At 16.5% G+C, this 67,801-nt stretch overlaps 11 protein-coding genes across 11 annotated transcripts, besides 99 other annotated features; 7 read left to right on the forward strand and 4 right to left on the reverse strand. All coding sequences in view use genetic code 6, as the record gives it.

The window, feature by feature from the left end:
* Window positions 1-12: 12 nt before the first annotated feature.
* Window positions 13-74: a microsatellite.
* A 100-nt stretch (window positions 75-174) lies between these two features.
* On the reverse strand, window positions 175-532 carry IMG5_110880 (uridine-cytidine kinase 1, putative; the record flags this gene model as incomplete). The annotated part of the gene is made up of 1 exon (XM_004034821.1): window positions 175-532. A coding segment is annotated over one exon (358 nt), but the record flags the coding sequence as incomplete, so codon positions are not given.
* A 351-nt stretch (window positions 533-883) lies between these two features.
* Window positions 884-934: a microsatellite.
* Window positions 935-2,290: 1,356 nt separating this feature from the next.
* Window positions 2,291-4,459, forward strand: IMG5_110890 (hypothetical protein; the record flags this gene model as incomplete). The annotated part of the gene is made up of 3 exons (XM_004034822.1): window positions 2,291-2,427; window positions 2,477-2,648; window positions 2,695-4,459. The coding sequence occupies exons 1-3, from the start codon at window positions 2,343-2,345 to the stop codon at window positions 4,457-4,459; spliced, it is 2,022 nt and encodes a 673-aa protein (XP_004034870.1). The 5' UTR covers window positions 2,291-2,342.
* Window positions 3,574-4,169: a microsatellite.
* Window positions 3,594-3,651: a microsatellite.
* Window positions 3,669-3,728: a microsatellite.
* Window positions 3,708-3,820: a microsatellite.
* Window positions 3,792-3,876: a microsatellite.
* Window positions 4,050-4,109: a microsatellite.
* Window positions 4,156-4,209: a microsatellite.
* Window positions 4,195-4,308: a microsatellite.
* Window positions 4,252-4,371: a microsatellite.
* Window positions 4,252-4,377: a microsatellite.
* Window positions 4,460-5,913: 1,454 nt separating the features above from the next.
* Window positions 5,914-5,948: a microsatellite.
* A 462-nt stretch (window positions 5,949-6,410) lies between these two features.
* Window positions 6,411-6,481: a microsatellite.
* A 417-nt stretch (window positions 6,482-6,898) lies between these two features.
* Window positions 6,899-7,843: a microsatellite.
* Window positions 6,901-7,849: a microsatellite.
* Window positions 6,930-6,982: a microsatellite.
* Window positions 6,934-7,841: a microsatellite.
* Window positions 6,958-7,842: a microsatellite.
* Window positions 6,965-7,373: a microsatellite.
* Window positions 7,053-7,105: a microsatellite.
* Window positions 7,270-7,840: a microsatellite.
* Window positions 7,294-7,443: a microsatellite.
* Window positions 7,326-7,443: a microsatellite.
* Window positions 7,326-7,494: a microsatellite.
* Window positions 7,376-7,450: a microsatellite.
* Window positions 7,437-7,475: a microsatellite.
* Window positions 7,474-7,859: a microsatellite.
* Window positions 7,647-7,728: a microsatellite.
* Window positions 7,768-7,818: a microsatellite.
* A 2,066-nt stretch (window positions 7,860-9,925) lies between the features above and the next one.
* On the forward strand, window positions 9,926-11,188 carry IMG5_110900 (tubulin-tyrosine ligase family protein, putative; the record flags this gene model as incomplete). Its single annotated transcript, XM_004034823.1, has 2 exons — window positions 9,926-10,469; window positions 10,551-11,188. 2 exons carry the CDS (start codon window positions 9,926-9,928, stop codon window positions 11,186-11,188), a joined length of 1,182 nt encoding a protein of 393 aa, XP_004034871.1.
* Window positions 11,189-11,209: 21 nt separating this feature from the next.
* Window positions 11,210-11,267: a microsatellite.
* Window positions 11,268-11,295: 28 nt separating this feature from the next.
* Window positions 11,296-11,354: a microsatellite.
* Window positions 11,325-11,362: a microsatellite.
* Window positions 11,363-11,456: 94 nt separating this feature from the next.
* IMG5_110910 (parkin co-regulated gene protein, putative) lies at window positions 11,457-11,885 on the reverse strand (the record flags this gene model as incomplete). Its single annotated transcript, XM_004034824.1, has 3 exons — window positions 11,457-11,672; window positions 11,718-11,812; window positions 11,873-11,885. The coding sequence occupies 3 exons, from the start codon at window positions 11,883-11,885 to the stop codon at window positions 11,457-11,459; spliced, it is 324 nt and encodes a 107-aa protein (XP_004034872.1).
* Window positions 11,886-13,149: 1,264 nt separating this feature from the next.
* Window positions 13,150-13,231: a microsatellite.
* A 413-nt stretch (window positions 13,232-13,644) lies between these two features.
* Window positions 13,645-13,873: a microsatellite.
* Window positions 13,645-13,884: a microsatellite.
* Window positions 13,668-13,741: a microsatellite.
* Window positions 13,680-13,753: a microsatellite.
* A 1,830-nt stretch (window positions 13,885-15,714) lies between the features above and the next one.
* IMG5_110920 (hypothetical protein) lies at window positions 15,715-17,075 on the forward strand (the record flags this gene model as incomplete). Its single annotated transcript, XM_004034825.1, has 2 exons — window positions 15,715-16,425; window positions 16,531-17,075. The coding sequence occupies exons 1-2, from the start codon at window positions 15,936-15,938 to the stop codon at window positions 17,073-17,075; spliced, it is 1,035 nt and encodes a 344-aa protein (XP_004034873.1). The 5' UTR covers window positions 15,715-15,935.
* Window positions 16,431-16,496: a microsatellite.
* Window positions 17,076-17,181: 106 nt separating the features above from the next.
* Window positions 17,182-20,429, reverse strand: IMG5_110930 (hypothetical protein; the record flags this gene model as incomplete). Its single annotated transcript, XM_004034826.1, has 6 exons — window positions 17,182-17,836; window positions 17,889-18,304; window positions 18,363-18,709; window positions 18,755-19,621; window positions 19,674-20,180; window positions 20,222-20,429. The coding sequence occupies 6 exons, from the start codon at window positions 20,427-20,429 to the stop codon at window positions 17,182-17,184; spliced, it is 3,000 nt and encodes a 999-aa protein (XP_004034874.1).
* A 950-nt stretch (window positions 20,430-21,379) lies between these two features.
* Window positions 21,380-21,451: a microsatellite.
* Window positions 21,387-21,451: a microsatellite.
* Window positions 21,407-21,451: a microsatellite.
* A 127-nt stretch (window positions 21,452-21,578) lies between these two features.
* Window positions 21,579-21,640: a microsatellite.
* Window positions 21,579-21,650: a microsatellite.
* Window positions 21,651-22,606: 956 nt separating this feature from the next.
* Window positions 22,607-23,071, forward strand: IMG5_110940 (hypothetical protein; the record flags this gene model as incomplete). The annotated part of the gene is made up of 1 exon (XM_004034827.1): window positions 22,607-23,071. One exon carries the CDS (start codon window positions 22,607-22,609, stop codon window positions 23,069-23,071), a length of 465 nt encoding a protein of 154 aa, XP_004034875.1.
* Window positions 23,072-23,608: 537 nt separating this feature from the next.
* Window positions 23,609-23,638: a microsatellite.
* Window positions 23,639-25,834: 2,196 nt separating this feature from the next.
* Window positions 25,835-25,907: a microsatellite.
* Window positions 25,844-25,903: a microsatellite.
* An 81-nt stretch (window positions 25,908-25,988) lies between the features above and the next one.
* IMG5_110950 (tRNA guanylyltransferase, putative) lies at window positions 25,989-30,640 on the forward strand (the record flags this gene model as incomplete). Its single annotated transcript, XM_004034828.1, has 10 exons — window positions 25,989-26,531; window positions 27,060-27,079; window positions 27,481-27,616; window positions 28,584-28,596; window positions 28,719-28,730; window positions 28,999-29,065; window positions 29,432-29,529; window positions 29,851-29,995; window positions 30,343-30,361; window positions 30,632-30,640. 10 exons carry the CDS (start codon window positions 25,989-25,991, stop codon window positions 30,638-30,640), a joined length of 1,062 nt encoding a protein of 353 aa, XP_004034876.1.
* Window positions 28,208-28,261: a microsatellite.
* Window positions 28,208-28,262: a microsatellite.
* Window positions 28,208-28,269: a microsatellite.
* Window positions 30,218-30,248: a microsatellite.
* A 746-nt stretch (window positions 30,641-31,386) lies between the features above and the next one.
* Window positions 31,387-31,444: a microsatellite.
* Window positions 31,445-31,755: 311 nt separating this feature from the next.
* Window positions 31,756-31,808: a microsatellite.
* Window positions 31,756-31,821: a microsatellite.
* Window positions 31,774-31,843: a microsatellite.
* Window positions 31,844-32,287: 444 nt separating this feature from the next.
* Window positions 32,288-32,349: a microsatellite.
* Window positions 32,298-32,365: a microsatellite.
* Window positions 32,331-32,387: a microsatellite.
* Window positions 32,388-32,863: 476 nt separating this feature from the next.
* Window positions 32,864-32,903: a microsatellite.
* Window positions 32,904-35,712: 2,809 nt separating this feature from the next.
* On the forward strand, window positions 35,713-36,652 carry IMG5_110960 (protein kinase domain protein; the record flags this gene model as incomplete). The annotated part of the gene is made up of 3 exons (XM_004034829.1): window positions 35,713-35,945; window positions 35,988-36,340; window positions 36,525-36,652. The coding sequence occupies 3 exons, from the start codon at window positions 35,713-35,715 to the stop codon at window positions 36,650-36,652; spliced, it is 714 nt and encodes a 237-aa protein (XP_004034877.1).
* A 2,137-nt stretch (window positions 36,653-38,789) lies between these two features.
* Window positions 38,790-38,842: a microsatellite.
* Window positions 38,843-40,857: 2,015 nt separating this feature from the next.
* Window positions 40,858-40,930: a microsatellite.
* A 359-nt stretch (window positions 40,931-41,289) lies between these two features.
* Window positions 41,290-41,331: a microsatellite.
* Window positions 41,332-41,371: 40 nt separating this feature from the next.
* Window positions 41,372-41,411: a microsatellite.
* Window positions 41,412-43,832: 2,421 nt separating this feature from the next.
* Window positions 43,833-43,871: a microsatellite.
* A 1,867-nt stretch (window positions 43,872-45,738) lies between these two features.
* Window positions 45,739-45,792: a microsatellite.
* Window positions 45,793-47,410: 1,618 nt separating this feature from the next.
* Window positions 47,411-47,457: a microsatellite.
* A 135-nt stretch (window positions 47,458-47,592) lies between these two features.
* Window positions 47,593-47,666: a microsatellite.
* Window positions 47,667-47,754: 88 nt separating this feature from the next.
* Window positions 47,755-47,821: a microsatellite.
* Window positions 47,799-47,850: a microsatellite.
* Window positions 47,851-47,881: 31 nt separating this feature from the next.
* Window positions 47,882-47,914: a microsatellite.
* A 777-nt stretch (window positions 47,915-48,691) lies between these two features.
* Window positions 48,692-48,729: a microsatellite.
* Window positions 48,730-49,512: 783 nt separating this feature from the next.
* Window positions 49,513-49,552: a microsatellite.
* Window positions 49,516-49,549: a microsatellite.
* Window positions 49,553-50,916: 1,364 nt separating the features above from the next.
* Window positions 50,917-50,945: a microsatellite.
* Window positions 50,923-51,003: a microsatellite.
* A 42-nt stretch (window positions 51,004-51,045) lies between these two features.
* Window positions 51,046-51,085: a microsatellite.
* Window positions 51,052-51,085: a microsatellite.
* A 480-nt stretch (window positions 51,086-51,565) lies between these two features.
* Window positions 51,566-51,622: a microsatellite.
* A 342-nt stretch (window positions 51,623-51,964) lies between these two features.
* Window positions 51,965-51,997: a microsatellite.
* A 1,064-nt stretch (window positions 51,998-53,061) lies between these two features.
* On the forward strand, window positions 53,062-54,989 carry IMG5_110970 (ubiquitin specific peptidase 8, putative; the record flags this gene model as incomplete). Its single annotated transcript, XM_004034830.1, has 4 exons — window positions 53,062-53,320; window positions 53,371-53,466; window positions 53,499-53,841; window positions 54,488-54,989. 4 exons carry the CDS (start codon window positions 53,062-53,064, stop codon window positions 54,987-54,989), a joined length of 1,200 nt encoding a protein of 399 aa, XP_004034878.1.
* Window positions 54,990-55,405: 416 nt separating this feature from the next.
* Window positions 55,406-55,470: a microsatellite.
* Window positions 55,406-55,481: a microsatellite.
* Window positions 55,407-55,481: a microsatellite.
* Window positions 55,482-57,212: 1,731 nt separating this feature from the next.
* Window positions 57,213-57,264: a microsatellite.
* Window positions 57,221-57,282: a microsatellite.
* A 416-nt stretch (window positions 57,283-57,698) lies between these two features.
* Window positions 57,699-57,737: a microsatellite.
* Window positions 57,705-57,739: a microsatellite.
* A 144-nt stretch (window positions 57,740-57,883) lies between these two features.
* Window positions 57,884-57,945: a microsatellite.
* Window positions 57,946-58,024: 79 nt separating this feature from the next.
* Window positions 58,025-58,077: a microsatellite.
* A 1,005-nt stretch (window positions 58,078-59,082) lies between these two features.
* Window positions 59,083-59,119: a microsatellite.
* Window positions 59,120-60,363: 1,244 nt separating this feature from the next.
* Window positions 60,364-60,432: a microsatellite.
* Window positions 60,375-60,432: a microsatellite.
* Window positions 60,387-60,432: a microsatellite.
* Window positions 60,391-60,441: a microsatellite.
* A 419-nt stretch (window positions 60,442-60,860) lies between these two features.
* Window positions 60,861-65,704, reverse strand: IMG5_110980 (peptidase c14 caspase catalytic subunit p20, putative; the record flags this gene model as incomplete). The annotated part of the gene is made up of 11 exons (XM_004034831.1): window positions 60,861-60,864; window positions 61,143-61,543; window positions 61,597-61,815; window positions 61,860-61,945; window positions 63,154-63,230; window positions 63,278-63,360; window positions 63,438-63,675; window positions 63,750-64,001; window positions 64,044-65,107; window positions 65,159-65,467; window positions 65,513-65,704. The coding sequence occupies 11 exons, from the start codon at window positions 65,702-65,704 to the stop codon at window positions 60,861-60,863; spliced, it is 2,925 nt and encodes a 974-aa protein (XP_004034879.1).
* Window positions 61,561-61,595: a microsatellite.
* Window positions 62,224-62,275: a microsatellite.
* Window positions 62,234-62,304: a microsatellite.
* Window positions 62,849-62,891: a microsatellite.
* A 141-nt stretch (window positions 65,705-65,845) lies between the features above and the next one.
* Window positions 65,846-65,884: a microsatellite.
* Window positions 65,885-67,596: 1,712 nt separating this feature from the next.
* Window positions 67,597-67,648: a microsatellite.
* Window positions 67,649-67,801: the final 153 nt, after the last annotated feature.

Raw genomic sequence — 67,801 nt, forward strand, 5'->3', positions numbered from 1 at the left:
AATATTTTTTATTATATATATATATATATATATATTAATTTATATTTATAACTATATATAAATATATATATATAATTTTACTTCTTCTACTTAATCTAATATCTTCATCTGTATCTAAAAATATTTTCAAATCAAAAAAATTTCTAATTTCTTCCTAACAATAAATAAGTGTACCTTCCACAACAATAACATCAGCCTTTTTCATAAGTTAAGTTTCACTTTTTCTTTCTTATTAATTAATATCATACTAAGGAATATGAATATCTTTTCTCTAAATTAAAGTTTCTAAAGATTCTTTCATATGTTTCCAGTCTACAGCATCAGGTTAGTCAAAATTATATTCTTTTAAGACATCATTTTTATTATTTTTTGGAGGATTCTTATAAAAGTCAGTTTGCTTTAATGATGCAACTACTAATTTGAATTCTTTCAATGATTAACTAATCAAATTTGAAATAATACTTTTCCCAGCAGAACTTCCTCCACAAACACCTATACAAAAAGCTTTATTGTTATCTTATTATAATGTCATTGGTTTTATTTCAGAAAGACAATTCGTAATTACATTATTTATTACAGGAGATGTAAAGTAATTAATTTGATTAATTAATAAATTCTAACCAGTTTTTATTAATAAAGGAGATTTGCCTTAATGATAATTCAAATGATGTTTTTAGTCATTATCAGGTTGTTGATTCTATATACTATCTTAATGTTCATAAGTTTCTTCTTGTTTTTATTATTATAATTATTTTAAATGATGCATTTTAATATTATAATATTTTTTTTTTTTTTTAATTAATTGCTTTTATTAATATTTTTTTTATATAAAAAAAGAAACTAAAATTACTATAATTTTATATTTACATTTAATAAATTAGGTTATATATGTATATATATATATATATAAATATATATTTATATATATATATATTTACAAAATCGTTTATTTTATTAAAAATTTATATATGTTTTTTAGTTTAAATATTTATATATATATATATATTAATATTTATTATTTATTGTTTTTTGATATTTTTTTTTTAAATTAAATAATCTTTAATATGGATAATTAATATAAATAAAAAGTTATAGAAACATCTTATTAAACTAATTTTTAATTCCCTATTCCAGAAACTGATAATGAAGTTATCAAAACACATACATTGAACTCTTTTTGTACATCTTCCGTTGATTCTAACTATAAAAACTTCTTAAATTAGCGAACATTAAGATTAATAAAATACGACAAAAAAAGATAAAAAGTCAAACCTAAAATAAAAAAAAGCTTTAAAAACGAAATAATTATTACTCGCACAAAATAAATTATGAAAATAAATGCCATTTTGGCTTAATAACGTAAATAAAAATAATAATATAATTATTAGAATAATTTTTAAGAAACAAAAAACAATTAAAAACTTTAAATAAATTATCCTAAAACAATGAAAGCATTGATTTATTTAGTAAAAAAGACATATAAAATGCAAATTTTTAAAAAGGAATATCAATAATAAATAATTTATAATAGCATTCCTTAAGTAGAAAACAAAGAATAGATAACCAAGTCAAAACTTTCATAAAATAACTACAAAACAGGACATACAAGAAACCTTTAGACAATTTAATTCAAAAAGATTTTGATTATATAAATGACATTAGTTATGTTTACAAAAAAAGAAAAAAGCGCGAAAAATATACACTTATATAAAATAAAATCTATACCCAATAATAAAATACTTTAAAAAAGTACCTATTTTTATGCCTTCTAATACATTTAAATTAATATGGGATATAATAAGTTTCATATTTATCTTTATATTTTTATTTTTTTACTCAATATTAATGTTTTTTGACTATTCATAATCTTTAAACTTCTAAAATATCTCTATTTTACTTAATTTTGCCTCCTTTATATTTTCAATTGATATATTAGTTACATTTAACACAGCTTTTTTTCTAAAAGACCAAATAGTAATCCAAAGAAAACTAATAGCCAAAAAATATTTAAAATCTCATTTTTTCCTAGATATAACAAGTACCCTTCTATTAGGTTTAAATTTCTTATTTACCGAATAAACCATTCTATATAACCCACAAAACTATCTCATAATCCACTTAAGGAACTCCCTGGTATATTTCAAAGTATTTTCCATGTTCAAAAAAAAAGTAACTTCGAAAACCTAATAACTTTTAAAGATAACGCCAAACACCTAATCAGGCTTTTCGAAAATATAATCCTAGTAGTCATTGTGGCCCATTTATTAGCTATATCTTGGCATGGAGTAGCAGTAATTGAACATTAAAATAACTTCGATATATCCTGGCTTTAAAAAGTCCAAATGTTAGATACTCCGATAAGATATATGTCTTGGGAAGTTCGATATATTTATTCTTTTTATTGGTCTGTAACTACTATGTGTACAGGTATTTTATTTATTTATTTAAAAAAAATAATAATATTAATAATAATAAGTTGGATATGGGGATATTTCACCAACAAATCAATACGAAGCACTTTTTGCATCTATAAATATGATTTTAATAAGTTGTGTATTTGCCTACTCTATTAATAATATAGGGATGATTTTATAAGAAATCGAAAAGACTTCGAAGGAATTAAAAGATAATTAAAATACTATATAAAAGTGAGTAAAAATAAAAAAATAAACTTCATAAAAATTAAAAAAAAAGTTATCTAGAAAGAAAAAAAGTAAATAATGAAATAAAAAGTCGAGTAAGACATTACCTATAATTTCTAGCCGAGGAATAAAAAAACAGAAATAAAAAATCAGAAGACGAAATACTCTAAAAACTTTCAAATGGACTACGAGATGAAATTACAATGGAAATAAATTGCAAAATTATCAATAGTTATTAAATATTTGCAAGAAATTTCAGTATTAAAACTATAAATAGACTCGTTTTTGCTATGAAAGAGGTTTTAACTCTTCCAAATGAAGTTATTTTAAGAGAAAATGAAGTAGATGATATGTCAATATATTTTATTTATGATGGAATTATAGAAATATATTATTAAAATCAAATAAATGATAAAAAAGAAATTATTATTAAAAAATTATAATCAAACAACTTTTTTGGGGAACTATCTTTTTTCTCAGGACTTTCTAGAAAAGCCTCAGCAAGATCAGTAAATTTATCAACTTTATATAAAATAGAAAGAAAAGAATTTTTAGATATTTTAAATTAAAATTAAGAAGATTTTTAAAGACTTAAAATGATCTAAGAATAAATTATTTTTCAATAAGACTATAGTTTTATAACTACAGATTGTTATGTTTGTGGAAAACTTAATCATTTGGCTTTTTAATGTCCGAATGTGCATTAACTTTTTGACGATTAATTTCTAATTTTGAGGGAAAAGTTTTCTATTTTCCAATAAAGGAAAATCAAATAAAGACAAACTAAAAATAAGCAATGTGCTATGTAAAATAATATTAATATTTAATTATTTTTTTATAAAAAAAAAAAAAAAAAAAGTAAAATTAAATATTAATATTTTTATATTATTAATTTTTTTTATAAAAAAAAATGTAAAAATAAGATATTAGTATTTCTTTTTTTATATGAAAAAAATATAAATTAATATTAATATTTAATTAAAATGTAAAATAATATTAATATTAAATTTGTTTTTTTTTATATAAAAAATTTAAAATAAAATATTAATATTTAATTAAAATATAAAATAATATTAATATTTAATTCCTTATTTTATATAAAAAAAATTTTAAATAATATTAATATTTAATTGTTTTTTTTATATAAAAAAAATACAAATTAATATTAATATTTAATTAAATGTAAAATAATATTATCATTTTATTAAAATATTAATAATATCAATATTTAATTTCTTTTTTTTATATAAAAAAATATAAAATAATAATAATATTTAATTAAAATGTAAAAATGTAAAATAATATTAATATTAAATTACCTTTTAATATAAAAATTTTAAAATAAAATATTAATATCTAATTAAAATGTAAATAATATTAATATTTAATTTCTTTTTTTTTATATAAAAAATTTAAAATAAAATATTAATATTTAATTAAAATGTAAAATAATATTAATATTTAATTTCTTTTTTTATATAAAAAAAATGTTAAATAATATTAATAATTAATTAAAATGTAAAATAAAACTAATAATATTTAAATAAAATGTAAAAATGTAAAATAACATTAATATTAAATTCCTCTTTTTTTTAAAAAAAAATAATGTAAAATAATATTAATATTTAATCATTTTTTATATAAAAAAAAATGTATATTAATATTAGTTTTTTTTTTTTTATAAAAAATAAAATATTAGTATTTAATTATTTTTTATATATAAAAAAAAGAATATCAGCTTCTAAAAATAAATTAATTTAATAAAAACTATAATACAATCTTTTCTAAGAAGAAGATAACTATTTCACTTTTTTTGATGAAGCAAACAATTTTTCATCTTTAAGTTCATCATAATAAACAAATTAAATTACTTCTAATTCCTAATCATCTTCTTCATCTTAGAAATCTTCAAATAATCATAAATCCTCTTCCTCATCTTTACAAGACGAAAAAATAGAAAATTCTTAAGACTCTTAAACAGTAAAATTAAAAACTAAAGAAATAAAAGAAAATTCCTATTTATCATAAAAAAATATATAAACTTAATCAATTTTAAAAAAGAAATATTTAAGTTAAAAATATTAGTAATTATAAAAAAATCAATATAATTTTATGCATTCAAAACAAGTTTAATACCAAAATGAAGAATAATAGGAAGAATACTAAAAAAAATATATTAAATAAAAATCAAAGAAAAAAAAACGTTCTATATAGGCTTAACTTTCTATTAAAAGTATACTCAAAAATAACGATTCTATTCCATCGATTTAGTGTTAAAAAAGTAATGAAGATATATTTGAAAACAATTAAATAAAACCTAATATTAATACCACACTGATAATAATTTTAAAAAAAATAATAGTATATCTACATAAATAGTTGATTAAATAAGTGATACAAAACAATAATTAAATTAGATATAAAAAACATAAAGCGATTTGTTATAAGTAATATCAAAACTTCATAAATTAGATTAAAAAGAACTTGAAAAAAACATATTTATAGCTGAATTAAACACAAATTTAAAAAAAAGAGATTCTTTGTAAAATCTATCATAAAATAATTAAAAGAAAAATTAGAAAAACTCAATATCTTCATTATTTCATGAACAATATATCAATTAATAAAACTAACTTTATTAAATACCTCCTTAATTATAATAAAATATTCAGTTTTTTTTAGAAAAACAATTAGGATTAAGTTTAAATGACAACAAAATAAACAATGTGTAAATTTAAGAAGATGAATTATGTTTTTTCGATTAAATAAAAATATTTTAGAAGTTTTTTCCACATAATAATTTCGACAAAGTAATTCTTAAATTCAAATAGAAAAATTACTCCAAACGAAAAAATACTAAAATTAATAATATTCTTAAATAAAGAAGAACACACATTGCAGGAGTTTCTCCTGATTAGTTCAATAAAAATCTACTTGTAATGTAAAAAAGGTAGAATATTTGTGAATAAAAAAATACTGATAATAATTTTTTAATTTTATAACCTTCCTATTTAAGTTATGGCATCGCAATTAAAAATATATCTATTTACCCAAGAAGATTGAATTAATGAATTTCCTTTAAAATATAAGTTTTATTATTAATATAATATATAAAAAAATAAGGAAAGGAATGTCTATAATTGTTATTATTTGTATATTATATATTAAAAAATTAGTATTATATAAGCATTTATTTGTATATTGTATATTATAAAAGTAATAATTAATATTTAAGTAATATATTTTAATAATTAAATTAAATCAAAAATTAAAATATTAATTATAATAAATATTATTATTAATAAACGACAATAATAAAGGAATATTATTAGATAAATCAATATTAAATTATTTGAAATTAATAAAAAAGCTTAAAATAAACAACTTAAATAAAAGTATGTATATTGAATATAAATTAATAAATTCCATTTCATTAATAGTAATATAAGATTTACAAAAAGCCTTATTATTACTAAAAAAAAAAAAAAAAAAAAAGTTAGTTATTAAAAATTTAAACCAAATTCTTTTTAACAAATCAACCTCTATGATTTCTATTCTCAAAAAAAATAAAAATAAGTATTCTGTTCTTTACAAAAAATAATAAAGCAGTTAAAATAATAACTAAATCTATTATTAATCACTCCAATATAGCTATAATAAAATAATTTTTGATTTTTAAATTCATTGACTACATTATAAGCCGGGATTGTTTTATAGTTTTAAAACAATTTCTTGAATAATTTTCAAAAAAAACCAATCTAATTAAGGTTTTCAATTAATTTCTACTTATTTATTATAAATATTTTCAATCAATTTCTACTTAATTTATTAAAAATATTGACATATTAATGGCCCTAATATTATGAAAGATTTTATAACAAAATTATCTATTAGTTCTTGCCATATATCTTTAATTTTCTCTATTTTCTTATAAATTTGAGAGGTAAATATTGTATTAAATTTTTGCAACTATATTTAATTTTGAATAACTTGGTTAACTGGATTAACTGCAATCACTTTTTCTTATTGATTGTTTTATATAAGAAAAATTTACAATATATCCTCTTAAATTTTCAATTTTTATAATTTTTTTTTTTTTTTTTTTTAAAAAAAAAAAAGAATTTCAAGAATAGTTTAATTTTTCTATTCAATATGAAAAAAAAAAAAAAAAAAACAAAAAAAAATCAATGAAAATATTTTTATTATATTATTCAAATAATAAGAAAAAGTAAACATAAATATAATAAAGAACAAATTAAAAATTTAGAAAAATAAAAAAGAACTAATTAATAATTTACATATATAATAATAATATAATATAAAATTTACATAAATAATAAAGATTAAATGCAAAATTTACATAAAAAATAAAATATAAATAGAAAATTTAAATATATAAAAAGAGCAAATTAATAATTTACATAAATAATAAATTTTAAATTAATAATTTACAAAAGTAATAAAGATTAAATAAAAAATTTACAAAAATAAAAATGATTAAACTAATAATTTACAATAATAAAAATGATTTAATTAATAATTTACATAAATAAAAAAGATTAAATATAATATTTTATATAAATAAAAAATATTAAATATAATATTTACAAAAATAAAAAGATTAATATAATATTTACATAAATAAAAAAATTAAATATAATATTTACATAAATAAAAAAGATAAAATAAATAATTTATATAAATAAAAAGATTAAATTAATAAATTAATAATTTATATAAATAAAAAAGATTAAAAATAAAATTCATATAAATAAAAAGATTAAATTAATAAATTATATAAATAAAAAGATTAGATATAAAATAAAAATATTAAATTAATAATTTACATAAACAATAAAAATTAAATTAATAATTTACATAAATAGAAAAAAATTAAATAGAAAAATTATATAAATAAAAAAGGTTAAGTTGAAAATTTACATAAACAAAAAAAATTAAATATAAAATTTATATAAACAATAAAATATAAATAGAAAATTTACATAAATAAAAAAGATTAAATATAAAATTTACATAAATAAAAAAGATTAAATATAAAATTTACATAAATAAAAAAGATTAAATAGAATATTTACATAAATAAAAAATTAAAATGAAAATTTATATAAATAAAAAAGAATAAATATAAAATTTACATAAATAAAAAAGAATAAATTGAAAATTTACATAAATAAAAAAGAACAAATTGATAATTTATATATTTTTGTTATTAAAATATATTTCTTTTTAAATTAAATAAATGAATATTAAAAAAAGAAAAGAAAAAAAAGCTAAAAAACATAAGGAACAATTTACCCTTTTAATAAATGCTAATTTTAAAAGTGTATAAAATATATACGATTTAATAATTTTTAACGACTTCTCTAAGGGTATTTAGTTAATTTTAACCAAAAACAAATAAATTAAAAGGTTCGAAATTTATAATTGAAAGTTTTAACTTTTTAAACTAATTTTTTTGTTAAAAAAAAATAACCATTTAAAATATATATATATATATTCATTTAGAAAAAGGAGTTACATTAATAGTTTAATTTACTATAGAAAAAAAAGAAGAAGATTAGACAATTTAATTTTTATGTAAATCTGATTTTGAGCAAACAAAAAAAATAAATATTCATAAAATAATTTTATATATTAAAATAAATATTAATTTTAATAAATTTTAATAATTTTTCAACAACAAAATTAACAAACAAAAATAGAAATTCTCTCTCGCATTAATATAAATTCAAGAAATGAATATAGTAACAAAGGTTTATCTAATATAATTTTTAATAGAATAATACTTTAATTGTTTTAATCTGGCTTATAAAAACTCATATTGATATATTGATCTTATCAAATACAAAAAGTCGACAATTTTCATAGTTAAATTTATATACATAATAACAATAATACTAATTATTTTATATTAAGTTTTATTTTTAATATAAATTTGAAATAATAATATATATATAAATAAAACATATTAATAACATTGTTATATATATATTTTATTTTTTTTAATTAATAACTAAAATATATAATTATAATGATTCTAACTTTTATGAATATACGTACAATTCGTTTTCTTTAAGTTACTTTTAAATAATTCTTATAATTATAAATAAATAATAATTATAAACAAAATTATATATTAAAATCAAAAATAGAAAAAAAAAAAAATTGTTGATAAAACTTAAACACAATAATTAAATAAATATTAATAACTAAAAATTGTTAATTTTTTTATATATATAAAACAAACAAACAAAAAAGCTAAAATATCATATAAATTATATTTTAAAATGAAATAGTATTCTTCACATTCAAAAAAACCATCATTAACATAATTAAATTATTAAGATACTATTAAGGGCCCTTTATATAAAAAAAATACATTAAAAATAAGTAAAAACACTAATATAGAACTAAAAACTATTTCATCTAATTTCATTAAACTAGATATAAATGAAGAAATATTAAGAATGTTTTTTTCTCGAAATTATTTAAAAAAGTCATAATTAAGTTAAAATTTAAACACGATGAACTTATTTTCAAATTAGTAAGAGTAAAAATAATAATAAAATAATCTGAATTTATAAATTAAAAATTAAAAAGATCCAATATTTTCATAATAATAATAAAAACCACTAATATTAATTATGAACAATTAAAAAGATTCAAAATCTTAATAATATTAAAGGCCACTAATATAAATTTTAAACAGGAAAATACAATAAAACTAAAAAAATGTTGAGATAAAATAAATAAATAAACAAAATTATTCCTTAAAAAGCAATTTAATAAGAAACCAAACATTAACTTAAACTTAAAACAGAATTTTGTCTTAAAATAGCTAAAAAAAAACAGAATGTAATTAAAAATTTACTTATTAATAAGAATAATTAATTAATACATAAACAAATCAAAATGGAAAAAAATAATTATTCAAAATATAGTTAAAGGCAATAAAAAAAACTGAAAAAAACTAAAGCTTTTTCATTGATTTTTGTTTTTTTCTTAATTTTTCAAATAATATATTTATTGAAAAAACCGAAAACTAGGTCTTTAAGCCATATAAAATATATATTTCGAAAGGAAATAATGTATAATTAATACGTTCTATATTTAAAAAAAGGCCTTGGTGGTAAATAACAGACAATAAAGATGATTAAAAAATTAATTTATTATGGACATAATGGAGAAAGCCTGCCTTTTTAAAACAACTGTGTAATATTAAAGTAAATAAGGAAATAATAATTGGACAAGAAATATAAGAAATGCAATTAAATTTAGATAATTTAGATAAATCAATTAAAATATTATCTTAAAGGGAAACAGAAGAATTAAAAAAATGCATAACTCAGAAAATATTAGGTGAAAAAAAGATAATAATAAATAAAAACACACTAAAATTTTAATAAATACATAATCATTTTGAACATAACTTTCATTTATCAAATAAAAAAGCTTTATTTTATAATTTAAAACAATATTATATTCTAATTGATAATCATAATTTGATAAAACAAAAAATTCCTTTAACATTTCATATATAAAATGGTGAAAACGACATCCAATACTAATAATTCTTACAAACATATAAATAAAGAGAAATAGAAAATGAAAATAATATTTGGATTATAAAGCCAGGTGAAAGTTCTAATAGAGGAAATGGAATTTAAGTATTAGAAGATATAAGAGATATAAATACACTTATAAAGGGACGAGAAAAGCATACAAATGGCAATATAAAAACTTTTATAATATAAAAATATATATAAAATACATTACTTTATAATAAAAGGAAATTCGATATTAGATGTTTTGTACTATGTACTAATTATAATAATTTATTTAAAGCTTATTGGTACTAGGAAGGATATATAAGAACTTCTTCTTTAGAATTTTCTTTGGAAAATCTTGAAAATAAATATATTCATTTAACTAATGAAGCAGTGTAGAAAAAAGCGTCTGGGAATTTTGGAAAATTTGAAAAAGGAAATAAAATTTCATTCTCCAATTTTGAAAAGTATTTAAAAAAAATTAAAAATTATTCATTTTCTAATATTGTTTAATAAATGAAAAATATTGCAAATGAAACTATATGTGCGGCTTTCACTAAAATAGACCCTAAAAAAAGATCTTTTTCTTTCGAATTATTTGGATATGATTTTATGTTAGATGATAATTTAAATGTTTAGTTACTTGAAATCAATACAAATCCCTCCTTAACAGTTTCTTGCAATTTAATGAGTAGATTAATTCATAATTTAATAGAAAATACTGTTAGAATAGCTATTGATCCTTTATTTCCTCCTCCAAATATACATTTAGATCACGGAAAATTAAAAATAGATAAGGAAAAATTTATTAATTCTTTTGAAATTCTATTTGATTCTAAAGATGAGGGATATAGACTTGAAAAGTTGTATGAAAATGCATGCAAAGATATTGATATATAACTAGAAAAGGAATGTGAAAACGAAGAAGTATATGATGAAGACGAATATGAGGAGAGTGATGAAGATGAAGATTCATGAATTTTTACGAATAATATAAAGATATATATATATATATATATATATATATATATATATATATATATATATTATATATATACATAATTACTTCTTTCTATTTCTTTTTTTTTTTAATAATAATAATATATTTTTAAAAATAAAAATATTATTTATAAATAATATTAATTTAAAATATTAATCTTTAATCATAATATATTTTTTAACCATACATTACTTTAAAATAATATTAATATAATTTTATCAAAATTAATTATTATATAAATTTATTTCATGCACATATACAACTTTCATAAGTAGGAATCATATATTTAATATTAATATAAGCATCTTCACCTCCATATTATTCAAATATTTCTAGTGTTTCTTAGATTAATTCTCCTAAATTATTACTTTTTCTTTAAGAATATTCCATTTAATCTCCTGTATTAAAGTTTTTACTTTTAAAAATATTTAGAATCGGTAATAGTTATCTATAATAAGGTACCTAAAAATATAATTTTATTATAACAAAAAAATTAAAAGTAATTACCAATGCTTATCCTACTTTTTTTTCTGATTAAACTAATTATTATAAGATTCTTAACATAATGCAAATAATTTCAGGATCTCTAGTATTTAAATTACCTTTTTTATTTTATTTTTAATGATTTTTTAAAAATTAAAAACATTTTTTTTTTTCTTTACTTTTTATTGGCATTATTAATTAAGGAATAACAGCAAACAATTTATCCGGACATTATTAAATTAAATCTAAAGTTCCCTAAATACTTAAAATTCTATATGGATCTACTTTTTCGCGTATTCCATCAATAAAAACAGGTAAATAATGATGATAATCTATTTATTATGGGCGTATTTTCCATTAAATTTTAATCCCATTACTATGATCCACCTTTAAAGGTAGATCACCTCTATCATAATATTTTCTAAATAGAGAAGGTTAAATAGGACGTGGTAAAGTAGCACCAGCCTTAGGTGGATTTTTATTTTATTTTTATAAAGACTAAGTGTAAGAGCTTGAATTATTTTTAAGAATATTATTGCTATTCAATTCTATTTTATTTTATTATTTATTTATTTTAAATTATTTTACAAAAAGGAGATTTTTATGAAGGTTTTATTGACTATATATATTCTTTAGGAAAATCACCAAATGGTGAATGAGGATTTTAAGGACTATAGGAGTTTTTCCAAGGTCTATAAACTTAGTTTGAGTTTCGTGAAAGTAGTGATTTCATATGATCTGAACAAATTAATGATTAAATTATATTTTCTCTTTTAAGACCTTATTTATATATTTATGAAGAATTATTTATTTACATTTTTTATTTATTTTTTTTTAATTATTTTAACATAAATATTTAATTTATTTATTTACAAAAAAAAAAATATATAAAATTAGCATCAATATATTTGCAATACTATAATAAAATAATAAGTTTTATATAATAATATTAACTTCATATTATAAAAAATAAGTAAAGACACAATTATAAAGTCTATGAAATTTTCGACAGTTTTATAATCCCTTTGGCATATGATTTTATTTTAAATTAAATATTTTTATGAATGTAATATAATATAATATAGTATAATAATTATTTTTTCATATTAAGAATTTAATGATTTCTATGTATTTTATATTGCCTTTTTTTCGTGTTTTTACTATTTTTTTTAAAAAAGAGAGGAAATATAATCTCATTCTTAATAATTCTTTTACAAATAAATATTTATAAATGGAATCTTGTATAAAACTTATTTATAAATTTTATAGACTAATTATACTTTCTATTCTGTCTTTTTATCATTATCAATAAATATATTGTTTCTTGCCGGCTTTAAATCTTTTTTTAATTGTCATCTTAAGTCAAAATAAAGAAAGTATTACATTATCTGAGTAATTAGAAGTAATATAAATTATAAGAATTTATTCGGTTTTAATTATGTAATATAGAAAAATCATATATATATATATATATATATATATATATATCTATATATATATATAAATATATAAAATATATATATAAAATATATATATATCATTATCAAGTAATACTTTTTTTCCTTCTTCAGAATTCGTCCAAATAATAACTTATCTATCATATTCGGAATGTACAAATAACTTCGTTTATTTGAAAAAATGCAGAAGTAAATCAGCTATGGACTAAAATGCATCTTTATCTTTTTCAGAAGAATTGATTTGTATTTTCATAAATTATCTATTTACCTTCATTTTAAAGAAAAGCAATATGCAAATAATTTTATTCAATATAATAAATATTTTTAATTAATTACATCTATTTTTCGTTTAAACCATAATAATATCTTATACTTATCCTTTGTATAAATTCCATAGAATAAGTTCTTTTTAAGAAATAGACTATAAATTTTAATAGCTTCCATTTCCGTACAAATATAAACTTTCTATATAATATGTTGTTGGATAAAACCTATATATTTTTGATCATTTCTAGTGTATAATTTTATTTTTAATCATTTCTAGTTTATAATTTTATTTTTAATCATTTCTAGTGTATAATTTTATTTTTAATCATTTCTAGTATATAATTAATTATATTTTTGATCATTTATAGTGTATAATTATATTTTTGATAATTTCTAGTGTATAATTATATTTTTAATCATTTCTAGATTATAATTATATTTTTAATCATTTCTAGTCTAAATTTATAAAGAATTTGATAATTGTTTGTTTGTTTAAGTAAATGAAGTTCCTGAAATTCTTACCTTATTGTAATATTTGCGAATGAATCTAAAAAAAAACTAACCAACCGAATTATACAAATCTTCGATATTTAAATACATTTCTATATATATATTATTTGTTCATAGTGTTTTTTTTATTTTTATCCTGTATTTTTTGTTAAAAATACTTTAAACTAGTATTTTTTATTATTTTTTTCTTCTATATTACCAAGTTGATTAAAGAGTAAATTTTTCAAAATTAAAAAATAATTCGTTAATAGTCTTTTTTATTTTGTTTAATTGAAACCTATTAAAAATTACAGTAATAATAAAAAAAGTAATATTAATTATAATTATTTATCTAATTAAACAATTACCAACTAGTATTTAATAAAAAAAGTAATATTAATTGTAACCATATATCTATTAAACATTGCCAAGCATTATTTTTTAATTTATCTATAAAATCTTTCCTTTAATCACATTAATATTAACATATTCCAATTTAATTATTTATTTAAAACTCTTTATCACATTATTTGGAGTTATTAATTTCACATTATTAACATTTATAATGACAATTATTTATTTATGTTGCATTTTAATAAAAATATATTTTTTTATTATTTAAAATTTATACAATATATTTTTATACAAAAATTTTTTATTTTTTTTTAAAAAAAAATGTTTTAAAATACTTAATAATCACAAATAGATCCTTATTCAGTTGCAATAGTAGAAGATCTACTTGAAGTTAAAATTTATAAATATTTAATAGAATTAATCTAAAAATATACAAATAGGATATAAGTGATTGGAAGAATACCTAAGATATTGTAAAATTATCAATAAAAGCTTTAACTGATGTCGTAAAAAACCAAGCGTAAGCAATAAGAGATTTAGAAAAGGAGAATATATAAAATGTAAAAATAAAAGTCTTTTTAAAAAATAATAAAATAATAGGTAAAATTAGTAAATCTGTAAGAATATTTAGATTGTAAACCGAACATAGAAATAGTAAAATAAAGTTTAGAAGAATTAACAGATGAAATAGAAAAGCGAGTATCTTATTAGGAATATAACATTTTAAAGGAAGATATTAATTTTGCACTTTAATAAAAGCCTTCCAATTAAGAACATAAATAAAGTATAAGTGATTTAAATAATGAAATAATGTAAATAATTTCAAGGACAGAAACAATTTAAGATTAGCTTTTTGAAAAAAACTAATCTTAAATATAAAGTTTGAGATCATAAATAGAAGAGAGAATTTAAAAATAAAATTTAGCTATTTAAAGAAAAGCTAATAAATATGATACAGAATAATTATTATGTAAATAAATAATAGATTTATTTATATATTAAAACAAACAAAAAAAGACCAGAAAAGCAGATATAAATGATATTTAAAATTTAATCTCTATAATTGAAAGCAGAGTAGATTTTACACATTTTGAAAAGTTCGCAACTATTCTTGACTAAAAAGCAGACAAAAAAGACATTTAAAATTATTTAGGAAATACATATTCAGAAAAGCTTGAAAAAAAAGACTTTGATTAATATGTATAGATTTAATAAAAATAGGAATAATTATCTAACTCCCATATTTAAGCATAATTCGATAATTTAGCATTTTAAATTAAAAATAAGCCTGATTCTTAGCTTTTAGAAAAAGCCATTTTTTAAAACCTAATAAAATTCTGAAAAAATACACTAAACTGTCTAAAACTCTTTAAAATAAGTTGAAAATAATTTAATAGATAATATAAAAGAATTCGAAAAAAAATTACTTTTATTTAAAAAGTCTTGTGAAGATTCATTTTCTTAAAAATAAGAAAAAATTGAACTATAAAATAAATTCTTAAAAGAAGAAATTTAAAAGTCTTTTCAACAAAATCTATATAATATTTAATCTTAAGCATAAGATTTAACAGAAATCACCGGAAATTTAAAAAGCTCTTTAAAAACCTATAAAAATGATACAAATGTTTAATTTTAAGCCTAAAACGAATAACTTTAGACTCTCAAATCTTCCCTTATGGAAATTTCTTTACAAAAATTAGAAAAGTCAGAATTTCTAGAAGCATTATCAAATTAGAATAAAATATTAGATTAAAAAACAGATATTTCAGAAGTCTAAAATGCCCTAAACTAATGTCAACAGGATATGTCTGAGCGCTTTTTGGAATTCCAAGAGGAAATAAAAGGAATAATTTTACAGAATATGAACGAAAATGTTGAAATACTAGATAAAAAAGCCAACTTATGCGATGTTTAATTATTATTGAAAGAAAAAGCAGACTTGAATACTATCCAGGCACTTGTTTCAACTAAAGTAAGTGCATAAGAAGTTGAAGATTTGCGTATAAAAAGTGAAAAAGCATATAAAGAATGTGAAAATAAACTCAATTCGAAACATTTTGAGTAAATAATTAAACTATTATAAGGACAAATAGAATAAATGTAAAAAGATTTGCTTTAAAAGGGAAATATTAAGGATTTTTGCGCTATTTTAGATACAAAAACAAGTAATTATAAATATATATATATATATATATATATATATATATATATATATATATATAATATTATTATATATTTTTCTCTCTTTAAATAATTCCAAAAATTAATAGGCATAAATGATGTTAATAATGCCCTCTAATAAATACATAAAGAGCTAGAAAAAAAAGCCTTTTAAGATGATGTAAATACCTGTTTTATGAATTAAAATCTATTAAATTCTTAATATTCGGCTGAAAATATGCTCATTAAATTGGCTTGGAAATCTGGAGAATTAAAAATAGGTCAATTCGTACCTTGGGAAAATGAAATTAGCAATTATTTCGTTGAAAATTTTAGTTTAGAAAGGGAAAAAACTACTATCAATGTACTAAATGGAGGCTTTTATTAAATATATTTAGCATTTTTTGCAAAAAAAAAACCTACTATATAGATTTTAATTAATGGGGAACCTATAATGTCGGCTGTAAATACTTCTAGTTATGTACTTCATCATTCTTCTGGTAAATTAAAAGATATTAAACACACAAATGGAAATGTTACAGGTCTCACCCTTATTGATTTCCTTAATTTGCCAAATAAATGTAAAATAAGTGTCACTTTTAGTGGAGAAAACAGTTTAGAAAATCTTGGTTTTATTACATTAAAAAAAATATGACTAATTTTTTGTTATTAAAACATTTTTATTTTATTTTTATTTTTTAATAATGCAATTTAAAAAATTAAATTTTATGTAATTTTTAATAAAATTAATATAAAACATATCATATGTATCTTTTCAAATATTTTATATTTTAACTTTGAATGCTAATAATTCTAAAGGTTGAATGAAAATTCTTCCATTTACTAGTTTATAAAATAAAAAAATATTATAATATAAAAATGCTAATTTTATATTTACTTATATTAGAATTTTTCCATTATTTAGTATTTTTATATATATATTAATCTTTTGTCCATTGATATTTTTTTTATTCCCAATTTTCTACTGTTTGATTAGCATTTAAAGTAACTTGATTAACAATTTAAATATTATTTTGTAATTCAAAATATGATATATTCTTATCATTTAAATTACATAATCTAAGCAAATAAATTTAATCCAAATCATTAAAATCATCTACTTTTTGAATATAAATCTTAATATATTCATTTTTATTTTATAAAAGTGTATTTATCTTCTCACTTTCTTTATTATTTTAAAATTATTAACTATTAGATGCTGAATAAAATATTAAAGGGCTCATTTCAAAGTTTAACTGCATTTTTCTCATCAAGTTAATATTTATATTTTAAATATCTTTTTCGCTCTAAAAAACTAAAAAATGTCTTATTCTTTATTCTAATCCTTATGATTTTTTCACTTCATCTAATTCATTTAAATTTTATGCAACACCTCTAGAGTCATCTTATAATATTCTTTTTTTAATATTTATTTAAAAAAAAAAAAAAAAAAAAAAAGTGATTTTACCTTCTATGTATCATGAGTTCTAATTATCCATTTAATAAAGAGGTTCCTCCTTAAGCTCTATCATTTATTAATCCTACTCTTTATTTTTTTTCCTCATCTTCAATATAAAGTATTGTATTTACAGGATAATAATTGCTACTGACTTTTTAATCACTTTAATATTTATTTAATTTTCTTTTTTATATATGTAATCCATTTGAATCAGTATAAAATACATCTTTATTCACTAAGTTCGTATTAATTAATAATACAACTTCTTTTCCTTATTAATCTGAAATCGGAATTTCCTTTAAATATGTTTCTAATTCAAAAACATTTTTATCATAATCAGTTTATAGTTTGTATATTTTAATTTATACATCTACATTTGGACTTTACATATATATTATTGTGACAAATTAACCATCATATAAATACTTTAATAGTTAATATAATATTATATATTTATATAATAAATGATTTATAAAATATAACCTTTTTTTAAAAATCAGAATAAGGATATTTTATACTTTCAGCAGGTCTAAATATATATGCACCTGATTTTTGACCAAAATCCTAATAAGATTTATAATATTAATAGTCTATTTTGAAATAATTTTATTCATTTAAATTAAATTCATTATTTTTATTTATTTCAAGGAAATTATCCTTCCATATTTCTATTCTTCTTTATTCATTATTTTTTATTTCAATTTAGTTTACTTTATCTATTTTTAAGGTAATATCATTTGGAATCAATTTATAATATTAAGAAGAATACGCTTAAAACTTATCAAAAAAATACAAATCACAGTGACTCGCTTCAATACAAAATAATTCACCTTTTATAAATAAATAAACTAATTTATAAAAAAAAATTCTTTTACCTTTAATATATTTATTATTAGATGAAAGCATACTAAACGAAGCAGATTAAGGAACTTTAATTTAAATAGTAATATCTCTTTCGACTGTAGGATTATAAATATTAAATATAATCGTTTAATTATTGGATAAATAATCAAAAAGGTTTTAGCAAAAAGTAGAATTCCATTAACATTACGAGTAATTAATATCTTTTTCTTAAAAGCTTTTTTCAGTCTACTCTTTTAAAACTAAATACAAAACTTCTTCATTTAATTAAGAAATGCTATTATGTAAGGTTTTTGTATAATCATTTACTACATGTTATTTTTCAGTTCCAGTAACAGCATCATGGTGTTATGCTACGGCCATAGCTTATTCAAATTAATAAAGTTTTTATCTAAAAAGCTCATTGTGTTTATTTAAGAAATCAGAATTTTTTAAAATTTCGACTAAATAAAGAAAACTTCTTACATGTTATAAATATCTTCCTGAATTTCTAGTGTAACCTTTAAATGCGATTCTAGAAGTAAAATAACCTGTCCAATAAGAATATTAATTATCTGCATAAGGGAAGAAATCTTAACTATGTATGTATAATTATTTCTTTAATTCTGTCTAATTAACTTTCTCCAAATATAATTCTGGGGTAGAATACAAAATTTCCATATTATACTTTTATTTATTTGAATTTATATACTCTATTAATTTATCCATACTTTAATACCAATTACTAGCATTTCCATAAGTGAAATCGTCTCCCATAGTATGTAATAAATGATTAGTATTATAATGACCAGACATATGTCTGAAGTACTAAGCAAATATATCACTTTTAGCTTTAAGATTTTCATTATTTACTTATATATAATTTCTTTCAAAATTAAAATCTAATAAATATTAAAAATAAATATTATATTTAAACAAAAATAATAATAAAACCTGGTGTAGGAGTTTTATAATGTGAATAATTAATAGAAACGAATATATTGTTACTATCATCTTTTTCTGTTGATTCAGGTTTCCAAATAAATTCTAAATTTTTTTGGCTCATCATCTATGCATTTTCAGCATAGTGAAGTCTTGCAAACCATAATCCGTTAAATCCAAATTTATTAAATAATATTGCATTTGTACTTGAATGTCCAAAAGGATCAATTTACCAACCAATAGTAGGGATTTCATCAAATTACTTCTTTAGCCATTGGTGTCCTAATGTCATTTGATCTATTATATCCTCATAATAGCAAGTAGCCTCATCATGCATTACCCATCCACCACTTATAAATACAAATTATTTATTTTTTACTAATTATTTTAAACGATTTTAGCTTTATTCACTTGCTTACTACCACCACTTATATAAAAAGCCTGTTTCTACTTGTATAAATTTTCTATTTTTATTTTTTTCCAACTCATCTATAACATGATTTATGATATCTTAAACACCTATTATTTTTTATAAATAATGATAGTTTTTATATAAAAACCGTCATATTTAATAAAATATTAATCGACTGTTTCAATCCAACCCATGTCATCATGTGAATGAGGAATTAAATGTATATAAAGAAATTCTTTATTTTCCTTTATATTATCGTAATTATGATTATCAAATATATCATCTGCTGAGTTTATTGTTTCATGAAAAAAGCTTTTCTACAATATTAATAAAAATGCTATAAGTTAAATAAGCATTATAATTAGAAAAAAAAAAAATTTCTTTTTAAATATTTTATTAATAATTTATTTTTTATTTTCAAATAAATGTATTAAAAATTAAAAAAAATATCTATTAAATAAATTTAAAAAATTAATATTTAATAAAAGAATATTTCAAATAAATAAATTATTTGTTTCAGAAAATAAAAAGATTTTAAATAAGATAATTTTATATTTAAATTTGATTAGAAATTAATTTAATAATCAAATAATATTATATTATAAATAAATTTATTTTAATAAAATTATGATTATCTAATTTAAATTTTTTATAATTTATAATTTATTTTTAAACTTAATTTATTCTATATAAGACATTTTAAAATGATTTCTTTTTTCGATATAATCAATAAATAATTTTTATTTATTTACTAAAACATAAAATATCGTATTTTATACAAATTATTTAATAATATAAAGGCTTTCTCTATGACTGTTTAAAAGAAACATAAATATTATGAATATTTTATAAATTGTTATAAATATTAATATAAAATAAATTAAATGTCAGTGTTATCTAATTTTTATATTTTTTTATTCATACATTATACATTCTATAAAAAAAATAAGAAAAATCGCCCTTTAAAATAAAGGGTTCATAAAAAAAAACATTTGAATAAATAAGGAATTAAATTACTCTTCTATTTTTTTCGAAAACAATTTATATTCCAAATTTTATACTTAGTACAGCGTATCTAAATTATTGAAGCAATTATTTAGTAATTAAATCTAATATAATATTTTTTATGGTCATCTTTAGATTTTTCAAAAGAAATTTTTCTTAATTCTTAGTCTTAATAATAAATAAAACAAAAATTAAATCATATAATTTTCTTATTCATGTTTTCTTTAATAATAAAAATTGTTTTATATTAGACTTTTTGTTTAAAATAATTTTTTTTAGATTATTGCTACAACTTATAATAATTTATATATATATATATATAAATATATATTTATTTATTATTATATTTATTTATTTATTTATTTATATATTTTGGAATTTATTTATAATATTTTCTTATTTTTTTGTCTTACATTTTTTTTTTTTTCAAATTTTATTTATATTTTTATTTTTTAATTGAAATTATATAGAATATTTATTTTTATTATTCTTTTTCATTTATTTTTATTTTTTATATAATTTTAATTTTTATATTTTTTATAATTTCAATTTTTATTTTTTAAATTTGTATTATAAAATATATTTTTTATTTATTATATAACCTTTTTTATAATTTTTAATATTATTTCATTTTTTTCTCTATTTATTTGATATAATTTTTAGAATTTCTTCATATTTTTTTTCAAAATAATAGTATTTTATTTATTGAATTTATTTAAAAAACTATTTTATATATTAATTTTTATTATGATTTAAATTTTTAAATGTAATTAAAATTTTTATAATTATTGTTTTTCTAACAAAAATATATTATTATATTTAATAATTTTAATTAAATTAATTATATTTATTTTTTCTTATTTTTCTTCATTTTTATATTAAATTAATTTTTTAATTTTTCTTATTATTTTATTCAGTCAAACTTTTTAATACTTAAGATGATTTTCATCAATATTATTTTCACTCTTCTTAATATATAAAAGTAATATATTTATTTATTTCAATTAACTTATAATATTATGAATTTAATATATTTATGAAACTTAAAAAAAATATTTAATTATTTGAAAATTTATTAGGACTATTTATTATTTAATATAATATTAAAATGTAAAGAAAAAATAAAAAAAATTAAATAAATAATATTGCTTATAATATAGAAAAATAAAAATAATATTTATACTTTAAATTAAAACATAAAAATACTAAATAAAATATTCTATTAAAAAAAACATAAGTAAAAAAATGTAAAAATTATTAGTTAGTGCTTTTTTATTAGGAGGAGGAAGTTATCTTTACTAAAACAGAGAATATTATTTATCAACTTAAGTATAAGTGAAAGCTATTGATTATAACAAAATCAGATAAGAAATAGCTGATCAATTAGAAAGACCTGAAGGATGGGATGGATATAACCATATTGGCCCTATATTAGTAAGATTAGGTTGGCACGCCTCTGGGACATATGATAAATCTGATAAAACAGGTGGTTCAAACGGTGCAACGATGAGATTTACTAAAGAATTAAATGACCCAGCAAACGCAGGGTTGCTAAATGCATAAAAATTCTTAGATCCTATAAAGAAAAATAATCCCGAAATAACATATGCTGATTTATGGATATTGGCATCCTATGTAGCTATTGAAGAAATGGGTGGTCCTAAAATTGATTTTACGCCAGGACGTAAAGACGCTACATTAGAATCTGCTTGTCCTGAAAATGGTCGTTTACCTAATGCATCTAAAGGAAGAAGTCATATTAGAGATGTTTTTTATAGAATGGGCTTAAACGATAGAGAAATTGTTGCTCTTATTGGAGGAGGCCATGCGCTTGGAAAATGTCACACAGATAGAAGTGGATATGATGGGCCTTGGACTAATGCTCCAACTTTATTTTCAAATTTATATTTTAAGGAATTATTAGAAAACACTTGGACTGAAAAAAAATGGAATGGACCTAAATAATACGAAGATAAATCGAAAAAACTCATGATGCTTCCAGCTGATTTGGAAATTAGAGATGACCCTGAGTTCAGAAAATATGCTTAAATATATAAGGATAATAAGAATTTGTTTTTTTAAGATTTTTCTGCTGCATATAAAAAACTTACTGAACTTGGATTTACTGCTTTTTGATGTTTATTTATATTTAAATCTTATTAATAATAGATATATATTATTAAAATAAAAATAAATATTTTTTTTTTTAATTACTTTGATCTGACTATTTTAATAGTTAAATTTATTATGATTTTAAATCTATTTATTTATTATATAAAACCTAAAATTGCCTTTATTTATATAATTATATAAAGTTAAAAAACATATTTTAATGAAAAGAAATAAAGCAAATAAATGAAATAATATTTTCTTTACAAAATATTTTTTTAAATGTTTATTTTCTTATACAAACATAATCACTCTAAGACATTTAAGATTTCTAAATTTAAATCCTAAATTATTTTCAGAATAGTATTAATTTCTATAATTTGCTATTATATTTTTATTACTATTTTGATTTTAATATTAAATTAAAAATTAATATATTAAAATATTAATAGATAGATATTCTATAAGTATTAAGAGTCTAAGGAACTTTAGCAAATTCAGAAATAAAAACTAAAACCAAAGAGAAGAGATGTTCGGTTTATGATATAGAAATCGCTAAAAAAGATAGATTACTTCACAATCTATTTGATTGATGGCTTATTTTATATATTTTTTTAGATTAAAACATATAATTAGTTAAGAAAAAAAATTAAACTTAGCTTTTTGCATAAACTTATAAATTTTATATTTTTATTTTTAAAGAGAGCCAAAAGTTTTAATTTTTTATTAACAATAAAAAATAATAATATATTTAAATTTTATACTTCCTGCTAATTTTTCTAAATAATTAAAATAATATTTTAAATAAAATATTTTCATAAAAATTGAAAATCAGTTTAGTTTATAAGGATTTCTATTCTCTCCTAATTATATAATTTTTGCTATTATAAAAATGTGTTAGCATAGGCAGAATAGTCACTAAGTATAAGACAAATAAGGTTTTATATTCGTAAAATTAGAAACATAAGTAAGTGTTTTAAAATTTTTGCAAGAAATTACATTTATAATAATTAAATAAATTAAGTACAAATCAGCTAATAACTTATTTTTATATATAAGATCTGTCATTTGATTACTCAATATATTAATATTTCCTTGGTTTAAATAAAATTTTTAATTTATTTAAGAATTATTTTAAAATATTTATTATTTCATATTATCTAATTATTTACATACATTCTTCAATCAAATAATTTTATAATTCTCTAATGTATTATAATTAGTCTCTTTTTTAAATGTCATTTTAAGTTAATTTTAAATATTGATAGTTAATTTAAATTTGGAAACGACAATATTTCGCATATTATTAAGCAATGATTCAATCGCTTTTTCCATATTTGCTTTATACATAATACGAGTAATTTTTATAATAAAGTTTGAAATCTGTTTTAATCATACAAATGTTCATAAAAGTCAAATTTATTTTTGTTTTAAAGATATTGATAGTTTTCTTCACTTCAATGTATACAGGATCAATTTTACTCAAAGTAAAAGTTTATTTACTTAAAATATTTTTTCGCTAATTAAATCATAAAATTTATAAGCTTTAATAAAGGTTAATTTATCTGACTTATTTTTTTAAATAAGGGAATATTTTGATTTAATTTTTACCAAATTTATAGATAATTAATAAATAAAAGGAATATTTATTTCATTTAAAAAAATAATCAAGAGAACTTCTAACTTTTTTAAAAAAATTTAAACTAACAATGGATTTTATTTCCCAATAAGAACTTTCAATATTCTATTCGTTTTTTATTTTCAAATAATTAGTTATATTATTTGATACATATCTAAAATAAATTTAAATTATTTATATAAATTATATATATAATAATAAAGAAAAACAATTGAATACAAATAATTATAAAAAATTATAGGGTTATTATTATTTTAGTCTAATATAAATATGAATAAAGATTAAAAAATAAAATAAAAAATGGTAAAAATAAGATATAATACACATTCCTCAAACATAAATAACAGAAACCTATTAATTAGAAAAAATATTATAACTTTAATTCACATAACCATCTTTAATAAATCACCTATAAATTTCGGAATAAAGAATTTACAAATAAAACCAATACTATATTTTAAAATATTTTAAATAGCAACCGTGAATATGAATATAATTACATGTATAACAATAAAAATCACATAATTAGCTAAAAAAATTCACTATGTTACATACCAGTTATTTATAAATAGTAATTTTCTTTAAAAATGTAATAATAATATTTAAAATTTTATTACAATTTTTATTTTGTAATAATTTATCTAATATCTTTAAAAACAAATATATCGCAAATTTCTTATTTATATTTTTATTATTCCTTATTATTTATAAATTTTCATTTTTTTTTAATTTTTGCTTCTTTTTTAAGATTTTATTAAAATCATTTTTTCATTATATTTATTTTAATTTTTTCTTTAATTTTTAATTAAAAAATATATATATACTTATAGTTTATATGTTTTTTATTTATTTATTTTATTTAAATATTTCAAATATAAAATTTTTATTATAATATATACATATAGGGTTGCTCCTTATTTTTTATAATTATAAATATTGAAAAAATATTTTTTCATATTATAAATCTTTTACAAATAATTTAATTTATTAAAAATAAAAGTATTTAAAATATAATAAATATATATAAATATATTTTTATATATGTTTATATATATTTATATATTAATAAATATATATATATCAAAATTTACTTAGGCAACATATATACATATATTAGAAAATAATAAATATAAATATTTAAGATTATAAATAATTTTATTAAATGGCTTGTTCTTAATATGAATACGTAAAAAAATTTGAAAACTCTCTTATTTTAATGCCAAATACATATATTGTAGTTCGTATTGATGGAAAAGGGTTTACTAAATTCACATAGGCAAATAATTTTTAAAAGCCAAATGATAAAAAAGGATTAAATTTAATGAATAAAGCTGCAGAAGTTGTAATGAAAACATTTGCAGAAATATGTTTGGCTTATGGTTAATCAGATGAATTTTCTTTTGTATTTTCAAAAAGTGCATAACTATATTAAAGAAGAGCTGACAAAATAATATCTTGTTTAGTTTCGTGTTTTACTTCAGCATATGTAATGAATTTCGAATTAATTATGGAATAAAAATGTAATGAAATTCCTATGTTTGACGGTAGAGCTGTTTGTTATCCTGATTTTAAAAATTTAAGAGACTATTTATCATGGAGATAAGTGGATTGCCATATAAATAATCTTTATAATACTTGCTTTTGGAATATGGTATTAATAGGAGGAAAAACCAATTAAGAGGCTTAAAATATATTAAAAGATACAGTAAGTGAACAAAAACACGAAATTCTTTTTTCTTAATTTGGGATTAATTATAATAATTTAGAAAGTTAATTCAGAAAAGGATCATGTTTAATTAGAAATTATGAATTGAAATAAAAACATGTAACATAATAAAACCTTAAAGAAGATGAACATTAATTAGATAATAATATTAAAGATAAAAGCAAATTAAAATAAATAATTTAAATTTTATTTGATGATATTATTAAAGATGAATTTTGGATTAAGTATAAAAATGTTTTAAAATTAGAATGATTTTATTATTATTGTCTTATCTATTTTATATTTAAATATTCTTAAGTAGAAACTTTTTTAATTAAATATTTGTATTTTATATATATATATGTGTGTGCATATGTGTGAATTTTTTTTTATTAAATTTATAATTTTTAACTTTATTTACATAAATTAAAAATATAAAAAAATAAAAATAAAAGTAAGAAAATATGTAAGAATCTAAATATTTCAGAAGTGAATATATATAAAATCTTCAAATTTTGAAAACTATAGGATATGGAAAAACATGCCGAGTAAAAATTGCAAAAGACAGCTAATAAAATATTATATATGCTTTAAAAATACTTAAAATATCTTTTACGCAAAAGGCTGATTTTAATTTGGAAATATAAGCACTTTAATAACTTTAACATTAAAATATTATAAAAATGATATGCTTTGATGAAAAGAGTATTTTATTTGAATATATGGAAAAAGGAGAATTATATAAATATGTCGTAAAATAGAAGTTTTCAGAAAAAGTGGCTTGCTTTTTCTTTAAATAATTAATTGAAGGACTAAAGTATATTCATTAAAATAATTTCGCTCATAGAGATATAAAACTCGAAAACATTTTGTTAGATGAGAATTTTAATATTAAAATAAGCGATTTTGGATTCGCCATCTAAATTAAAGATGAACAAAAAATTGATAGGATTATTGGAACCGAAGGATATATGGCCCCAGAATTATATAAAAAAAAGCATTACTGTCCAAAAAGTGTTGATATTTTTGCTTCCGGAGTTCTCCTCTTTTGTTTAGTTTGTGGAAGACCGCCTTTTGTTAAAGCCGTAATCGAAAATGATAACTATTTTAAAACTTTTACAGAAAATAGATAACTCTTTTGGGAAAATGTAGAAAAAAGAAATATAAAAGGTTTATCAATTGATTTTAAAGACCTTATAAATGAAATGCTTTAAATTGATCCTGAAAAACGAATAAAAGCTGAATAAATTTTAAATCATTAGTGGTTTATAACATAAAATTGTCTAGAAGTTGAAGCGAAGGCATTTTTAAAATAAATTTTTAATAATTGATTTTTTTATCTTTTTAATAGGATTTAAAAAGTCATTTCTTTTTATTATATTTTCTCTCTTTTTTTTAAAAAAAAAAATTTATACTTTATATTTTTAATTTTCTTGTGGTTTTTTATTTACTTTTTTATTATTATAATAATGTATTTTTTATATTTTTTTTTTTGGTGAATAAAAATCTTTATTATTAATTAGATAATAATTTAAATTAAATATATATTTTACAAAAATTAAATTTAATAAATTATAAAAGTAATAAAAATAATTATTAAGAATTATAATTTCATATATAGATTAATATATTAATATTGCATTAATAATATTATTATGATTTATTAATAAAAAAAATATAATTTTAAAATAATTTTTATAATTTAAAAATTAATTTTTATTATTTTAAAAACAAATTTAATAAATTTTTTATTATATAAAATTTAATCAAAAAATATATATTATAATGAAAAAACATAGATAAAAAATAAAGTTTTAAATATTCATTATTAACTTTAAATTATTAAACTATTAATAATTTCGTAATTTATTTATATTTTTGTTTTTTTTTTTTAAATAAAATTATAAAAAGCAATTACAATTTTTTATTTTTTTTTGGGAAATAAATAATAAAATTACTAATTAATTATAATATAAATTTATATTATTTTCAATTCAATTTGTAGAAAATTCAATTTTTATTATTATATGTATTTTTTTATTTAATTGTTAGACAGATTAAATAAGTACAAATTTAAATATATTGAAGGTTTTTTAATTTATTTATTAAAATATATTATTTATTAGAAAAAATAAAAGATTTAAGTATATCAATAATAATATTAATTTTAATTTTTTTATAATCTAGTATTAGTTTGTAGTATTTAATATTTTTTAAAAAATTAATTTTTTTGTCCAACATTATTAAAATTATTTAGTTGAATAAAAGATAAATAATTTTTTGTTATAAAATTTTAATTTATATAATTTTTAAAATATTTAAATATGAATTTGCTTAAATCTATAAAAAAATAAATGAGCAGCATGTATAATATAAAAATATTTAAATTTATACAATAAAGTCATATTATTCAGTTTATAATTAAAAGATAATGATCCAATTCAAATTTTAATAAATTAAATTATAGACTCGTAAAATTCTATATTTGTTCCAATTAAATGTTTAGATGAACTCGTTTAATTAACATTTGATTTGTAAAAATTCAAAAAAAAAAAAATAGTTAATTTTATAAAAATTAACAGAAACAATTACATAAAAATCATAAAAATTCTGATTAACAATTTAGAAAATGAAAAAAATGAGAATAAATTAATAAAAGTGATAAAAAAAATAAAAATTATTTCGTATAATTTAATAATTTAATAAAGACATTAATTGCATGTGATTATCTTATAAAAAATGGTTGTTCTGGTTGTATTGATGATTTTCGAGACCATTTATATGTTTTTACTTATTTTAAAGACTATTATGATAATTAAAAAAAAGAAAAAGAAAAAGAAAATATAAGTAATAAAAATTAGATATTGTTTGTTTTAATTTTTGTAAAAATATATTAACAGTTATAAATAAATCAACTCATATTGTAAATCTACTTAAAAATAAATAACTTCTTTATCAAGAGAAATTAATTTAGACTTAGATAAAAGAAAGTTATAATGTATATTTTATATAATTTATATATATATATTTATTTTATTTTTTTAAAAAAGAAAATATTTAATCTATTTAAAATGAAGAAAATTAAAATTAAAAAAATGGCTTTTCAATTGAAACGTTAATCAAAATAAATGATATTGTAGAAAATTATTTTTATAAATATTTAGATGAAATGAATGATAAATTAGATGACGTAACACATAATTTAGGATAGAAAATAGATAAATATGTTTTACATATTCAAAATAAATTAATCGACTGTAGAAATATAGGTAAAAAAATATTTAAAATTAATTTGAATTTGTTATTATTTATTTAAAAGATGATAACTTCAATAATAATGTGCTTTAGTTTAGTTTTAATAATTCTAATAAAATTGAAAAACAAAATGAGTGTGAATAAGGAGTTATTTATGAGCCTGCTATAGGAACTGAATAATTAGAATTTGAAGATAATTATTACGATTAGTAAAATATATAATATTATCATAATATTGTGTAAACATAAGATAAATATGATAAAAATGATTTAATAGACTTATAGGATTTAAATTGAAAACAAATTAATACAAATTAAATTAATATAACATATGCTAAATTAAATATTGCATAAAAATTAAAAAAATTAATTTAAAAAAATAAAGTATATTATATACACTGTTTCATAAACAAATAAATCCTTATATTTAAATTTAATTTTTTTTTATTTAATTATTTTTTAAATAAATTTTCAATAAATTTTATTAATATTAAATATTGAATTACAAATACTATTTTTAATTTTAAAATAAATTAATTCATAATATAAAAAATAGTAATTATACTATCAACCTTGTAAAAAATAAAAGAATATATTTTTACTAAAAACTTTATAAAAGCTCATATTCAAGATTTGGAACATATATTTGCGTTAGAATTAAAAATGTTGTATAATTTATAAAAAAATAAAAATATTTGGTTTTGATTTTGATTTTTAAATTAAATACCACGTATAGATAAAATGTATTATTTAAGAGTTATATAAACTAATATTTAATTATAATTATATGAATAATAATAATTTATATTTTAATTTTTTTTTATATTTTTTATCAATAAACTCAGTCCTAATGAAAATATTTCCATTCAATTTAAAGTATTCTTATTTTTTTTAACAAATAAACATGTTAATAATTTAAATATATTACTAATATAAATATTTATTAGACAAGTATTTACCAAAAACTATTAAAATAATAAATACACATCAAATAAATCATTCTTCATTCTTGAATCGAATATTTTGGTTTTAAATTTAACATTAAAAATATTATATATATGCTTTTTTATATAACTTCTTGTAAATTCAATTATATTTAATATTGATTTTTATTTTTATTTAAATACTTTGAAGATTGCATAATTTAAAGATTAGTATTTTATAAAGTCTGACAATATTTTTTTTACTTTTTCAGAAAATAAATTTAGTCTCAGATATTAACTTTACGACATTAGAAAATAATATTTTTAGAGAGAAATACAAATTTGATAATAACATAAAAAATACTTAAACCTAATTAAATATAGTTTATTCAAGATTTAGATATAATTTTTGTAAATCTATTTTAAGTTTCAGATTCTTTATAAAAGTTTGAATTGTTTCTTAATTTTTTTTTATAATTTTAAAAAGAATTTATGATTTACTTTATATCAATTTATAATTAATTAATAATATTTATTAATTGCTGATAAAATATATTAATTTTTTATCTTTATATTTTTATTAACTTTAGTTTTTTTTTTTAGTTTTTTAAACTTCTTTTAATCATTTTTATTTTCGTAATTTTTTATTTATATTAAAATTCTTTTTAGATATTTTAAAAGATAAATAATATTAATAAATATAAATAATTTTAATTAGATAAATTATATTAATAATTTATATATTATAAAAAAAAAATTAAATGTCGAAAAATAAAATTATATATATAATATAAAAATTCATTAAATTATATTAAAATTAAATCAATGAAAATTAAAACTTAATTGCTCATATTTTTTATATAAATTTAATTTTAAAACCAACAAAATATCTTTATCCATTTTTTTTTGAATTTTTTATATTTTTGATTCAATTTTTTAGAAAAGTAATTACACAATATGAATAAACAATATTATGAATTTAATATAAAAAATAAATATCTGCAAAAAAAATATTGTAAATTATTTATTTATTAAATACTTAAATATTAATATTATATATTTTTATTTAATTTTATATTATTTTATTTTCTAATTTTATTTACTATTATTTTATTCACAATTTATTTTTATATTTTAATAATTTTATTTTTAAAGATTTATATTATTACATACTATTTTTATTTTATCTTTTAAATATTATTTTATTTCTATGTTTTTGTTTTTTAAGATAATTTTTTTTTATTCAGAAATAAATTGCTTTAAAAAGAAATTATTATTTATTATATAATTTTATTGAAATATTTTTTGGTTTTTATTCAAAAATAATGACATGAAAATTATTGAAATCAATATATAATGTATACACCTTCATATTATATTTGTAAATTAAAATCAAAGTCATTTTTAATAGTAAATAGATTATATTTTTAATACAAAAATATTTTTTATAGCAATATAAAAAAATATATTAAATAATTATCAAAATACTTGAATTATATATCTAATAATCATATATGTAACAAGTTAAATAAGTATTTAATTTAAAATATAGTTTTTTTTTAACATTGAAATTTTATCAAAAATATATATAAATTAAATAAAAAAGAAAAAAATATTAATAAAATAAATAATAAATAAAAGTGAAAAATAAATAAATCAATAAATTAAAAATAAAAATGATTTAGTTCTTTTTTAATTTATTTATAAAATTTCTGTTTGATAATTATTGTTTTAAATAAACAAATATTTTACGGGATAAATTTAATTATTAAAAAAAAAAAATTAAATGAAATAGGTTTTTTATAGAAAAACTGCCTTATATTATTTTTATTCAATCTTTTTTGATTTATTAATGAAATAATAGCTCATCAATAAGAAAAACAATATATTTAAAAAATTATGTAAGTATTTAAATTAAAATTAATTTTCAAAATAAATATATTTTTGTTAGAAATTATAAAAAAAAAAAAAATATTTGATAAAAGAAATACTACTCTTTATTAGATTAAGTGAAAATTAAAAAACTAAAAATCTTTAAAAAATATTAAGAAAGATAAAAATCGAAAATAAAGAATAAAAATTAATATATAAATAATAATAAATTAAGAGAAATTATAAATATATAAATGAAAGAAAAAGATAAACAAAACATTTAATAAAAATTAATAAATTAAAATAAAATATCAATAATTAATTCATTTTTGATATATTATTAAATAAAAGTAATTTAAAAATAAAATATAATTCTTTTAAATAAAAGTATAAATTAAAATAAAAAACATTTACATAAAAATAAAAATAAAAATATTAATTTTTTTAAATATATTATAAAAAATATTAATAATTATTTCAAATGTATAGGAATAAAATTATAAAATGCATATATAAAAAAAAAAAAAACAACGACAACACAAAGCTTAAAGATTTTGTAAAATAAAAATTATTATATAAATATTTACTTTAAAATAAAAATATAAGTAAAAAAAATATTACCTAAATTTTACTCACAATAAATAAAAATATTTTAATTTATTAAATATTAAAGGGGGCTTTGATAAAAAGAATAAATATATTTAAATGCTCATTTGTAAAATTTTAAATGAAAAACAATTAAAGTTATAAAAATAATATTGTTAAATTAGTATAATCTTTATAAACACAAAAATTGATAATGTAAAAATTTAATTAAATATGAAATTATAAAATAGAAAACTAATATTTAAAAGATCAATTGCAAAATTATTTTTGAGGATTATAAAATTAAATTAATTAGAAAATAAATATTATAATAAATAAAATTATATAGATTATAATAAATAAAATTGGAGAAATTTTTTGATAATAATTTATACTTTATACTTTTATTAATTAATATAATACTAATTATTTTTTACAAACTATAGAAAATATAATTATGTAGTAATTAAAGTTTATTAGAGAAAAAAAATAGAGTGGATGGAATCTTCTATCAGCGGAAATAAAATTTCCGGATGTATAAAAAACACTAATTGTCATCCATATTTAGGGATTATTAACCAAATAATATCCTACCCATTAATTTTTTCTATTAATAAGAAGTTATATAATATATTTTTTTACAATATTTAATTTATTTTAATAATTTTAGCCTTTTTAAATATATATTATTAAATACATATATTTTTAATAAAAAATAATAAAAAAATATTATAGTGATTTTTTTTTTAATTTATTGAATAAATATTTTTATCTAAAATTTTTTGAATAAACTAAAAATAAAAAAGATTTATTTTTAAATTAGCATCAAATAAAATTTTAAGCATATTTGTGAATATATATTATCAAAAAACATTTATGATCTTCTATAAAATTTCTCAAATTATCTTTATTGATAGAAATACGTAGGTGATTATAAAGTTTTAATATAATTTCAAAAGTTATAATCAAATATATTTAAAATTTTATAACTTATATTCTATCAGTATATATTAAAATCACTTTAAAAGATAATTTTTTTTTTATTTGCTATATATTAAAGTTATAGAAATTAAATAATATAAGAAAAAAAATATATTTAGAAAAATTATTAAATAAATTTAATATATATTTGATGATAAAGTTACATATTTAATATAAGATGATATGATAAAATTAATTTCAATAAAAAAGTTAAGTAAGATTTAGTATTAAAAAAATTTATAAAATTTCTTAATTTTGTAAAAAAAAAGTATCTAACTTTTTTTAATTTAGTAATTTTAGATATAGGAGAAGGTAAATTATCTAACGATTAATCAATATTTATAATTGTCCAAAAATAAAATTGACTAAAGTAAAAAATTATTATCAGTAAAATTAATATTATAATTAGAAATAAAAATATTTAATTGATTAAATACTAATCATGAATAATTAAAAAAAATTAATTTTAAGTCATAAAATATTTATATTAGAAAATAAATAATAATATATTTTAATCTAATATTATTTATTTTTAAAATATAAAAATAATTTTGGTATTTACTTTTCTTATGTTTAATGACAACATATTATAACATAAAAGTATGTGTTATAATCCAGTTGAGATAAATGGCTAAGTTTTTTTCCCAAGTTACACATCCATCAATTACTATATGGTAAACAATTGCCTAGATTATTCGAAATGTTGTTTCGAACTTATTTTAATGAGTTAAGAAGATGTTTCCAATTAAATTAATAATATAAAATATGGATATATATTTAATGATTATTTAGTAATAAATGATGTAATAAAAAAACAAAAATAATAATAACTTTTATTTTTTATTAAAACTAAATGTTTAAAAAAAAAACAATAGATATAATATAAAAGTTAGCCCGATTTAGTAATTGAACTTAAGCCTAATAATAGAATCGTATGGGATTATAACAGAAATAAAACTCCTTATGAAATAACAGGATTTCATTTGTTAGATGGATAAAATATTTATGAATATCATGCTTAATAATTATCATTAATTAATTTAAAATCTATTATGATGAAAAAATTATTTTAGGCAAGATTTTAAGATGAATATCAAGTAATTGCCTAATTAGGAAAAGGGAACTATGCAAAAGTTTTAAATAAAATTATAATTATAATAATGTTTAATATATATAAATATTAAAATAAAGGTTTATTCAGCAAAAAATATTAGTACAAATAAAAATATGCTGTAAAATGCTTTGAAAAACAAAAACTTTTATAAGCAGAAAAAGGATTAGTAAAAATATAATTTTTTAGTTTATTTTTTTAATATAAATAATAGCTTTCATTATATAATGAATTAAAAATAATGCGAAGCTTAACAGATAATCCTTAAATAATACAATTATATGAAGTTTTTGAAGGTGAAAATACTTTTTACTTTGTAATGGAAATAGTAGAAGGAAATTCATTATATGATGAAATTAAATTACATAGTCAATCATAATATAAAGATGAAGAAATAAAATAAATTTTAAGAATGCTATTGAATGGAATATCTTATTGCTCATAAAAAAATATAATGCATAGAGATATAAAACCTGAAAATTTACTTTTTTGTAAAGAATAAAATCAATCAATTCTTAAAATAGTTGATTTTGGTTTAGCTACTTTTGCAGATGAATTCCCTTATATTTTTCCTAAATGTGGAACTCCAGGATTTGTAGCTCCTGAAATAGCAAATTTAAAAGATAAATCTCAAGGTTATTCTGTAATTTGTGATATGTTTTCTGTTGGAGTTATTTTCCATATTTTGTAAAAGTATATATATTTTTTTTTTTATTAAAGAATAATTAGGTTGACAGGTGAAGCCGTTTTTCCAGGTAGAAAATTTAATGATGTTTTGAATAAAAATAAAAATTGTGAAATTGATTTTTCTAAAAAAGAATATGAAAACCTTTCCATAGAGGCTAAAGAATTGTTAATGAAGCTACTTTAAAAAAATCCTAAATAAAGAATTTCAGCTGAGTGTGCCTTAAATCATAGCTATTTCCAACAAAATTATCTGAAAAAGATACCTTCTAGTGATAATTTATAAGATTATTCCATAATTAGAAATAAATAAAATTCTTTATTCGCCAAACCTTTAAGAATCCCTTACGTTGCTAATGAACCTTCTGCTACTGATAATTTAGATTCCTTTATTACAGGTGATAATACTATTAATTTCAAATAACCAGTTTAAATTAATTAATAAATGATTAACTCTATTGATTTACATAATATCTATTCGAGTTCAATTGAATAAAACGAAAATTAACATTAATAATAAACAATATAATTTGGATGTATTTAATTAATTATTATTATATTATTTTTTATTTTTTATTTAAGAACATTTCAGAAATAAATAAAGTATTGTTGAAGAGAGAGATGAAGATGAAGAAAAATAAGCTTAAATTAATATATAAAATAATTAAATAAAATAAAGTATAAATAAAATTGAAGAAGAAATTAATTGAAATGTACAAGAAAGTTAATTTATAATATAATTATAGATACAAAAATTATTATATTTTTATATAAACTTATTAATTATACTTTTATATTTTTTATCTTTTTTCTTATTTTTTAAATATAGAATATATATGTTTTTGTTTATATTTTTATTTTCTTTTTTTGATTAAGTAATAAATTTTTATATATAATTTTATAGATACAAAATATTTTTTGTCAATTATATAATCTATATCCTATATTTCTTTCTGTTTACAGAAGTTTATTTTTATGTGGAGACACTTTTTCTTTTAATTAAATTTAAAAAATAAATATATATTCTATATAAAAATAATGTTAAACTTTTTGTTTGCATTAAAAGTTCAATACTATCTTTTTGAAACTTTTCAAGCTATTATGTATCTATTGTAACAAAATATGGATTATTTCTTAGTATATTATTGTAATCTACAAATTTAAATGCTTCATATTCTAGGATTTCATGATTTTCTACAATTTAATCGAAAAATTTATAATTTATAAGATTCGGTTTAAAGAGATTTTTATAATAAAGTTCAAAAACTTCTGACTTAAAAAGAGAATCGTTTGGTTCAAGAAAATAAGCAATTCTACTAACATATTATTCATCAAGTTCTAAGATATTGTTAAGGACGTATTTAAATTAAATAATATTGACAAAACCTTATTATATAAATTATTTATAATAATTTTGCTTTTAAATAAATATATACCTATTTAATCCGTGTCATATTTTTGAAAAGTTTATACTATGTCCAATCCTTTTTCCGTTTTTTATTTTTTAATCATTTATAAAATTAGTGCTTATATTTAATTTTTTTTATTATTTTTATTAAAAATAAAAATAATACAAAATAATTTAGATTAGTTTAAATAAGCAACATGCTTATTAAGTTTTCTGCCTTTACTTCCATTTGGAATTTCAGGAAAAATACCTAGTTTTATTTAAATATCTTTTTGGCGGGGTTTAACCCAAAAATGTCTTTAAGAGCCTTAAATTGCTCTTTCTACAACAGCATCTGAATATGTTTTAACATTGGCTAAAATTAAAATAAATATAAATAAGCAAATAAATAATATATATATAATTAGACATATATCGGGGGTATTTTTAGAAATAATATTATTTTAAAAACAATTTTCATTTATTATTTCTGAATTAATTAATTCTCCACAAAAATGACATATTAATTATAAATCTTCAAAGTCCTCAAATGTTGAAACTGCAAGTCTTTTATTTTTTATTGGAAAAAATTTAATTTTTTTTTTTTTGTTATTTAAGTATATTTATTTTATTTTACTTTATCCACTTTTCAAGCTTTTTACGGTATTACTTCGATTGTTGTTCTCTTATTTAGTTTGCTATTTAATCGTTTTATACTTTTAATTTCCAAATTAACATATCTTTCATTTTTAATATTTATTCGTTAGCTTAGAAGTTTTCAAGCTATATTTTCATATTAGATAGCTCCCTAGGTAAATTAAAAGGATATTCGATAATATCCTCTAAAATTTAAAAAAAGATAAAATAATAATAATAAGAAAATTTAAATAACTTGTAAATTTAATGCATAAAGACTACATTATATAATAATTTAAAGACTTATAAAACAATAAAAAAGGTATTCGATCATTTTTTGAAGCTAAGTTTTCAAAAGCAACAGTAGAATCTTCAATTTAATTAACATCTCTTTATATTCTTTTTATATGATTTTATAAAGCAGATATTTTTTAGCCTTCTGCCATTTAAAGCCTTTATAAAATATGTGAAAATTCAATACTAGCGTCTCTTTCAATGACTTGAGTTTGACTTAAAATTAATTCCATTCTTTCATTAATATTTTTTATTTATTAAAATAACTATGAACATTTGAATTCTGCCTAGTTTTTGAAAAAATTGGATAAAAAATTCTCATATTTTTTTCGATAATCATTTAAAAAATTTATTGTATGTAACTCATTATTATGAGGACCGTATCGTATACAATACTCGCAACAAAATTCATTACATTCTTCACAATAATAATTTATTTGGCATTTTTTTTAGTCTTTTTTTTCTATTTATTCAATTTTTTAAACACTTTTGTCATGTAAAAATTCTTTTTTTCCATGATGTATACATTCATATCTTTTTTTATTTTATTTTTCAATATTTTTTTTTTATTTATTTTACAATAATAGATCATGTTAATTTTCTAATTTTTGTAAATAAATTAAATGATTTGGATTTTAATTATTTTCCTTATTATATATTAGTTTTGTTTTTTTTATTTTTTTTTATACATTTGAAGATTATTAAATGCTTTAATCATTTTTTATACCTTTATCATTATCAAGTTAATTTTCTTATAAATTTTATTCATTTAATAAATTTGAGGAACTTTTTAATTCTAATTTTTGGATTTATAATTGATTTTCGTTTTAATCCATTGTAATTTGCAAAATAAAAAAAGTGTTTATTATAAAATTATATTTAATAATTTAAAATATTTATTTAATAATTATTTAATTTAAGTTTTAAATTAATATATAATTTAGATTAATTTAAATAAACATAAATTATTTTTAAAAAATATATATATTATAATTATATTAATTAAATTTTTCAAATCATTTTTAATGAATGTTTTTTTAAATTTAGATAATCTTAAATATTAATTAACTTAATATAAATTATCATTATAAAGTTTAATTTTATCAATTTCAGAATTAATTTATTGAATATTTGTTAATATTTTATCAATTTTATTTTCAATTAGTATATTTTTTGCTGTAATATTTTATGGTTGCTTTCTTTTACATATTTACTAATAATTATCTTTTTTTTTATTTTAGCATTCGTATAAATCTTGCATTGATTTTAATTAAATATTTTAAATTAAAAAAAAGTCATTATTATACGAATTGTTTTTTTTTATTAATTATATATTTTTCACATTTTTTAAATCGACTGATTTTGATAGTTTTTGTTATTTCGAATTTTTTGTATCTTTATTTATACTAAAATTTAAATTAGTCTTAGGTCGTGTATTCACATTGGCTTAAATTTTTGTATTATTTTATTTGATTATTTTCCTTTATTATGAAGATTTACTTTATTAATATTATTATTTAGAATTTTAGTTCATCCTACTAACTGAAAAATTAGTTTTTGATGCTTTTTATTTTACATTTTTAAATTTATTTATCATTTAATTGTTATATTTTTGTGAACTTTATTTTACTTTATTGTTTTTATTGGATATAAATGAATTTTCTGCATTATTTTAAGAAGATATTCCTTTTGTTATGTCTATTAACTTAGATACTTCTTAGTTATTTTTATGCATAATAGGAGAAACTTAAGATATTTAATTTTCATTATTTTGGCTTTATAGATTTAATTGATTATTTTAGAAATTTATTGTTTAATTTTTATATGAAAATTCAACTTATTCATTTATTATAATATTTAAAAAACTATCATCTAGTTCTTAACTATCTTCCATTCTGTTTTTTTATATAATTTAAATATATTAAAATTTTAAAATTTAATTAAAATATTAATTTTTTTTAAATTTTTTATTATTTAGATTTTACACATATTTTTAAATTATAATTAAAGTAGTTATTATAAAAAATATAAAATAATTTTAATTTTTATGAAAAATAAAGATAACGAGAAAATATAATTAGAAGAAAAGGCAAAAAAAAATTTAATTTAAATAAGTGACTAAAGTGATTATGAATAAAAATTATACAATAAAAGGAAAGAAATATCATTATTTGATTTTCATTATGAAAATTAACAATAAGAATATAATTAAAATTAAATAAAGTTTAAAAAAATCGAAAATGGTATAATGGACAAGTAAAGGTTAAGGAAACATTCCCTTTCTTAAAACAAGAATATGAAAAAAAATTTGACAACTTAAAACACCGGAAAAAGTTAATATACATTAAATACTTCATATTTAGAATGTCAATTAAAAACAGACATAATTCATAATTAAATGTTCTATAATAAAAATAATTATAAATATTATAAAAATGGTCAAAATTTAAATTAAATAATAAAACAGAAAGTATCTTAATTTATTAATAAAAAATATGAATAATCTACTTAAACAATTAACCAAAATATCTAGAAATAAGATATTAATAATTTATATATTAATTCATTTAAAATTAAATTTAATTAATAGTAAAAGTCTTAATAAAATAAATAATATTAAAATCAAAAATATATTTAATAAAAATAATTGATTAATAAAGAAAATATATTATTTTATGATAAAAATCTGTTTAATTTTAAATAATAAAATTCTTTATCTTAATTTATTTTAAGTTAAGAAAGTTATTCTGATTTGCTAAAAAATATCAAACCTAATAATCTTTAAAATGATTAAACAAAATTTCCAATAAAATTAAATGTCATTTAATTTTTAAATCCATTTAATAATAATATAAAATATAAATAGAAAAGAAATAATTATTTATAATAAAAAAACAATGAATAATAATAAAAAAAGGCATAAATATTTTAAAAAACGAAAGGTTTAATAGATTTAAATTAATTAAAATAATAGTTTGAATAAAAGTATCATATTAAAAATTTTAGAAAATAATTTTTATTTTGAAATATAAAAAGTATATATTTAAAAAAAACAGTAAATACTTAAAAAAACAATATAGAAAATTTTATTTTGTAAAGTCTATATTAATTTTTAATGTATTTATTTTAAATTAATAGTATTTATTTATAAAAATCTAAGATTTATTATAAAAATTACATATGTATTCATTTTTTATTTTAAACTTTTCATTTTAAATAGAATTAGAGTAAAAAATATTTAAGTGTTATTGCCTAATTAATTTTTGAAATATTATTAAATTTTATTATTTTACTTATGATTTTAATTTTATTTAGTCGTCAAAAAATTATTTGCTATTTCTAATTTTATAATTAATTTTATTAAAATTCATTAAAATATTAGAATATAATAATAATTTATTTACTTTTATATATTTTTAGAATTATTTAATAAATTCTTTTATTTTTTATAATTTGTTTTCGTTTTTTACTAAAAAAAAATTATTTAAAACTACTTAGAATTAGATTTTTATTATTAATTGTAAAAAAAATATTAATTTTTTATTTAAAAACCAGTATTTTTTTCTTTTTTTTTTATAATATTTATTATAAGCAATTAATGTTTAATATGTATTTTTTGTTTAAGTTAGATTTTTTTTTCTATTTTTGAGTTTTAATGATGAAACGCTTTTAATTTTTTTTAATCATTTTCTATATTAATTTAAATTAATTAAAATTATAATAAAAAATTAATTTTATGCAATATAAATATCCCAGTTAAAATTTTATTTAAAATTAATATTTAAAAAAAAAAAAAAATACAAAGCTAATTATAATTGCTAATTAAAAACTAATACTTAATTTTTAGGAAAAATCAAAAAGTTAATAAAGAAATATCTTTTTCTAAAAAGAAAATAAAACTACGATTTTATTTTTACCATCATGATTAAGTTTTACACTAATTAAGCTTACTTTAATTCTACTTTAATATTCAATAAATAAAACATCGTATTTTTTTATAAAATAATTAATATAATATTGATAATAAATGTAATTTTAATTCTATTTAATAATTTTTATTATTTTCAGTATTAATTTGTTTTTAATTAATATATTTGAAAATATAAAATTACTATCATTATAATTTTTATTTATATAATCAAATTTATGATGATAAATATTAAATTATTTATTTTTTAATATCAGGTAAAATTTTAAAAAATAAAAATTATTTGTTTATAAAAAATCAATAAAAAAATCTTAATAAAATCTAATTAGTATGTTTTCTGGAGCTATTAAAACCTTGATATTTTTAATATTTATAATTTTTTTTTATGAGCCTAATATCTTCTTGATATAGTTTATATATTATTATATTTTGATTTAATGTATTTATTATTCTTTTTAATTTTACTTTAGTTTTTATATACTTTCATTTTAATATTGATTTATTTATTATAAATATTGTATAAAATTTTACTTCATTTATAATTTTGATTGGCTTCTTTTGAATATTAATCTCATAGATATAAATCGCTTTCAATAAATATATTTTTAATAAATAAAATATATATAAAAATAATCAACAAACTTTATTTCAAAATCGAAACAAGATTTAATTAATTTTTTATATAATAATTATTAATTTATTAATTATTAAAGTTCTCTATTTTTTTATAGATTATTATTTTATTAACCTAATATATAATAAGTCATTTTTCTCTATTTTTTTTAATTAATAATAATTCTAATTATCTAAATTAATATTTTGATTTTAATATTTAAACATTTCAAGATAAAATTAATTCTATTTAAATAAACATTAAAAAAAAAATTTATAACTTTTTTTTTTTTTTCTTCATTTAATAAATTTTAATATTTGTATAATTTGTTCAAATTTATGAATTATTATTTATTAATCAGTGTGAGTATATAATGTATTTGTCATTTTATATTTCGAAAATCCTATAAATTAATTAAAAAAATCATATATTATTATAGAATTTCCTAAAAAATAAAAATTTTCATTTAAAATAATGAATTTTAATATATTAAATAATTAACTTATGATATTTATGTAAGTATTATATAATTTTTTTATTTATTTTATTCAATATATTAATCAAAATATACATATTTATTAATTATAAAACTAAAAAAAGCCAAAATTATATAATTTAATTAAAAGTTTTTATGAGTTAATATTGAATAAGTAGTTTTTTTTATTAGTTTATTTTAAATAAAATAAAATTTAGTTTATGATAAAAATAAATAAATTTAAATGTAAATTTAAAATATTTATCTTAAATACTCTATTATTTAAACAAAACTTATTTTAAAATAAGATAAATCAAGAATTATTTTAAAAAGTTTTGTTTAACTTAATATATACTTATTTAAATATTTTTAATTAATTAATTTGTGTGTTATAAATTAATATTTACAGTATATATTCTTTTTTTAGTTTGTAATTAAGCATATTATTTTAATTATATGAAAAATAAATTGATTGATTAATTTTCTTCTTTGAAATTCTAGAATGACATTTTGTATTTTTCTATATTTAAAAATTATATGTATTAATTAATTATTTTTAAAAAAATAATTAAATATAAAAAAAAAAATATATATAATTTCTTCTAAAATTATTATAAATATGGATTGCTTTAAATAAACTTATTATTGCAAAGAGTTAAAAAAACATGTTTTAGTTGATTTTTATTAAGTTTTAGGCGTAAGATGTAACTCTTCATAAGAAGAAATAAAAACAGCTTATAAATTGAAAGCAAAATCATTTCATCCCGTAAGAATCTATAATATTTTATAATTATTTTAAAATTAAATTAATAGGATAAAAAAAATGAATAACCATTAAAATAAGAATGTCAAGAATATTTTAAAATAATTTGCGAAGCTTATTAAACTTTAGTAAATTCTGAATCTAGAAAAATATATGACATTTATTTAAAACATAAAATATTAAAGTAATAAGCTTAAAAAGCAGATTTATAAGGGCTTTGTTACTCACTATAAAAAGTTTAAAAAGATGAGTTGATTTATATATTAAATAATTTAAATTTATGTAAATTAAATTACTATGACTATTAAAGTTTTTATAAATAAAATTAGAATTTAAATTAATAAAATATATGTGATTAATTCGATTAAAATATAACTTGTGATTAAAAATTAGAAAAAATATGTGATTTATTTAACACATCTTAATCTTAAGATTAATAAAAAACATAATGTCAATATTAAAATGACGACTATAAAGACTAAAGAACGAACTAAGAAATATAATTTTAATAAGTAACCTAAATTTAAAATAAATTTTAAAGTTACGATAACTTTTGTTAAAATAAATAATAATAATTTTAGAATTTTTAGTAAAATTAGAATAATATGTATTAAGTATTTAATGATTAGTGTTTTAATGAACACCTTGTTGATAATAAATTACAAAAATAAATGCCTTCTTTTACTTATAAAGATGATAAATATAATCAATTTTGAATCGTACATATTATTAATTTTAATAATTATATTTTTATATGTAAAATAATTTTATAAAAATTAAATTAATTTAAAAAAATATATATATATATATTTTTAAGTTTTATCTTATTATGTTCTTATTTTAAACCTTTTTTATTAAATATTTTTAAAAATTTATATATTAGAAAAATTTAAGTTCAAATAAAAAACAATTTTTAATATTTATATATTTAAAGTTTGATATGGAAAATTGAAAATTATATAGTTTTTATCACTTTCTCATATAAAAACAAGTGAAAATACATTAAAAAAAATAAAAATATATTATTTATTCTTTAATTTTTAAATTTACCTAAAAAAATAGAGCATAATGCATATGTTATTTTTAATTTTTTTTATCTTTAAAAATTAGATAAATAATTTAATTTAAATAAAATATATTGATATATTTATCTTTTTATAAATTTGTTTTAAATTTTATATCTATAATAAGTATCAAATTGGTTTTAAAATAACTAATATTGTTCTATAAATTAATTTTAGATCAATTGGAAATAGGAGATCGGCTTTTTTTTAATTAATTATTAAAGTTATATATTCTTTAATATACAAAAAATTCATATTCTATAAATTCTTGATTATTAAATACTTTTTTAATAAAATATCGAATTAAAAAACAGTGATTTGATGGTTTTTTATGTGAATATAAAATAACAAAAAATAAGTTCCTAAAAATGCAAAAAATATGATTATTAATTCTGCAATACGACAAAAACTCATAAACATAAAAGACTTTGTAATTTAAATATACATTTTGTATATAAATAAGTACATTTATCTAAAAAAATAAGATTTCGGTCTAGTTACCCATTTTAAAATCAAAAAAAAAATTATAGAATTTGAAAAATAATGAAGTATAAAATATAAAAAGTAGATTATAATGGCGAATGTTATTTATAATAATGATTTTGAATATGTATGGATTTAAATAGAGATAATAGATATTTATTTATATTTTTTAATTAATTATTTACTTTTATTTATTATATATTTTTAATTAGGATTCTTCTGATATATTTTAGTAAATAAAATTAATTTATAAAAAACAATTGTTTGACATAAGGTATAAAATAAATTTAAACATATAAAAATAATTATCAATAATTTTTAATTTTATATTTCCTAAATAATAAATATATTTTAAAGAGCCAAAGTTATTTTAAATCAGGTTAATTTTAAAGTTTTCGAATAATTAAATTTAATAATTTTCTGGTATTTTAATAATAGTTGCTTTTTTATCAAAATATGTATGATTCTTTTTTTTCTTTTTTTTTTTCTTAAAAATATTATATATAAGTTTTTAAGTAATATTTATTTCTTATTAATAAAATTTGTTCATATTTTTTTGTTTTAATTTTCTTTTAAAAACTTAATAAACATAAACAAAGTTTAACTAAAAATAGAGATAATAAGCCTTTTGTTTTATTTTTTAATGGAATATTTATAAAATAATTACAGAAAAAACAAACAAAAAACAATAAGCAATATTTATTTAAATTAAAAAGTTCAAGAACTATATATTATTTTATTGTGTTTAAAATTTATTAATACTTTTATAATATTTCCTTTAAATTATATTAATGTGCTAAAGACTTTAGGATGTTTAACTAACTAAAAATTATTTTATATAAAATTCTAATATTAGAAATTTATACTCGGTTTAGTTAATATTATTCGTTTTTTAATTTATTTTTTAAAATTAAATTTATATAAATAATAATTATTGTTTATATAAAAATAATATACTGACTTATTGCAATAATAATCTTAAAATTTATATAATTTTTTAAAATATCATATAAACTGGACATTAATATTTTTAAAAAATAGAAATTAAGAATGTTATATAAACTAATTTTATTTATATATATTTATTTTTTTAAATCTAATTTATAATTTAATTATTAATGTTTGTAAACATTTTAAAATTAATAGATTTAATTTTTAATCTTATTCCTCATTTTCACAAATAATAATTTATTCAGTAATTTTATTATTAGCAAATTTAATATAGAAATATAAATTAATCAATAAAAACCAATAAGAAATTTGCTTTTAGTATATTTAAGAATAAATTATGATTAATAAATAGGTTAGATGAATTTATTAAATAAATTTTATATAAAAAAATAATTAAATGCATTATGGTTTTATAAATAAGATTAATAATTTGAAATAATAAATAATTAATTAATTATTAAATTCTATAAATTTTACATTTTTTTTAACATGCAAAAAACAATATCTAAATATATTTTTTAATTTTTAGCTTTATTTTTTTAATATGATTATTTAGTTAAATAGTCAGTAAATTTTATTTATATCATTATATATAAATAACTTTTCATAAAAAGTGATAAATTATTTTATATACAATATCAAGAAAAAATTCATATAATGATATAAGAAATATTAATTTATATATTTTATTTTATTTTCTGTTGTTTTTTTTTTAAAAAAAAAGAACAGATAAGTCTTTTTTTTTATTTGCCTTTTTAAAAAAATTAAATGAATAATTTTAAAAAAATATGAACAAGTAAAAGAAAAAATAATTTAAGGTTATATACTAAAAAAGATTTTTAAATAAATAAGTTTAAAATTCATTTTTTACAAATATATTTAAATAATTATTTTAAATAATAAATATTTAAATATATTATAAAAACAAAAATTATTAAGAAATAATATTTTTATATATATTTTAAACGATAATAATATAAATAATAAAGAAGATTTAATTATAAAAATACATTTATTATAAACTTTTTATTAAGTATATAAAATAACTATTTGATTTTAATTTATAATTAAAAATAATAATATTATAAAAAAAAATGGTAAATAAAATTAAAAATAATTAATATTAAAATATAGTTTATATAAAATAAAATAAAAAATAAATCAGCATATTAAAATAAATAAGTATTTTTAAAAAATCATAAAAAAACAACGTTTTAGAATAATATATTAAATAATATATAATAAACTATAAATAAATAAAAATATATATATATATATATATATATATTTATATATTTATATATATATATATATTTGAATATTAAAATATTTTTTTCTTTTTTAATATTTTTAATTTATTTATTTTTCATTTTATTTAAGAATTATAAAAATAAATATATAATTTAATATGAATAACTATTTTTTTTTTCATATATATATTTCAATTTATTATTTTAAATATTAAATATTAACTATATATAATAATAATTTTTTATATATTTATTTTATTTCACTTTTACATTTTTTTTCATTTGTACCTCATATATTAATATTTTCTGTATATAATTTTATTTTTATTTTTTTTAAAATTTTATTTTATAATTTATTTTTAATTTAAAAATTCTCAATTTTTTTTTAATAAAAATAAAATTTTCAAGTAAATATATAATAATTTAAATATTTTAATGTTGCAATTTTTTTTTATTAATTAATTTACTAATATTAATATTTTTATTTTATTTTTATTACTAATTTAAATTTTACTTATTCAAAACAAAAAATAATAAATTCAGCATAGTTTTTTTAAAATTTAATAAATTAATTTTTTAATTGTTTATTAACTAAAATCAATAATTTTTTTTTTAATTAATAATTATTTATTAAATGGATATATAAATTGATATTATTAGCTTAAAATAATTTTAATGTTTAGTTTTTTTTCAGTTTAAATTTATTTTAATTTTAATTTTTATATTTATCATTTAAAAAATATTTATTGTTTTTAAATATTTTTAAATATATAAAAAAATATTCTGTTATATTTAAATGATAATTTAATTAGCAGGTATTCTCTAAAAAAATAAAAAAATATAAGCTTAATAATAATATATTTAAAAAAAAAAAAAAAAAAATTTAAAAATATTATTATAAAAGAAAAACAAATCAAAAAAAATAAAACGAAACGAAAAAAATGAATCAAAAGCAAATAAGTTTATGGAAAGAAGTTATTTTAAGTAATAATTCTATTATAGTCCCTTCGCCTAGGTGGGGACATTCTTTAATTTATAATTAAAAAAATTTATTATACTTATTTGGAGGGTATGCAGGTAAATAATTCAAAATTATCAATTTATATTTAAAATAAATAAAAAATACAAAAAAGAATAAAACTATTTAAATGACTTATGGGTTTTTGATTTAAATGCATTTTAATGGAAATAAATAGAATAAGGATCAAATGTTCCAGAATAAAGATCAAATCACACATCATGCTTTTTAAAAAATTAATAAAAGTAAAATAATAATTACTATTTTGATTCAAACATATTTTATTATTTATTAATAAGGGTACTTATTTTTGGTGGAGGTGGAAAAGAAAAGAAAAGATTTAATGATACTTTTCTTTTAGATCTTAATAATTAATAATGGGAATAAATAAAACCAATAAACCAATCTTAAATATTATAAAGAACTTATCATACAGCTGACTTAGTATTTGATAAGTATTTAGTTGTTTTTGGTGGTGAAGGATAAGGAGATTTAAATGACTTATGTATTCTTTATTTAGATTAATTGCCAAAATGGTAAATAAACATATATTCTAAATTTAATAAATTTATAAATATTTAAAGGGAAATTCCTATTATTTAAGGGAAGTTACCTCACAAAAGAAGATTTCATTCAAGTGCAGTTATAAAAAACAATCTTTATATAATAGGAGGGTGTTTTGGAAATTATAATTGTTTAGGGTAAAAATTATTATTTTATCTATTTTTTTATTTTTTATTTTTTTTTAAAAAAAACAAAAACAAAAACAAAAGTGATATTTGGGAAATAAATATTGATCAATGTTTATAAAATAAAAATATTTCTGTTCAATGGAAATAAATATAGCTTTATAATAATATATTTTAAGCAAGGTGGGGTTAATGTTCTAAGGTTTATGATAATAAAATATATATTTTCGGAGGAAGAAATTAAAAAGATCTAAACGAAACTATTGTTTATGACCCTAATACAAAAACTGATTTACTAAAAAAAATTGATCATTAATAACCTAAACCAAGAAGAAAAGGTGCTTCCGTTGTAATAGGATCTACAATAGTATCTTTCGGAGGATTCGATGGAAATTATTATAATGATATGTATTATTTTGATTTATCTAGTATAGAAGTATTTTATTTTAATAGATTTATTTATTTAAATTAATTAATAAAATAGTATGAAAATTTATTAAAAAAGAATAATGATGTACATTATAAATATATTTAAAACTTAATGTTCAATTAAGAACATTGTGACTTTTTTTTTATTTGTAAATACTTTAAAATCGGTATCCATAAAATAATTGTCTTTGATAGAATTAAGAATGAAAAAAACAAAGAATTTTTAGAAAATGTAAACAAATATTTTAAATATTAATTTAACAAAATAATACAGATAAAAAATTGCTTATAAATTAATATAAGTCATATTAATTTTGAATAATATTTTTTTTTAAATACTGTAATTTAATACTTGTATTCTGGAGTTTTCGACTATAAACAAATAAGAAATATAAATGAAATTAATTTATTATAGTAATTTGCTATAGAAATAAAATTAATGACTTTATTTGATGCTTTAATGTTATAATTAACATAGATTAAAAAAGAAATATAATCTCCTATATGCAATAGGTTTAATAAACATCATATTTAATAATGTTTATAAAATAAAATAAATTGTCACAATAAAGAAAATGCACACTAAGCTATAAAGTAGTAATATAAAGATTATGATATAAACTTTGTTATTGTAAGAATATCATTTTATTTATTTAATTTAATAAAAATTAGGTTGATGATTTATCATTTGAAAAAAATTCTATTTTTCAGTATTTTTCTGATATTGATATAGAATGCGAAAAACATATTTTTAAAACAAATAAGTTTTTGCTTTAAAATTCTTGTACATATTTCAAAAATTTATTTTAAGGGCAATTTTAAGAAAAAAATAAATAGTGTATTCAAATATAATTTATCCCTTTATAAATGCTAAAAACTATATTAAATTTTATCTATTATAGAAGAATTATTATTACTTGTAAATAAAATTATAATGATTGGATAAACTTAATTCAATATATTAAATATCTAGATATAATTGAAATGTAGGAGGTATATTTTATATAATATATTTTAATATAAAATTATTTAAAGTATAGATTTAATATAATTATAAATATTATTTAATTAAAATATATTTTAAAATAGAATATATATTAAATTTAGATAAAAATTAATATTAATATTAATATTTATATAAATATATATATATATATATATATTATTATTTTGTAAATAATAGAAATATTATATATATTTATATAATTTATTTTATTAATTGTAAATTTATTTATAAATAGATATGTGAATATGAATTAACGAAGTTAATAAATATAAATAATTTAAATTATATTTATTATATGTCAATATAATTAAATTGCTATAAATTATAATGTTCTTGTGCTTTATTTGTAGCTCAAAAGTAAATTTTATTTATAAAGTTTATAATAATTAAAATATAAAAAAAAGTATATTTACAGTAGAAATGATGAAAATATATTAATCTTGGTGTAATTCTAACGATGAGATTCTTATTTAAATGAAAGAAGAAAGTGAAAAATTACATATTTAATTAAAATTTCCATTATAATAAGAAATAATAATATAACATAATTAAAAAAAAGAAGAACTTATGATAGAAGAAAAATTCATAGATGAGAATGTTTTTAATTAATAATATAATAATAGAAGTATATTGTAAGAAATATTGAGAAATAATAAAAAAAATAAAAATATATGAAAAATATAAATAAAATAAACTTATTTACTAAATATATACAGAACAAATTTTTCATTAATTAAAAAAATATTAGTAATGTTAATTTTAATAATTGATTTTTTTGTTTTTTAAATATTTCTGGAATAAAAGCCCTTATTATTAAATTATAAATATTTTTTTTTTTTGTCTATTGATTTTATATTTTAATTTAAATAAACGAGATATTATTTTTTAATTTATATTCACTAAAACTATGGCGGTGTTTACTATAAATATAATTTAAATAAAATTATTATCGTAAAAAATTGTTTTATATTTAAAAACTTAAAGTATATAAATATATATTTAAAATTTAAAAAAAAAGTTTTTTTTCAAAAAATAAAATAAAAAAATGCTTTAATAATAAAATCTTTAAAGTTTATAACATTATATAATAGCAAAAAAATATTATTAAGCATAAGACTATTAAAATTCATTTATATTTATATAAAAAATAATACAAGATTATCCTTTATTAGAAAAGCAATTGTATGAACTTTTAATATTAATATTTACAAAATTAAAAATGTTTAATAAGGCATAATAATATTGTTTCAAATATAATTATATTCCTAACATTTCCTTAGATTCAAAAGAAACATATTAGAAAGTCTAAATAAACATTAATTAATTAAAAAGGTTTAATGAAGAATTGTAAAAAGAATATAAATAAGGAGATTAATTATATATAATTCCAATAAATTGGTTTGAAAGATTCCGAAATTACATATTAGAAGAGAATTAAGAATAAAAGGAATGCCCAGATTATATAAATGCAGAATAATTAATCGATTTTGAGACTGATAATGTACTTTTGGATAATTAATAAGGTAATTTGAATTATGGATTAAAGGAAAATTTATAATTTATAAAAGACTATTTGATTTTAAACGATAATTATGCTAATTTATTATATGAAATATTTGGTGGATTTAGAATTTAAAGAGAAGTAGTTTATAATTAAATAAATAATAGATTAGAATGTGATATTTTTTTATAAAAAATGAGATTTTTTACGTATCCTTTATGCCAAAAAAGTATTTAAATAAAAGAAAATATGCGACCATATTGCATTTATTATCAATAAAAAGATGGATTTGAGAATTTCGAAAAAAAATAAGAAGATGCTTATAGATTATGCCTTTTTGTGATAAAAATGTTGTCAATTTACCTTATTATAAAATATGGAAAATAAATAGTGGGGAAAATTTCTGGGAAGTTTACTTAAAAAAAGACAAGAAAATATTTTTATAAGGATTTTTAGCAGATAATTTTGATTAGTTTTAGGATAAAAATGCAGTTTATATTTATGAATTATCAGAAAATTAATCTAGATTCAAGCTTTATAATACATTAGAAGATTAAAAATAAGATTTAAATATTTAATTAACTGTTTAGGATAGTTTATTATAAAGAAAAAATAGTAAAAATAATAATTAAATGGATATTGAGGATTTAGAAGAAGATACATAAAATAGTGAATTAATATAATATTATGATATTATAAAAAAATTTAATATTAAGCCTGTAGTAAAAAATTATATAAATTAAAAAGGATTAACTGGACTTCTAAATTTAACTAATACCTGTTTTCTTAATAGTGCTATTTAATGTTTAAGTAATATTGAAAAACTCACTTTTTATATGATTTCAAATTAGTTTATTAAAGATCTTAATATAAATAATCCTTTAGGAACAAGTAATATTATTATTATTTTTAATATTTTACTTAATTATTATATTATATAGAAGGATAATTAGCTGTTTCTTATTCGAATTTAATAAAATAAATATGGTAAGGAACCGAACCTTATGTATCGCCTATTTAAATAAAGAAAATTATTGGTAAACTATCAAATCGTGTAAAAAAAAAAAAGAAAAAAAAAATAAAAAAATTCATTGTTAGTTTAGTGGTTTTAATTAATAAGACTCATAGGAATTATTAAACTTTATTTTAGATGGTTTACATGAAGATTTAAATCGAATAAAAAACAAGCCAATAATTGAAAATATTGAATACTAAGGAGGAAACGATGAATTATATGCAGAAAGATTTTTCATGAATTATAAATAAAGAAATGATTCAATTATATGTGATTTAATGCTCGGATAATTCAAAAGTACACTTATGTGTCCTGATTGTAGAAAAATATCAATAACTTTTGATCCTTATATGACTATTTCGGTTCCTGTTCCTTAGATAAGGCAAATAAATTTAAGGTTTTATTTAATTTTTAGAAATCCGGAGACTGTTCCGTATTATATATAGATTTATTTACCTGGGAATACTAAATTGAAACAAATAAAGGAAATTTTAGAAAAAGAATTTTAAATAAACAAGAATTTTTTAATTTTTTGTGTTTGTAAAAAGGATTAAGCTACTTAATTTTTCGAAGATGAAAATACACATATTAAAAATATTTATGATTTATTAGGAGATATTTTTTGCTTTGAAATCTAAAATGATGAATCTTAAAAGTTATTGTTGATTTAAGCTTTTTTTAAGGAGGAGATATGTTGGTATTTGGAGATATTTTAAAGTAAATGACTTGATTGGGAAGGTTTAATTTATTGAAGAAATATATAGAGTACTTAGGTATTATTTTTGGCAATATCAAAGTAAAATTAATGCGGAATTTTTCCCTGAAATTGAGTTAGAAAAATAGGCCGATTTATATAAAGAAATGGATGATCTTTTAATGAAAAATGTATAATTATTCAGTTTTTAATTGGAAAATTAAAATATTGATTTAAAATAAATTGATAATTTTGTGCTTTAAGGAGTTAATAATATAAAAATATAATGCATTTTGAGTAAATAATTAGATAAGAAGATATTTAAATGCAATTACTTTTAAAGTATTAGCCTGTAGTGGAATTGTTAGAATACTTTTTCCATTTACGATTGTATAAATGAATTTGTTTAGGAAGAAATTCTTCAAAAAGGAAATGAGTGGTATTGTAATATATGTGGAGAACATAAATTAGCAAAAAAAAAGATTGAAATTTATTAAACGCCTGAAATCCTTATTTTACATTTAAAAAGATTTAAAGTAGGAACTGTTAATAAATATGGAGGTAAGTATTTTGTGGAATAAGAAGGGAAAAAAATTACATCACTTGTTGATTTTCCTATTGAAAATCTTAATCTTGAGGATTTTGTACTCAATAAAAAATAAATTTCGAATGTTTACAATCTATTTGCAGTGAGTTAACATTTAGGAGAAGCTGCAGGAGGTCATTATACGACAATGGCTTTGAATTTTTTGAACTAAAAGTGGTATGAATATAATGATTAAAATGTTTTATAAAAGAAAAATATAGAGGTTAAAAATTAAGCTTATATTTTATTTTATAAAAGGAAATGATTTTTTTTATTTTTATTAATTTTAATTGATAAAATCTTTTTATTTCTATATTTGTTTTTTATTTATATACTTATATAATAATAATTTTTTTTTAAAATAATATTTTTAAATTCTATCTCAATTTTCGTCTTTTTTATCTTATTCGATGTAGTTCTATTATTTATATGTGTTTCTTTAATAATACGTCATTTGTCTTCTATTTTTTTTATTATTAAATATTTATATATAAATAAAATATAATTACGGCCCGTATTAATTTTAATATTATTTATTATTAATAGAATAATATTAATTTTGTGATTAAATATTTGAATATTGATTCGGAAAAACAGATGAAACCGATGGAGTAATTTGTCTTAATTACCTTTCCTATAAAAAAAATGATTAAATAAAAAAATACTAAAATATGTAATAAGATATATATATATATATATATATATTATATATATATACATATATTTAATTTAATATATTTATATATTTATTTATTTACACTATTCATATTCATTTAAGGAATTTGTTAATATTAATTAGGATATTATTAATATGTTTATTAATATTGATTTTCTGGTATATTAAAATGTTTAATAGGGTATTAAGGTATATTTTATTAAGGAACGAAATGTGGATTAGCTCTTTAAATATTCATGAGTTATTAAAAGTTATTTGGTTATGCTTAATAAAATGATGCTTAGGATTATGGTTCTATGACTGGCGTATTTACAAAAGGTGGTGGAATTTACAAATTTGTTGTAGTTTCTGCCTTGCCAATAATATTTTCAAGTTAATCAAAATCAACGTTTTCAAGATTTATGTCATCTTCTTATTATTAATTTTATTTAGATGAATTATTATTATTACCTATATTTATATCCTTATTACTGTTAGCGGTAATACTGTTTGGATTTTTCAAAGAAAGATTCATTTCAGGCAAATCATTTTCATCGTCAGTAATTACAGGGCTTACAATTTATTCTTATTATTACAATAATTATTATTTGGCGATAGGATTAATACAAAACTTAACGAAAGAATAATTAAAACATTTGGATATGTTTTTTTCATGTGTGTTTTTGTATATTATAAAGAATAGTTTTGCTTAATTATTATTGTTGTAATCTTTTGAATCTACTTAAAAGTTAGTTTTTTGAATCTGATTTTATGTAAATATGTTTATTGTTAAGCCTTAAGAAGTCTTATAACCTGCTACATATGATTTAGAGTCTAAATATTGAATATATTCGAGTAATTATTTGGAATCTTGGTCAACATTTACAAGTTCTATCCATCCCTTCAGTATATGAATTATCTTTTTTTAATATTAACGTTCTATATATAGGTTTGTACTCTAAAAATCTCTTGTACTATACATTTCAATTGATTTTTATGTGTCTATGCTAGGGAATAATTTTAGCATTTTTGTAGAATCTAATGTAAAGAATCTAAACCATATTGAAGGGGAGTCTTTTTTAAATCTTAATTTACATTTAAGGAATTTGATTATGCTATCTTCAGGCAATTTTTCTTCTATTTCTGTATTTGATTGTAAAGTTAATATCTATTATTGATTTTATTAACTTTATAAGTTCGAAGCTTTTTGGACTTATTCAGGTACATACTATTAACATAAGAAACTATCTTTTCCGAAATATTAAGCATTTAGTTTTTGTAGTTCTTATTGATCAATTGTTTCTATATTATTATCTTAGTCTGGATTGTACATATAAATTGTAGATTGTTCTTAGTTTATAGTATTTTTTAATAAGACTTCTTCGCTTATTTTGTAAATTTTACTTCCTTATGTATAAAGGGACATTATATTTTCTAATTCTTCCAATTCTTATTTATTTATGGTTTTTTTATTGAACTAGCTTTTTTAGGGGATGAAGGCTTTATTAGCTTTTTCTTCTTGTCTTCGATTTCTTACTCAGAAAAATCCGAAAAAGCTTCAGCAGATTATTTTCTGTATTAGTTTTTTCTTTTTCTATAGTCTCTATAATCATCATCTCTATAATTTCTTTTTTTATCTCGATAATCTTTACGATGGTGATGATGGTGACGATGATAGTGTTTATTTCTTTAACTACTTTCACTTCTATTATAATCTTCCCTTTATTTTTTATATTTATCCTTATCTTTATCTTTAGATGGTTTTAGATCATTATTTAATAATGCTTATAAAGGATTAATTGATTGTTTTTATTATTATTATTATTATTGTATTTATTAAACTTATTATGCTTATTATGCTTATTATGCTTATTATGTTTATTATGCTTGTTATGTTTATTATACTTGAAGCTTTTATTTTTTTTCTTGTTCTTCTTTTTCTTAAAGACCTTTTTCTATTTGTTCAAGGTTTTCCCTTAAAATTAATTTGTCTAGTGTTATTATTGAAAAGTTTTTCGAAAGTATTTTTTTACTAATTAATGGCAGTGTTGTTAACTTTTCAAAACACTTATAATATAATTCGAAATTTCTGTAATATTGTTTTTTATCTTTATAATATTCTCCGAATATTTGATTTTCCATTGTTTTGCTGTGAAAATGCTTTTATTTTTTAAATAAAGGATTTTTTTCAAAGACTTAAATTAACTAATTTTAAACGTTAGAACGATCTTGTTCTGTTACTTAATTATTTTCTTATTAACTTAAAGGGTTTATTTCTAAATCTGCACTATCTTATTCTTTTTATTATATGTTATCATCTTTTTAATTATTATTTTTATTATTATTGTTGTTATTATTATGATTATGAGCATTATTGTTGCTTTTTTAAGGTTTTTTGCTTTGTTTTAAAAACTGAGAATCATAAATAAAATCTTCAGAAATTGGTTTGGCTTTATTTCTTTTACTTTTCTGTCTTTATTCTTAATTTTCTTATTATTGAGAATTTTTTTCTTATTATTAATATTAGCTTTTTTCTTATTATTAATATTAGTTTTTTTCTTATTATAAATTCTTTTCTAGTTACTACTACTACTATGTAACTTTTTCTTGTTTTTAAATAATTTTTCTTATTTTAAGTAGTTTTTTCTTATTATTAAATTTATTTATCTTATTATTAAATTGCTTTATCTTATTATTATTATATTTATTAAAGGCTTTCTTAGGAAGATGCTTTTTCTGGAATATTTTTATCATTTTTTTCTTATTTTTAATATTTTTCAGGTAAAACTTTTTCTTATTAAGAAGCTTCTTTTTCTTTGATTTCTTAAATAGGCTTTTTAACTTATTTATCAGGAAGTTATTTATTTATATGTTTATTAATTATTTAAGGCTTATTGATTTCTTTGATTACTGGCTTTTATTAACTCTATTGATTACTAAGGAAAGAATTAAGATTCTAGAAAGGATTTTTAATAAAAGAAAGGATATTTAATTTTTCGTTTTCATCATTAATTAAATTAACTTTATGTTCAATAAGAATATCGCTAATATCTATAATATTATTGATTTTCTCCTCATCATTTATATCATCTGGATTGGAAATAAAGTTAATTTCATCAAGTTTAGGCTAAATTTGTTAAACGAAAATATTTTCTAATTACTCTAGATTAGATTATATATAATTAGTTTTCAAATTATTTGTTAAAATATTATATAAAATCTAATATCCATCTTGTAATGTATTTTTTAGTTAAAGAAAATTGACTGTATTTGTTTAGTTTTAGATTATTTCGAAATACTTTTAAACATTTTGATTCCAAATATCCATTTAATTTATTATTTAGATTTATAACTAGAATTTATTGTTTTCGTTTTTATTATTTTCTTCAGTATTTTTTAATTTGCTTTTAATTTCCTTTAGTTTATCATTATTTTATATTTTCAAAAAATGAGCTTCTTTATATAAAAAATGTAAATCTTCTTAGTTTTCGGTTATGTATTTTTCATAAAACTATACGTCAAAAAACCATAATTTTTAAGAAATTTCTTCATATAATTTTCTTATTCTTTTTTCGATAATTTCTGGTACATTTTCTTCTTTTTCTTATATAAAGCATTCTAATATTGGTCTATATATAATCATTTTTTATTGGTTTTAATTTAAAAGATTTGTTATTTCTGTACATAAATATTCTATATTCTATTTTTTATATTTTTTTTATGTTTTTTTATGTTTTTTTTTTATACGTTTTGGGTATCTTCAGGAATAATCTTCCCTTCTTGTTTTTCAATTAAATTTTTGTGCAAATTTTAAAGCAGCTTCAATGCTTTGTAAAATAGATCTAAATTATGTTCGATTTTGGAAGAAAAAACATTATTTTCTTTCAAAAAATTTACGTTTTCTTTCACTTTTATAGCTACGTTTTCATCAAGTATCATTTCTTAGAAAATATTTTCAATAAAAGTATAGAAAGGCTTAGTTTTTTAATAAACATTTTGTATTTTTTCTACTAAATATTAAGGAAAGGAGGCTTCTTGTGCAATTTTTAAATTTTTTTCGATATTTTCTAAGTCTATTTATCCGTTAATTTCCTAAAATGCTTAAACTCTTTAATTAAGAGTTTCAAAATCTTCAAAAAAGTAAACAGAAAAGTCTTAAAATTCTTTTATTTTTTATTGGTTTTCTTCAAAATCAAAATCTTTTTTTTGTTCAAGAAAAAAAATTAATTCTTCTCTTTTTTTTACTATGTTTTCGACTAAATTTTATAACTAATTCTAAAAAGGAACTTCCATTTCTAAAGAACATATTCTTTAATAAAATTCATTCATTTCGCTTAAGTTTTTCTTTGTTTTCTTCTATATTATAAGCTACCATTCTTACATATATTCATCAAAAAGCTTTATTTTTTCTATTTTTTCATCCATTAATGGAATTAATACTGGAATTTCTTTCACCATTTCTACTATTTATTGTTCCAAAAGGGCTCTATTTGTTATTTTTTGCTTTTGGAATTACTCGATTTTCTATTTTATATTTTCTTCTTGCTTTATAAGGTACTTCAATTGGTCTTAAAGATTTAAAGGCGACTGTTAAGCTTCTTTTATGAGAATTTAAATGAGTTAAAATGAAGGTTTTTTGGAAATGTTTTCTCTGATTTGTGAAAAGGAAGATGAAGTAGGGGATTTGGATGAAAAAAAGAAAATTTTTGGAAGAAGTTTTGGAGATTAAGATGTACTTTTTACAGAAAAGAATTGGTGTTTTTATAAAAAGGTTTTTTATTGAAAAAATTAAAAAATTAGTTCAAATTCTTATTCTGAAATTTAATTTTTGGGCTAATTTTTAGAAAAAAACAAGTTTTGATTATTTTTTAATATTATAAAATTTGAATTCTTTCATTTATATCTTCATTATTTTGGTCAATTTTATCAAATATTTCTCTTTTCTTTTAATTTCTTTCATATATTTCATCATTGCATTATCTATTATATAAATTTATATAAAAATAAATAAATATATTATTATATAAATATATATATATAAATATATATATATTTATAATATTTTACTCATCATCTTTTATAAAATCAATTATTTCGAATTCATTTGTATTTTATAAAATATAAGAAATAATAGAATTTAAACTTTATTTAATTTACACTTATAGTAGAAGTTCTGTTTTTGCAGAATGTAGTGGAATCATAGTCAAAATATTTAAAAGTTCATTTATATTTTTATTTTCATTAAAATAATTTTATATTCGAATATCTAAAACTGTTAAAAGCACAATAAAATCCATTAAAGTGAACTTTGGAACTGCACTTAGTAATAAATCATAGTTTTCGGGTTTGTTTTAATGAATTATTTCTTTTAGAATTCTTTTTCTTTTATGTATATACCATTCATCACACATTTAACATCTGAAATTTTTCATTTTTTCAATTTGTTTTTCACTTGTTTTTATACATCTATAATGATACCAATCAACTATATTTTTTTTTTTAATATTAATTATTTATATTTTTTTAAATAAATTAAAATTACAACAAAGTTCACATTAAACCATTCCATCTTCTTCTTAATCGGCTTTTTAACACACACAAAAAACATCTTATTTACGATGTTTTTAACATTCGATTGAAACTTCACCACCAAAAAGCTATTTATATTCATTTTCTTGACCATTTTGTGAATTTTATGTGGACAAAAAGGATAGAATTTATTAATAATTAGGTGAATTAGAATCTAATAAAGAAATAATTTACTAAATGTGGCATTCTGATAAATCTTAGGAATAGTTTTAGATAGAAAAATTAGAATTTTTTAACAAATTCATTCTCAAATACCATTCGTATTCAGTACTATCTTTTTTTTCTATTTCAGCATTATTCATATATATCATTAAGCAGTATACATGAGCATATTACTTACAATTTAAATCACAACAAGGAAGAATACCAACTGAGCTTTTACAAAAATGACATTAAGGTTATTTAGCTTATTTTTTCTTTTTTGAAATTGACTATTTTTTCACAAAAGACATATCTAAGTAATTTTTAGGCATTACTATGTTTTCTGAATTATATAAGCCACAAGTTACATGTACCCATTCATTATTTTCGAGTTTTTTTATAGCGCCTTTTTTTTGATTGCAGATTATACAGTTCTATATATATATATATATTATTTTTTTTTTTTTTTTTTATTTTATTTTTTTACAAATTGTTTCTTTGGTTAATCTTATTAACATCTTTCGCATAAAAAATAGGTCACTTTTTACCCTCCTATGATTTCTTCTTTTGTTTATGTTTCTAAACCGTAACAATAACAGTGGACTGTTATTTAACATCCAAAACATTTCATCATGTTTAATCCTCTTTCTTCACCCTCTGGATAATATTTTTTATTTGTAGTAAAACATACTTCACAATAGGAATCCTTTTTTTATATTTTGTATATATATATATTTATTTTTTGTTTACGAGGTAGTCTTGTAATGTTTATTGGGTCAGTCTTTAGAACTTTAGTTTTGTGTAATTATGCTCGGATAATATATTTGATTGTTGATCTGTATTATTTTATTATATATAAATATATGAATAAGTATTGTGGTTTAAGGATAGTTTTTTTTTATTATATATTAAAGCATTTTAGTATAAATAATATATTTATAAAATTAAATTTATATATTTTTTTTTTTGTTAAAATTTGGTTTTTATTGTTTAATGTGTAAAATACTACTAATATGTATTATAAAATCTTATTATTTGTTAATAGTTTTTTATTTGTATTTATTTTTTTTAACTTAGAAACAACCTTTATTATTATCTTTGTCCATTTTTTTAATTTTAATGCTTTTTATTTTTATTTTTTTTTAATCTTTTTTTTTTATTTTTTTCTTATAATTTTATATATATATTTTTTTTATTTTTATTTATAATTAAAAAAAATTAAGAATATTTTTTTCCTTTTTATAATATAAAAAAATTATATTTTATACAAATATATCTAAATAAATTTAAAAACAAAAAAATATTAAATGCATTGCATAAAATATTTATAATACATTTGATGGATATATTATTATTTTAAGATATAATTTTATAGAAATAATAATATATGTTATTTATAATTGAATATTAAGATATCATAAATTAAATTATTAATTTCACATTTTAAAATTTAAATATTAATAAAAAATATTTATGATATTATATTGAATTTATATTATTTATTTCTCAAATTTTTAGAAATAAATTAATATATAATATTTAAATAAAACTTTCTATGAAAATACAATACAAAATTATAAATATTTATAAATTAAATTACCATAATTAAATTATTATATTTTTTTTTTCAAATATTTTTATAATAATATAATGTATTTGAAATAAAGATAAATATAAATATATTTATATTATATGGTTTATTAAATTTATAAAATTTTAAATACTTATAATCATTTAAATTAAAAATAATTATTTTCTTTAAATATATTTTTTTTTTAAAAAAAAAAAAAAAAAAAAAAAATCAAAAATCAAACAATATATATTAAAAGAAAAAAATGTGTCTTTAAATTTAAAATTCATATAAATATTAATATATATTTATACTTTAAATTAATAAAAAATACAAGTTTTATTCATTTTAAATTATTAAATTTTTTATTTGAAAAACTAGAGCTTTAAATATTATTCATTTAATTATTTATATAATTATTTTCATTGTTTAATTATTTATTATTATCATCTATTTATCCATTTTATTATTTACTACCATTAGATTATTATTTATTATCTATTTCTAAAGCTTTTGAGTAATCTTAGATAGCTTAATCTATTTTTCCCAAGCTTGAAATTTAAAAAATATAAATAAAAGTAAATACAAAATAAGTTACTTATCAAAACAACATCCTCTATTGAAAAAAGCATTTGCATTAAGAGGGTTTTATTTGATCACTTAACTGAAATCTTCAATAGCCTAAAATAAAATTAAATATTAAGACACATTTAAATATAAAAATATTAAATAAAATATATTTACATATTTTTATATACTTTTTAAAATTTTCCTAATTTTTCATAACAGATTCCTCTATTATGTAATGCATGAGTATTCTCTGGTTATAAGCTAACAGCTTAACTATAATCTTATATAGCCTCATTGAATTTACCTAGCTTTGCATAAGAATATCCTCTATTATTAAGGCTTCTTACATTTTCACCTCCAATTCTGATTTCTTCATTATAACACTAAATAGCATTTTCAAATTATTCTAATTTTCTAAATACAAGACTTATAAAATAATTAAAAAATTAAAATATTTTATATTATTCTTTATTTTTTTTATTTTTTTTTTAAAAAAAAACCCTAAATTAGATAATATAACTGTATTATTAGGATCTAATTTTAGAGCATTTTCAAAATCTTTAATAGCTTCTAAAAGCTTATCTCCGCTTCTTAAACAGCATCCTCTATTATGTACATATGTAGGATTTTATCTATCTAGTTCTATTGCCTAACTAAAATTTTATTAAGCTTCTTCAAGCTTTCCCATTTTATCTAAAATAAGTCCTTTTCCATTATAAACTAAAGGTTATTTATCATCAATTTTTAAGGATCTTTTTTTTTGAATATATTTTATAAAAAAAATAAAGATATACTTATTAAAATATTCCAAAGCTTCTATAGATCTATTAAGTTTATCTAATAAAGCTGCCAAATAATTAATACAGGAAGTATTATTAGGCTATAAAGATAGAGCTTATAAATAATCATTTTCTGCGAGTTAAAAATCGCCCATTTTTTCATAACAAATAGCTCTATTATAAAAAGATTTAAAATGATCATTTTCAAATTATATGGAAAATGTAAAATCTTAAATAGCCTCATTAAAACATCCTTTTTTTTTCCAAGCAAAACCTCTATTATGATAAAAGTCGCTTTTTTAAGGATTTAAAGCTATTGCTTTTGTAAAATCTTTAATAGCATAATCAAAATCACCTTTACGGTCATAAGAAATTCCTCTATTATAATATGCATAACAGTTATTATTTTCAATCTCTAAGGCTTTTGTGTAATCTTTAATTGCCAAATCGTATTCTTTTAATTTATCAAATGCAAACCCTCGATTAAATACTGCCTTAAAGTGTTAAGGATTATATTAAAGTGCAATTGTATATAGCTATATGGCAGTTTCTAGTTCATTATTTTTTCGAGCTTCAAAACCTTGCTGATGATACCAGTCTGATATTTATTTTTTTTCAGTAATATGAGAAGGGTGTTGAAGATTTTTGGGTTAATGATGAGTATTTTGGGCTTGTTTTTATGTATTATTTGATTTTTGTTATTAGAAAAGATAAGAGTTATCAATATTATTTGTATTTATCATACAAAATTAACTATTATCTTTGTCATTTTAAGGGTTCATAAGTCCTCCAGATTCTTCTTCATATTTTTATTTACTACTTTATATTTCTAAAAGGAAACCATTAGAGTAGTATTTTATGTTTTATTATTGTTTATTTTCACTTTTTTATTATAAAGGAGTTTTTAATTCATATCCTTTTTAAGATTGAGAGTTTAAAAGTGAATTATTTTATGAAATTTTCATTGAAGAATCGCTATTTTTAAAAGCTCTTTTTATATTATTTGTTTAGTTTAAACTTTTTTCACTGTCTTTTTCTAAGGCTACTATGTAATTATCTATTGCACCATTATAATCACCCTATATTAATTTTATAAAAATATATACTTTTATATATTAATATTTATTTACTATTTTATTTAAACAGGCAGCTCTTGCAAATGCCGCATTTACATGATTTTCATCTAATTTTAATACCCTAGTGAAATCTTCGATTGCTTAATCGATTAAGTTTTACTTTTCAAATGCACAGCCTCGTAAATAATAGGCTCCGACATTGTCTTTGTCTAGTTTTAGTAATGTATCACAATCAATAATTGCTTCTTTATATTTGCCTTTTTTTATATAGGAACTGCTTCTTATATATAATGCTTTTTTATGGTTTGAATGTTATTCTAGTTTTTTAGAACATATTTCTATTAAATTATCAAGATTTATAGTCTTTTATTTATTTTTATTAATTTTTTTTTTTTTTTTTAATTTTACAGGACGGGTTTTCTAAAATTTAGAATTTTAAGGACTTGCATTTGATGATGTTATTGTCATTATATCAGATAAATCTTTAATATCAGGATTTAAGTACATACTGTTGGATTTCAAATGCTTTTTACCATTTGAATATGCTTTTTGATCATAATAATATTAATTTTGGGTACGGATAAAATTATTTGTATTCATTTTTTTTGTTTTGTTTTAATAGTTATATTTTTCTTGTTTTTTTTTTTTTTAAAAAAAAAAAAATTTGAAAAAAAAAACATATATTTTATTTTAATTTTTTTTGTTAAAGAAAAATAAAATCAAATTATAATTATTATAGTCTTTTATGTTTTTTTTTTATTTTTTTATTTTATTTTTTTTGAATAATAAAGCATTTATTTTATAATTTATGAAAAAAAATTTCTAAATTAATAATATAAAATAATCATTTAAATTCAAATAAAAAAACATTTGTTAACTTTTATAAAATTGGTATATATTTTAAGATTATTAATATTAGTTTTAGTTTTATTAAAAAAATAAATAAATAAAACATATTGATTATACTTAGTTTTTTATAAATTTTTTAAATTTCTTCTTTCTTAAATATATATTAATAAATTTTTATTAAAAATTATTTTTATAATTTTACAATAATAACAAAAAACTTTAATTAATGATTTTCTATAATAAAATATTTTATATCAAAATAAAAAGAATAATATCAATTTAATAAATATTAATATTTTAAAAATTAAATATAAACTTTTAATATATAAAAGGTTTTTTATAATGAAAAATTTCTCAAAATCCTAAAAAGAAAAAATTCATTATTTGATAATTTGAAATTATTTAAAAAATGAATAATATAAATCAATAAAAAAATTTTTAATAAAAACATTGCCTATCAAAAAAAAAAAAAAAATTCCAAATAAAAAAAATTTTCCTTTTTTTTTTTTTTTTAATAAATATAATCCAAATAATATTTACAATAGAATATATATAAACGACTAATTTTAAAAATTTATACAAAAAATGAGCTTTTTTACGATTTATATTCAATAAAAAAAAATCAATTCAATTAAAAATATCATTAAATATATTCATTTTATTGAAAATTAAAAATGATAAAAAATATTAATTAATTTTTAAAAACAATATTTTTATTATTTAATATAATTTAACTAATAATTTATGATTTATAATATTTTTCGTATTAAAACATTATCTTTTTATAGTTTTAGTTTTAATTTAGGAAAAAAAAAATTCATTTAATAATTAGATAAAAAGGTTTATAAATATAAAAAAAAAAAATAAGTTATGTTATTTATTTTTAAGTTAATAATGTAATTAAAATTAGATACGAAGACACTTATCCTAAAAAATTCATTAGAAAGAGTTTTTAAATGCATTAGAAATGTTTTTTAATAGAAAAAAAATAAATTATAATTAATTAAAATAAAAGATATTTAGGTTAATTTGATATAAATACATCTTAATATATCTAAAAAATAATATATTTATTTATATATAATTAATATGAATATATAATTTAAATAAAATATATAAATAAACAAATTGTTAAAATATATATATATATATATTTATATAATATTTTTATTTAATTTTTAGTATAACTATTTATATATAAATAATATTTTTTATTATTATTTTTATCAATAAGATTTATGTATATAGGTATTAACTAAACGAAATATTCATATTAATTTTCGAATATAATTATTAAAAATACAAAATATTCCATATAAATTTTTTAATAAGTTTATTATTTTAATGATATTAATTTTTTTGTGTTTTATTCTTTTATCGAATAAATGAATTTTTTTCATCTGATGATTTTTAAATATTGTATTTGAATTAAGAATTTTTTATTTATAATTAATCTATGAATAAATTTCTTAGTAAAACATAATGTAATATCTTTAATAAAATCTAGATTTTATAGAAACTACAAATACAATGGATGTAATTAAGATAGCTTATTTAGTAAATAATATTATTTTATTTAAGACAAAGAATATTCGCTTTAAAAGATATAAATAATAAAGGATATTTTAGATAACTAAAAATATAAATATGATTGAAAAATAAATTAAAAAATATAATTGATAATAATAAATAAAATAAACAAATTTTTTAAGTATGTAAATTTATTCTTTTTTTAAGAATTAAAATTTAAAAAAGAACTAAAAAAAAGAAAAAAATAATATTTCGCTTTATATTATAAATTTGTTAAATTTAAAGAATTATCTATAAATTCATAAAAGAAAAATAAAT

The sequence above is a fragment of the Ichthyophthirius multifiliis genome (genome assembly GCF_000220395.1).
Source record: "Ichthyophthirius multifiliis unplaced genomic scaffold scaff_1120509250907, whole genome shotgun sequence".
Classification (NCBI taxonomy): domain Eukaryota; phylum Ciliophora; class Oligohymenophorea; order Hymenostomatida; genus Ichthyophthirius; species Ichthyophthirius multifiliis.